Here is a 72,089-nt window from a genome sequence, read left to right on the forward strand (position 1 = left end):
CAAACAATGGAATCTCTGGCAATACCAGTCATCCAAGTAATGTTATTGGTCCATTGTATATTTTGCTTAGGATGTGCCGTACGAGCGGAGCCATACGGACTCCAAGTAATGACGCTTCCATAGGAAGTATTAACAATAACTCGTGCTTGTTCTCCCCTGCACTGAGTCCAATGGACCCAATCAGTTACTGAGAGAAATGTTGGCATTTTACAGAGTGGCTCATTCGATGGAGAACAAAATTCACAATGATTTGGAATATAACCAGTAGGAGTATAAGCAGAGAGCATTATTAACAGCTTATTGTATAACTCGGTGGTATTTCCTTCTACCGTGAGCCACTTTTGGAGACCAATATTAAAGCCGTGATAACCGGCACCAAAACAAATAGGTGGACCAGAAACTCCTGTAACATAATATGGAACCATTGTTCCTTCCTCATCAGGCTTTAAAGGACCACGTATATCAAAAGGACCGGGAAGCCAACCTGTTTCATTATGATATATAGGAACAGTAGGGTCCCACCATGAGACCCCTCTCATTAAAGGTGGATTAGCAATATAAGCCCAGTAAGTATAATTTTCAGCATTAGCTCCAGGGGCCTGAATAGATAAAATGGCAAGCATTGCCAAAAACAAGGCCTCAGCTGTTAAGTGGGCTATGATTAGCTTTTACTAATACTTTTCCTTGATTTACTAATTGTTTAATTTGATTTTAAGTTGGCAGGTTCCTTCAATCCTCCTCGCCGCTGTCCTCTCGTCCCCTCTTCTGGGAGGACATGACGCAGCTTAAGGCGTTTGTCAGGAATCCAAATATTCTGAGTGCCTGTGGAAATATAAGCATAGCCTCGGCCCCATCGAATAACAGTTGCTGGGAGCCAATTGGAGGTTAAAACATCATAATAATAAACAGGTTGATTTATTGGTGAAACAGTTTTCATTGCCCAATGCCTTTGAGCTGGAACGAGAGAATCATCACCAATTTGCAAAAAATTTAGAGTAAATACTGCATTCATTAATCTTTTCTTTGGGGAGTCCATACTATATCCCCCTTTTTGTTTTTCAAGAAGCTCTTTTAATGTTCGATTATGACGTTCAATGAGAGCTTGTCCAGTGCTGTTATATGGAATACCAGTAACATGTTTAACATCGTGTTGAGAAAAAAATTCCTGACATTTTTTAGAGAGATAAGCTGGAGCATTATCTGTTTTAATAGTTTCTGGCTTTCCAAGAACAGCGAAAGCTTCGAGGAGGTGTGTAATAACACATCCTGCACGTTCAGAAGACATTGCTGTAGCCCATGAAAATTTAGAGCAAGTATCAATAGAATGATGAACAAATTTAAGCTTTCCAAAACTAGGTACAATAGTAACATCCATTTGCCAGATTTGATTAGGTAGCAAACCTTTAGGATTAACACCTATTGGTAAGGAAGTTTGGTTAATAAGTTGACATGTAGAACAGTCCCTAATAATTTGACGTGCTTGATGCCAGGTAATGTTATGCCGGTGTCTAAGCGACCGAGCATTATCATGATGGAGCTGATGTTCAGCTTGAGCTTTGATAACAGAACCAACTAGAGTGTCTATATAATTGTTGCCTTTAGTTAAGGGTCCTGGCAAACCTGTATGGGATCGAATATGGGTTATGTAAATTAAATGATGGCGAGTTCGAAGGAGGAACTGCAACTGTAAGAAAAGAGTATTAAGTTCAGAACCATTCTGAGGTATGGTTACAGTTTCCAGGGCTTGAACAGTATGGGCAGCATACTGTGAATCTGTAATGATGTTTAAAGGAACTGAAAGTACATCAGTTAGAAGCATAACAATAGCAAATAACTCCGCCTTTTGTACAGAAGTATAAGGGCTTTGAATAGTTTTGTTATTTTTCAGGTTACTATAACCAGCAACACCAAATTTATTAGCATCAGTAAAATATGTCTCTGCCTCAGATAAAGGTTGTGAGACAACACATTTGGGAAGTATCCACTGAGTCCGCTTTAAAAACTGAAACCTTTTGGAGGAAGGATATGAATTATGAATTTTACCTAGAAAGTCAGAAAAGGCATTTTGCCATTCTTCACACAATATCCAATGATTAGCAATTTCTTTATTGGTAAAAGGAACAATGATTTCATCAGGATCTTGACCACAAAGTTGTCTAAAACGTAATCTGCCACGAATTATAATTTGAACAATTTTACCGAGATAAGTCTCTAGTCTTTTGATTGATTTGTGCGGTAAGAATAGCCACTCAATAATGTTTTCTTCTTGACATAACACCCCAGTAGGAGAATGAGCACTGTGGATAATGATTAACTTAAGATTACTTAGTTGCTGAATACGATTTAATTGGCAATCTTGGAAATATTGTTCAATTAATTCAAGCTCCTTTTCAGCCTCTTTAGTTAGTGATCGGGGGCTGTTTAAATTGGAATCACCTTCGAGAGTGCGAAAAAGATTTTCAAGAGCATAGGTAGGAATTCCCATAGAAGGTCGGAGCCAATTAATATCTCCTAATAATTTTTGAAAATCATTTAAGGTTTGAAGAGAATCCTTACGAATTTTAACCTTCTGAGGTATTATATGACTTCTAGTTACTTGGTATCCTAAATAATTCCACGGCTCCTTCTTTTGTATTTTTTCTGGAGCAATTTGAAGACCATACTTAGCACACAAATCAGAAGTTAATTTAAACATTTGTAATAATTGTGCCTCAGAGGGATGTGCTAGCAGAATATCATCCATGTAATGTAGGCACATTCCCTCTGGAAATTGACCTCGGAGTTCTTCCAGGGGTTGATTAACAAAATGCTGGCACATTGTAGGACTGTTCAACATTCCTTGAGGAAGTACTTTCCAGTGATATCTTTGACTAGGCTTTTGATTATTAAGAGCAGGTACAGTAAAAGCAAATTTTTCACAGTCCTGTGGCTGTAAGGGAATATTAAAGAAACAATCTTTTAAATCAATTATAATAATATGCCAATGCTTTGGAATTAATGCAGGGTTAGGTAGCCCTAACTGTAAAGGTCCCATAGGCTGAATTACCTCATTAATTTTCCTTAAATCAGTTAACATTCTCCACTTTCCAGATTTTTTCTTTAATATGAAAATAGGAGAATTCCATGGGGATGTACTTGGTTCAATGTGATCCTGATTTATTTGTTCCTGTATTAATTAATGAAGCGCTTCTAATTTAATATTTGTTAGAGGCCACTGTTCCACCCACACCGGTTTATTTGTTAACCATTTCAGAGGAAGGGCGAAGCGCTCAACAGTGGCCTTTAAAATAAATTTGCATCAGAGGAAGGATGCCCCAGGCCTCGAGGATCCTGTCCTGTCCTGGTATCAAATTCTGGCAGCTTAGGTTGTGAAAAAGCAGGATTATAACCCATATTAAACATAATATTCTTTGATACGGGGGAAATTGTGGGTATTGATAACGTAGCACCCCATTGCTGTAATAAATCTCCTCCCCATAAAGTAACAGATATTGGGGCCATATAAGGCTGCAAAACTGCAGTTTGTCCCTCAGGCCCATAGCAAGAATAAGGCTTAGTACTTTGATGTATTTTGTCAAGGGTGCCCAAGCCTACAAAGCTAGCTTTAATAATATTAGTGTCCCAATGCTTGGGCCAATGTTCCAAAGATATAATGGATACATCAGCTCCGGTATCTGCTAATCCAGTAATAGAAGTTCCATCCTCAAATTGTACAGTTAATTCGGGCCTCTGATCATTAATCAGAGTGTGCCAAAAAACTTGTTTATCAGTACTTCCAAATCCCCCAGTGCGTGTAGCAGGCACAGATTTTCCGGGGATGTACGGAAGAATTAACAATTGGGCAATGCGCTGCCCTTGCTCAAAAGAGCAAGGCTTTTCTGCTGTCATCATAACCTCAATTTCTCCCGTAAAATCAGCATCAATTACTCCTAAATGTACTATAATTCCTTTACTAGTCAGGCTGCTTCTTCCTATTAGCAAGCCAACACTGCCAGCCGGTAGTGGGCCATAAACACCTGTAGGAATTCTCTGGATTCCTTTGTCGGGAGACAAAGAAAATGCGGCAGGAGCTGGTATATCTAAGGCCGAGCTCGACCTGGTCGAGTGGTATAATTCTGAGATAAATAATTTAGATTTAGGTTTTAATTCATCAGCTGATGGGTTTGCCCCGAGCTGACAGGAAACTGAGTAGTTAGGCTCGTACTGTTTGATGGGCCCCGAGCTGGGCCCTGCTGCCAGTTTCCCGACCCTGAAGGGAGGGGCGGCAAAGGATTGCCCTGTTTATCCTTTTTGGAATGGCATTCATTGGTCCAGTGCCTTCCTTTGTAACACCTTCGGCACAGTCCCGGAGGCTGGGAGGATTTTTCTACCCCCTTTTCTCCTTTTCCTTTCCTGCAATCTTTTCTAGTATGCCCAATTTTACCACAATTAAAACACCTAATTTTAGAATTCTGAGAGTTTTCTTTCATAACCGAGGCTAACAAATTAATACCATTAAGTCTGAGATCCAATTTCTCTACATGCTCTGATATAATCTTCAACCGTTCCACCCTTTTGTTTCACAGGAGCCAACACCCTTTTACAATCCGCATTAGCATTTTCATAGGCAAGGATTAAGAATAACATATCCTGTGCTTCAATGCCAGTAGTGGCCTTTTTGATAGCACTTTGGAGTCTGGCAAGAAATTCAGTATAGGGCTCATTGGCCTCTTGGAGGATTCTCACAAAAGATTTTGCCACCTCCCCAGGATTTTGTAATTGTTGCCAAGCAAAGAGGCAAATATCCTTCACTTGTGCAAGAGTCTGATTAGATAATTGAATTTGATTGTTAAACGCAGAAAAGGTCCCGGTACCCGTAAGTTGCTCAAATGTCGCCCCAGGCAGCTGAAGGGCGGCGTTCTCACGGCTGACCCGCCTGGCCTCCTCGCTATACCAAGATTTAAATTGTAAAAATTGCGCGGGCTCCAGGGAGGACCGAGAAAGAACATCCCAATCTGCTGGGATTAAAAGATTACCATTAGCAAATGAGGAAATGAGACCGTACACGTAAGGAGAATTCGGTCCATAACTAGAAACAGAGGATTTAAGAATTTTTAAAAACTGAAACTCAACATTGCGATGGGCAACAACAACCTGGCCCTGCGGATGTTGATTATTCGGAGGTTGTTGAATTCTTAATACTGGGAATATTGAAGAGGTATTAGTCCACATTTTCGAGGGAGGTGTTTCCTCCTCTACCTGAAGCATAACCCTTGTTAAATTTGGAGGCTTAGCGAAACAAAAGGTTGAATCGGTATAATCAGAAGGATTTTTTGGAACAAAAGATGTTGTAGTGGCAGCCGGAGGCAACGTCGGAACAAAGGGCGGAGCCTCCTGAGCCAGAAATGCAGCAGGAGGAGCAGTAGGCTCCTTAGAATCCAAATGATTAACAAGTTTTTCAAACTTAGTATCTAGATTAACAGCAAACTTCTCAAACAATTTAGACATGTTGTTAAAGGCAGCCAACAGCTGGGCATTCTCACCAGGAAATGTTGGAAGTGGCGACAAAGGAGGATACCGGGGTGGAGCCTCATCTGATTCAAAATCTGAAAGCGGGACTGAAGCCGCCGCCAGCGGGGGGCTGGGCGCAGCGGCAGCAGTCAGCGCAGGAGCAGGGCTATTGTTCCCGGTATCCTCTGCCAGAACAGACGGGGCCGCAACGGCACCCTGCATATCTCCCGGAGTTTCATTGTTAATTATCTCCGACTGGTCATAAATTGGAGGCGAGGGCTGACTACTACAAGCTTTTACTGAATCTGCCTCAGAGTCCGATTGAAATGGCTGCAAGGCCACAGCCACCTGGTTAGAGGCCGCCCATGTTTCGCCTGCTATAGGAGGACCAGTCTGGTGCGCTCTTCTAAGAGCTTTACCAACTTGTTTCCACACCCTTAAATTTAACTGATTTCTTCTCTCTGGAGTAAACCAATAACAGTGTTTCTTGATCTGCAAGAATAAATCTGTTAAGGCACTCTCTTTTATCTGTACACCTGAACTTCTAAGTAAAGACTTTAAAAGCCTAATATATTCTTCCTTAACTGAAGGATTGTTCCCCATTACTCCGAAGCGTTTTTCTGAAAAGTTTGCTTAGACCCGTGCGATTTCCTTTTCGGTCCTACCTGTCCCGGTTTTTACCTTCTGGTCCGTGCTCGAGCGCCAGATGTTGCATTGGTTGTGATTTCGGACGCTGAAATAAATCCGGCAGGCAGGATGATTGGCCAGTAACGAACGGAGGGCTGTGGCTCGCTCAGACCATCGGCGGAGAGCGAGAAGCCTCATCCTCTTTTTATTAGGGTTTCAAAAGTTACTAAAAATAGAACAGGGTGTGACATTCCAGCCAACAACAGGAGAATTTTACAAGTGAAAGAATTCTTACAGTAGCATTAATATGTAAAATACGGCCAGGGTAACTCCTGTTTTATCTAGCACCTGTCAAGGAAGTAAGGAAGATCCACTAATCCTCAAGGCCAGCTCCATATCAAGACTTCATTAACAAGGAAGCAGATGGAGTACACAACAGAACCTGTTTTACCCAGGATTCCATGACTCAGTGGCCTCGACAGCCTAAAGCCGAAGGCGGAGACGAGAGTTGCTCATCGTCTCCTGAGTCACAGGATGCCACCTGGGTGGTGGGGCATGAGAATGCCCCTACCCAGAGATCTGTCTTCCTGCAACAGGGCCCATAGACATATGAAAGTATGCTCAACATCACTAGCCATCAGAGAGATGCAAATAAAAACCACAATGAGATACCACCTCACACCAGTCAGAATGGCCATCATCAACAAATCAACAAACAACTTGTGCTGGAGAGGATGTGGAGAAACGGGAACCCTGGTGCATTGCTGGTGGGAATGCAGACTGGTGCAGCCACTGTGGAAAACAGTTTGGAATTTCCTCAAAAAACTAAAAATGGAACTGCCTTTTGAACCAGCAATTCCATTGCTAGGATTATATCTGAAAAATCCTGAAACACCAATTCAAAAGAACCTATGAACTCCAATGTTCATAGCAGCACTATTTACAATAGCCAAGTGCTGGAAACAACCTAAATGCCCATCTGTAGATCAGAGGATCAAAAAACTGTGGTACATTTACACAATGGAGTTCTATGTAGCAGAAAGAAAGAAGGAACTTCTACCATTTGCAACAACATGGATGGAACTAGAGAGAATAATGCTTAGTGAAATAAGCCAGGCAATCAAAGAAAAATACCTTCTTCTGTCACCTATTACAGGAAACTAATGAACAACACAAACAAATGAGCAAAATTCAACCAGAGCTATGTAAACAAGAAGTAGACTAACAGTAACAAGGGGGGAGGGGGGAGGGAGAGAAGGGGGTAAAAAGGGGAAGTGTCAAGTCAAGAATATGTATAAATGACCCATGGACATGGGCAACTGAGTAGGGACTGAATGTGGGGGAAGGGAGAGGCATGGTACAGGGAAGCAAGAGTGGGAAAAAAGTGAGACAACTGTAATGGAAAAGCAAACAAAAAAATTTTTTTAGTGGGGGAAAAATGAAAATATGAAGAATGGAAATGCCAGTTCAGTGAATATTAGGTCAAAGATTTTTCTTCACGTTGTATATTTTTCTCCATATTTGATCTCTCCAGAGTTTGGCATTCTAAACAAGTAATGACATAAGTTTCTTTGCATAGACCTAATAAGACCAGTTGTTAATAGAGGTTCCTTTTTTTTGACCAAGTCTTTGACTGGAATGTCAAGCCTAAAGGAGACATACTTGGGCTCAAGTTGTTACCAAAAAGCCCTGAGGAACTGGGAATGACTTTCGAAAGTAATAAAAGCCCACGAGATAAAAGGCCTGCTACCATGGTTGGTTGTGCGGTCCACAGCAATCTCTCCAGGGAAGGAATGAAGGTTGTTTTCCTGAAAGATAGCTAGAAGGGACCTTAAGGCACAATGGAAAACCAGAAAGACTTGGAAAGGACAGGTGTGTACAGGCAAGGATGAATACCAGGTATGTGGCCCAGCTTCTGGGCCCTGAACAGCAGACTGAGGGTCACCCTAAATGTTTCTTGGGTAAGTTCCAACAAAGCAGAACTAAAGTTCATAAGTGATCATTTGCTGCTCTTGTTATGTTTATGCAAATGAACAGGACAAATTAAAAATGGACTTAATGTAGTCCCTTTAAAGACAAGGAGGGTAATCTTAGGGAGAAAAATCATTATTCAAGGAAAATCACAATGATCAGTAGTAGACTGTAAAGTAGGTCAGCTAACCGTCTTAAAAGTTTCTTCTCATTTAAAATATGGTTTCACTTGAAAATTAAACCATGTCTGTGATATCACCAAAGAGATTCAGGTTGCAGACAAGTAGAATGTCAAGTGCCTTGCAACTGGATGTCTTCCCAATAAGACAGTCTTACAGATTTAGAGACTTGTTTGTTGGTTATGTTACATACATTAACATGTGTTTTCTGTTTTCAAAGAGCATGAGCCTATGACCGCATTACCTGAGTGGTTGTCTGTACGTATAAGCCTCACTTAATCCACTCTGCAGCGCTGCCTCCTGAGACTCAACGGTTTGGCTGAACTAAATGGCTGGGTTGGTGAAGAATGGGGTGGTCTGTGGGCTTCACTTTAAAACTGGTTTCTCTTTTCTATCCTAATGGCTTGGACAGGAAGGGCCCAGAGGTCTGAGAGGGGGGAAACATAAACTATTTCCCTCAGCCCAAACTAAATATAATGGGCAAAATGGTTTTGGACAGGCGAGATGTGCCTAGCACACCTTCCTCCAAAGAAGCCCTTTTTTTTTTTTCCTATTGTGGAACATTGAAAAATTAATCCCTGTCTTTTGTCATCTAGTAGTTATGGATTGAATGATGTCTTTTAACCCTTTTCGCCAAATCTGTTGCCCCCAGAACACAACAAGGATGCCAGCCTATTAAACCAAGCACGCCGTTGTCCGGAGACAGCCAACTGACCTGGAGTCTGCACAATCCTTCCCCATGTGGGAAGGCCACCCTCCCCTCCACACCCCCACTATTATTAGGGATTTCTGTACCCAAGGGTAGGTAGGACGATGACCATGTCCAGGTTGAAGCAGCTAGAGGAGCTTGAGTCCTTCGCCCATTGTCCTTCACAAGATTACAAAGGGTCTTAATATCTGAGAGGGAGGGATAGTTATTTTTTACGAACCATGGGTATGGACTTGGGGGGGGATTGCTGGGGCAGGGAGATGCTGGGTGGAGTGGAGTAAACGGGAGAAAAGTGGAACTATTGTAACAATATAATCAATAAAGAAAAGCTGGGGAAAAAAATAAACTTCAGTCAAAACAAACAAACAAACAAAAAACTCTAAAAAATCCCCAAACAGACAAACAAACAAACAAACAAACAAAAAACTCACCTCCCTTTTATTCACATTTAGTTTGCCTGTTTTGACTACATTTAAAGGCTCCCCTCACCTTATATCTAACTTTGGAACCGAGACATCAGTCTTTATTCAGTCACATATGCTTCCTGCACAAAGCATGGCAGTTAGGGTGGAGTGGAGGCAGTAGTGACGTTACAGGATCCAGAAGGGATTGGTAGGAAAGCATTCTGTAAAGGAGTCAGGAGTAGTCTCTCTCAGGGAAGGGGGTTGATATATCATCTAAGGGTTAATCAGGCAGCAGTAAGGAAGATAAATTCACAAGTCAGGAGAAAGGGAGAAGGAACTAAGTACCAAGCACTGTGTTAGATGCTTTACATACACCAAGTAAGTAGGGTCTGGAAGTGGGGAGAATTTTATGAAAGCCATTACATTAATCCAGGCACAAAAGAATGAGTAACTTAATAGAAGGGTGCCATTTTTTAAGCCTTCATCTTAAGATATGTTTATCAATTTGAATGAGAGAGAGAAACATCAATCAGTTGCCTCCCATATGTGCCACGACTAGGGATCAAACCCACAACCTAGGTATGTGCCCTGATTAGGAGTTAAACCTGCAAACTTTTGGTGTATGAGACAACACTCCAACCAACTGAGCCACCCAGCGGGGCAGAAGTGTGGCAGTTTGGATGGAAAAGAAAGGATAGAATCAGGATTCACTGTGAAAGGATTCTCATCCTGACTTAGCAACTGATTGGGTATAGAGGTCAAGGAGAAAAGAAAACTAAAAGAGTTTTAGGTTTTCATAATAAGTGACTGGGAGCAGCCACTGTGGAAAACAGTTTGGAATTTCCTCAAAAACCTAAAAATGGAACTTCCTTTTGACCCAGTGATTCCACTGCTTGGATTATACCCAAAGAATCCTGAAACACCAAGAAGGAGGCGTAAACAGACATGCTGCGTCTCCCTCCACAACTAAGAAGGAATACAACTACCTCAAACTAGAAACAACCAGAAGTTCCAGAAAATCAAAGTGCATGGAAGTCCAACAAATAAAGATATAAAGAAGAAATACTCATCCAGACAGGTAGGAGGGGCAGAGCTGGGGCAGAGAGGATGCAGCGTGATGGTGGCAGCAGCGGCACCAGCAGCAGGCCGGTGGAAAGCGCAGTTACACGTTTAAAAGGCCAGGAGGGCCTGACTGCTGTGGCTCAGTGGATTGAGCATCAGCCTGCGAACCAAGTGTTGCTGGTTCGATTCCCAGTCAGGGCACATGACTAGGTTGCACGTCATCCCCAGTTGGGGGGCATGAGTGAGAGGCAACCACACAATGATGTTTCTCCCCCTCTCTCCTTTCCTCTCTCTCTAAAAATAAATAAATAAACAAATTAATTAATTAATTAATTTTTTTTAAGTCATGTGGGACACCTGGGGAGCATTCCCAGCTCCTCACCAGACTGCGCAGCACACTGTCCAGCACTGGGGAAAATCAAGCCTCATGGCTTTGACTGTGCAAACCAGTGGGGGTTGGGACAGAGGCAGAAACTGCCAGTCTCTCAGCAGTCCACTTGTTTAAAGGGCCCCCAAGGACCTAGAACATCCGCAGACCCACCCATTCTGGGAATGATGGCCAGGGCAGCAGCTAGAGGGGCGCCAGTCTGGTGCGGAAGTGGTAGAAGTGCCTGTAAAAGGTGTGAGTGCTGGGCAAGTGGCATTGTTCCTTCTCAGACCCCTCCCTGACATACAGCGCCACAACATGGTGAAACAGGTCGCCCATTACTGACGAATTCCTAAGGCTCTGCCCCTTACAACACAGTAGGAGCGACAGCTCTACCTGGGACATGGAAGCAAACACAGGAGACTTCTGGCCAAGATGGAAGCCTAGACTGACACGCTCCGTCTCCCTCCACAACTAAGAAGGAATACAACTGCTGCAAAACCAGAAATAACCAGAAGTTCCAGAAAATAAATGGAAGTCCAACGTATGAAGTTATAAAGAATTGGTGCTCGTCCAGACAGGTAGGAGGGGGCGAAGACCGGGAGGATAGTTCAAGCTGTGCTGTCTGAGGCAGCAGCAGCGATGGAGGCAGGACAGCGGTAAGCACAGACATCCGTATTTAGGGGGAGGCGAGAATCAGCTGGGGAGCATCCCTGGCTGCAGACCAGACCTGTCAGCTTGTGATTCCAATGCCGGGGAAGGCAGACCCCCCATTGCCTTGTACTGTGAGGCCCAGAGGGCGTGGGGATGGAGGAGGAGGCTCCTGATCTCTCAGTGGAGACTGAACGGCAGAAATCCATCTTGGACCCCCACCCCCGCAGAAAACGCCACAGCATGATGAGACGGGTCCCCTGACTGTGATGAGTACACGGGGCTCCGCCCCCTATAGCGTAGGAGGTGTGATAGCCCTTCCCAGGAAGCAAAGGTAAACACAAAACTGTGAGGATGGCACAGATCATGATAGAGATCCTGGTGATGCAGCCAACTAGACAGCAAATATCTAATCTAATGGGTCAGCAGATAGGAAATCTTTCTGAGACACAGTTCAGAGCTTTGCTTATAAAAATGCTTACAGACCTAACAGCAGATCTTAAACAAGATGGGGAAGGAATGAAGCCTAGTCCTGCTGAAATCAACAAAAACACATATGAAACTAGTGGTGAGGGAAAGAAAACCAGGGATCAAATCAATAAATCGGAACATAGGGAAGGAACAAACAGTCAACCAGTGCAGAAAGAGGAAACAAGAAATGAGGAAAATGAGGAGAGGCTCAGAAACTTATCGGACAGCTATAAGCAGGCCAACATCCGACTCATAGGGCTGCCAGAAGGTGAAGAAGAAGAACTAGAAATTGAAAAATTATGTGAAAAAATAATGAAGCAGAACTTCCCTAACTTGGGGAAGGAAATAGACTTACAGGTCCAGGAAACACAGAGAGTTCCAAAACAACTGGGCCCAGGGAGAACCACACCAAGACACATTATAATCAAAATGTCAAAAATTAAGGATAAAGAGAGAATCTTAAAAGCAGCAAGAGAGAAGAAAAGAATTATGTACAAAGGTGTCCCAATAAGATTATCAGCTGATTTCTCAAAGGAGATCCTGCAGGCAAGAAGGCACTGGCAAGAAATATTTAAAGGAATGAAAAGCAAATACCTACAGCCATGATTACTCTGTCCAGCGAAGCTGTCATTCAGAATAGAAGGGCAGAGAAAGTGCTTCCAGGACAAATTAAAACTGAAGGAGTTCATTAGATCCAAACCACTGTTATATGAAATGTTAAAGGGACTTGTTTAGAAGAAGGAGGATCAAAACTATGAACATTAAAATGAAAACTGTATCACAACAACCAACAACAGAAGCTAGGGAATTGAAACAAAGACAGACTAAGTAGGCAACAAGAGTGGGAAAAGAATTATAGGTATGGGGAACATATTGGTGGAGGTCAGCAGGGAGGGGAAGGGGGGAAAGAGAGGGAGATGGTACAGGAATTAAGAAGCATAGTAGAAGAGAGTAGAGTAGACAGGAAGATGTTGAGAAGAACTATATGCACAACCAATGGGCATGGACTAAGTGGGGGACAACTGGAGGGAGGGATGTCACTGGGTGGAGGGGAACAAAGGGAAAAGAAATTGGGACAACTGTAATAGCATAAATAATAAAGCATATTAATTTTTAAAAATCAACCAAATTATTAAGGCATAGAAATGCTAAATAAACACATTTTAAGATAGAAGAAAAAAGAACTTAGAAAACTCAACACCAGAAAAACAAACAACCCAATTTTAAAATGGACAAAGGAGAGTCTTATGCTTAGTGAAATAAGCTAGGTGGTGAAAGATAAATATCATATGATTTCACCTAATACGGGAACCTAATGAACAAATGAGCAAAATAGAACCAGAGGCTTGGAAGCAGGGAACAGACTGACAATGACCTGAGGGGAGGGGGGAAAGGGAGGAAAGAAGGGGAAAAGTCTAGTCAAGGAACTAACGTAAATGACCCATGGACATGGACAACAGGGTGCGGATTGACTGTGGGAGCGGGGATGGGGTGGGTAGGGCAGGGGAGAGCAATGGGGGAAAAATGGGACAACTGTAATAGAACAACAATATTTTTTTAATGGGCAAAGGGCCTGAATAGACACTTCTCCAAAGAAGACATACAGATGGTGAATAGAAATATGAAAAGATGTTCAATGTTACTAATCATCAGAGAGACGCAAATTAAAACCACAGCGAGATATCATCTCACTCCTGCCAGAATAGCTATCATCAATAAATCAGCCCTGGCTGCTGTGGCTCAGTGGATTGAGCATCAGCCTGCGAAAGAAGTGTCGCTGGTTCTATTCCCAGTCAGGGCACATGACAAGGTTGCACGTCAGTTTCCCAGTTGGGGCGCGCGAGTGAGAGGCAACCACACAGCGATGTTTCTCTCCCTCTCTTTCTCCTTTCCTCTCTCTCTAAAAATAAATAAATAAATAACTTTTTTTTTTTTAGTTAAAAAAAAATAAAAAAATAAACCAAGCAACAAGTGCAGGCAATAATGTGCAGAAAGGGGAACTCTTTTGCACTGTTGGTGGGAATGCAGACTGGCTCAGGCACTGTGGAAAGCATACGGAAGTACCTCAAAAAATTAAAAATGAAAAATATAATAAGATGTGCCTTAGAAAATTAGATCATCATATTGCAATGAATTCATGGGTCTTGGCATTAAGCATCAATGGCAGCTAGCATCACAAGAGTGACAACCAGACATAAGGTTCCTGAAGGAACCACCACATGCCACCATATTTGAAGTAATTTCACCCCTGCTCCCCACCAAAAAATAAATTGAAACTGAATTAAACAAAACTTTTAGATTAGAGGACAGTTGCCAAATAAAATTCACAATGCCCAGTTAAAATTGAATCTCAGATAAACAAAATTTTTTTAGTGTAAGCCTGTCCCATGCCATATTCAGTCTCTCCCATGCATTATATTGGGGACATACTTATACTAAAGAGTATTCATTTTTACATGAATTTCAATTTTAACTGGGCACCCTGTATTTTTATTTGCTAAATCTGGCAACCCAGTTTTGGTCTAACTACTTATTTATAAGGAACACAAAGGACAGAGAAACATGTTAAAGGAAATAGGATGAGGCTACCTGCATCAGACTGTGGTTAAATGACAAGACCAAAAAAAAACAGATTTCTTCAACAACAAAAAATATCAGTGCGGTGTTGGAATGAGTGGGGAGAGAGAGAGAGAATGTATAGACTAAAAAGAGACCCAACTGACACAAAAACCAATACCATGTGTAGACTATTTGGATTTTGATTCAGATTATTTAAAAATCATATTTGTGATATCATTGGTAATTTGAACACTGACTTGATGTTTGATTATATTAAGAAATTATCGTTTTTTAGTTGTCTAGTGGTATTGTGGGCAAGTTTTAAAAAGCCCTTATCTCTTAAAGAGATATTTTCAAATGTCTGTGTATGAAATATGATGTCCTGAAGATGCTTCACAGTAATATGGAAGGGAGGGAAGTGGAAGGGGTAGAGATGTAACAATATTGGCTTTGAATTGATGTTAAAGCTTCCTAAAAAGTACACGTGGTTTCATTATACTTTTCTATTTCTCTATATGTTTGAAATTCCCCATTAAAAAGTTAAAAAACAAAACAAAACAATACCTAGCACAGTGCCTGATCTACTGTAAACACTTAATACATATTTGGTGGCAGGTAAACAACTTTGTTAATTTTTTAAAAAGAAAGCTCTCAGACAGTCATCAAATGGGAAACATTTTTGAAAAGAGATTGTAAGCATGAATGTGTCTGAACACACAAATGAGATTCATTTAGGGACCAAACTATACTCAAATGGAAACAATAATGAATGTACTAAGACAAGGGAATTTGTTTATTGAAGATGAACAGTTGTGCAACTCTGGGCAGAATTAGTACTTATATTACAGGTACTTAACGTTGGTAAACACTGACGGCATTTTTAACCCTCCAAAAAGATGTTATGCAGAAAACAACACACCTTCGATTTTCTTCAAGATTTATTATTCTAGTGCACTGTTGTAGGAGGACATTCATTTCCCAAAGGCCTTTGCAGCTATTTCAAAAATTTGAGTGCTCATATGCAAGTGAATTGCCAATTAGTAGACATAAATGATTTCTCATGGTGAATACTGCATGACTTGGCAGGAGGGCTTTACCAAAAATGCAGTGTTGTCAGTTGTGAATGCTTTACCTACTGGGCACATGAAAGCAACCAAACTCAAAAGCAACCCTCCCCCACAAGGTGCAGGTTAGTGTGCTTAGTGAAGTGTTTAGTGAGGTTACTGAAATAAAATGCTTAATATTCCACTACATGGATGTACCATAATTAATTCAACCATTCTCTTATTGATGGATAATCCCCACTTTTGCTGTTATAAACAACAATGCATTTACCCTTATACATTTAGCCTTACATTCTGGTGCTTTATTTCTGGGAGAGAGATCACAAGAAGTGGGTTTACTGGGCCAAGGGGTATAAACATTCTTAATTTTAACAAATATTAATTGCATATAATTTTAAATTAGAGCTACAATGTGGAACTGTGTTTTAAAATACAATCACCTAACTACAAGTCAGTCATCTCATTAACTTCACTTCAATTACTAAGTATATTTAAGCTCTGTCTTAAGTTTAAAAAATGAGTTTTTAGACAATCTCTCATGAACAGTACTTTTGGTGTTGAAAATCCTGTGGTTTATTTTTGTTTCAGAGCATCTTGTAGCAATACTTCCAGTTTGGTATACCCCTGTACTAGATTTTTAAAATGCATTTTCAATTGCCTCCTTGTCACTGCCCCTGGATTCTGAGTGCCATTTCTATTTGTCCTTCCTTGGTCCCTTTTTGCAAGGAGAGCCTAGTTCTCTGCACTCTTTAAAAGGTTTATTTTGAATCACATTTTTGTTTATTTTCAATGTATTCTATTGCATTTGGTGATTTTTTCTGAAATTAGCTAAAATTTCCTTTGTAAAGTAGTATAATACATAAACTAATTATCAATGTGCCATGTAAAAAGATGTACTATTTTTTCTGTCTTATACACAGTGCATAGACTGTTAATTAGCTTATTCAATTTTCTGTCCCCTGAATTACCTTTTTTCTACCCAATCTGTTGGGTTTAATTTTTTTTTTAATTTTCAATTAGTTTACGTTCAATATTATTCTGTATTAGTTTCAGATGTACAGAAAAGTGGTTAGAAAATCATGTACTTTACAGAGTGGTCCCCTGTTGCTTTAAGTACCCTCCTGGCTCCATACAGTTACCATATTATTGACTATATGCCCTGTGCTGTAACCTACATCTCTGTGATTATTCTGTAACTACCAAACTGTACAGTTTAATCCCTTCACCTTTTTCACCCAGCCCCCAGCCCCCCTCCCCTCTGACAACTGTCAGCCAATTCTCTGTGTCTGTGAGTCAGTTCCTATTTTGTTCTGTTCATTAGATTCCACATATAAGTGAAATTACATAGCATTTGTCTTTCTCTGTCTGACTTATTTCACTTAGCATAATACCCTCGAGGTCGATCGATGCCGTCACAAAAGATTTCATTCTTTAAAAGGTATTTTTATTGGTATCTTTTCCTCTTATCCATTTCACCCCTCTAATTTGAAAGGTCCCTTTATTTGCTGTTCTTCAAATTCAAAAGTAACAAACGCTTGTTATAACCAGTGGAACAACAAAATACAAGGATGTATAAAAGTAAGCACCTCCACTTCCTGATGTAATCGATAGCACTAGCCTACTGAGGAGCCTTCCACAACTCTCCTTGCTCATACAGACAAAAAAATATGTATACATATACAATTTTGTTTGTTTTCACCAAAGTATAATCATACTATACACATTATTCTGCAACTTGTTTCACTTTAACTATATATATACATATGTACATACATACACATATATTTGTTATGTGAAAATAGACTGTATTATTTAACAAAATACAGTGAAAATACTCTGCAGACTTAAGTTCCTTTCCAGTACTAAAATTTCTTTTTGTATTCCTTTAAAGAACATAACACCATTGTAATTATTTATAATGGATTGTTTAATGTCTTTCTTCCTTGCTACACTGAGAGCTCCATGAAGGCAGGGGGGCTAATTTTCTTCACCATTAACTCCAGAATTTAGGGTAGTGCTGCCAGCATAGTAAATGCCTCATATCTATTTGTTCTTTGTTTCAATGCTTCTTGAAACCTATCTAAACTGGGTAATTGCCAATACTTAAATATATGTCTTTAGAAACTCAGGCCTGAGTAAGTCATCACTCAATGTTATTTGGATGGAATGTAGTGACAGCATATTTTAAATATTTGCGAGAATTTGTGTTTTTAGGAAAACACCCTGCCTGCAACAAAAATTAATTTAAAAAGGCAGATAACACGTTTAGCGGAGAGCTCTGCACTTGTAATTAGGAGACCTGGGTTCTAATCCTATCACTCCTGTTAATTTAGCTGTGGCCTTTATGGAAATTGCCTTATCCTGATCCTGGTTCCATCTGTAGCTCTAGCATTTATTAATTCGACAAATATGTACTGTCTACTACGCGCTGGCACTAGGCTAAGTGCTAGTAATACAGGGGTGAAAATAATAGCCAACACTTAATGAATGCTTTATGCTTGGTCTTTTGCTGATGAAGTCATATACACTCATTTAATCTCCTATGAGATAGCACTACCGTGATATTTCTTTACAAAGAACGGGACTGATGCGTAGCAAGGTGAAATAACTTTTCCAGCATACCAAAGGACGCAGTGAAGACAGGATTGGATTCCAGACAGTAGGGCTTCAGATGCCATTCCAATAACCATGGCGAATCCTTGCCCTCATAACTCGATGACTATTTCTGTGGCTTGTATTTTGGTCCCAGGCCATCAGTACTGAGTTGAGCACCCTCTTCTTAACTGGAAGGTGCAATGACGACGGAGTACGTCGTTTGCAAGGAGCAATGCTCCTGCTACTTCACGTAGCTTCCACACCAGGAACAAGAAGAGGTAGGAGGTGTCAGCAGGTCATACGCACTCGGGCTTCTCTGGGCATCCCATTGGGTAGAAAGGAGCGTGCGGGTCACGCCAGCAAGACGCACTTCTCTGACCTCGGCAGAGGGCGGGGGAGAAGGGGTGTAGAGCGTGCTCCAGGCCTTTCCGCTGTCTGCGCGGAGGACCCGTGGCTCCGCCTAGCCTGGGGCTCGTTTGCCCCGCCCCGGTGCCCGAACAGTCTCCGCATCCACTTCCTGGCCCTCCCCGCTTTTAGCGAAACCAAGGAGAGAACACCGCCTGCACCTAGAGCAGCCCAGCCAGGAGCGTAACCGAGGGCGCGCGAACGTGAGAGAAAAGCCGCGCGCGGCTGCGCTTTCCCACTCCTGAGTCGTTCTAGACACGGGTGAGTTCCCGGGCATCGGCCCTGGGAAGGGTCCGACCCCGCCCATCTTTTGGGAATAGTGTGGGCCCTAGCCCATTCCCAGCATGCTCTACGCGGCCAGGTGCAGAAGGAGTGGGGGGGGCTGTGGAGAGACTGGGAGTCACCTTCCTGGAGGCCCTCCTTGGTCCTTCAATGGGGTCTTGAAGTGACCATGACCTTCCTCTCACTTGTGGTGTCTGTTTCGTCCTCCCTTTTCCATACTCCACCTCAACTTTATTCACCTAAACAGACGCATCTCAAAAACCACTCTCGAAAACTACTGTTTTTGCTTCATTTGTGCCCATGTGCAGTTTTAAGTTTCCCTCTCTTCTGCACCAAATATCCTATCATGTGCATCTCCAGTGTTCCTTTTCTTTTCTTTTTTCTTTTTTTTTTTTTTTTTGTCTCCCCTAGTGGAAAAAAGATCTATTCCTTAGAAAAGTTGGTACAAGTGATACATGAGTATTATCCCAATCAGGAAGGGTTCTGACATACATATGCCATTATCAAGCTGGGAGACACGTGTGAATTGACCAGCAATAATGAAAATTGCATAATACGAAATGCCAAAGTCCTATCTAAATTAATTTGAGTGCATCTGACAATTCTGATATTAAGCAGAACTTGTTTCCTGTCAATTCTCTTTTCCTTCTCAGACCTGTGTTTATTGACCAAGTTCTGTGAGTGACACAAGAAAACCATCCTGCCTTTTTCCTCACCCACCACCCCCACTGAGGAATTACATCTGCCAAGCTATTCCACATCTGCCCTGGTGGCAGTCAAAGTCCATTTCCTCTAGAGTAAAATCAACGGATGGTTTTCTTGAAACAGTATATTGATGTGTGCAAAATGTCAATTGTGGTTAACAAATCCCACTTTTTTTCATTTATAGGAAAACAAGGTTATTATGTAACTTGTTTATTAAGTTCTTGATAATATGGGTAGAAGCACTGTTGAGATCATTATTCTGTAGTGAAAAAGCATTAACTGATGTCAGGCGATCTCATTTCTAGTTCAGTTCTACCACTTACTGTGTGACTTTGAGTAAGTTACTTAAACTCTCTGGATCCTCTGTTTCCCTATCTGTAAAGGAGAGAAATTATATTAGGTAGCTCCTAATACCCCTTTCTTTCAACTTTAAGACTCAGAGGGAAACTAATTAGACCATTCCCTGTAGAGATAGAGGGCAGATTGGGAAAATCTTAACAGTTGTATTTAATGTTCGCTTTTCTTTTCATTTGTAATTGAAACAACAGTGTAGACTTTTCCTCTTAAAGAATAAGAAAATGCCTTGAGAGGAAATAAAAATGTTCATTAATGGTCCCTAGATAAGCCTATATTGATTCAGTTCTTATGCAAATAGTTTTTAAGTAGTTTCATTATGGATTTTATTACATCAGTTAGTTGAGATACTTATTGGAAGCCACTTAGTTTATTAACATAAGGGTAAATATTAACAGATATTAACATATATGGTGTCAATCTCAAGAAACTTGCTTTGGATGTATTCAAAACATGGAAGGATAGCAGCCATCAGTCAAATAAAGTACTAGGTTGAGAACAGAAATGTCTGCACAGATTCCATTAATGATTTGCCAATTGTTGGTGGTTTTATCTATTCAAGTTAAGGTTTTGATATGAAAATCTATTTCTGCCTGCAAAGGTATATAACTAATAACACAAGCTTGTGAACAGAATTCCTGTAATGGGAATTATGGACAGATAACCTATGTAATATTGGTTTCTCAGGCTAAGGCTTTGATTTAGTACTTGGTTAATTAAATCTCTACAGATGAAGCACAGAAATAACCTGCCAGAAAAATTCTACGTAGAGGTGTTGCTGTAAAGTTCCAGTTTATACTGAACAGTATAAGTTGAAAGTGAACAAGTCTTAGAATCCTTGGTACTATTTGCGAGTAACTTGATTTCAAACTTGGGAACCTTTTTTAATGTTAGGAGAAAAATGTAAGTGTATAAGGAATACCAAATCAAATCACTAAACTAATATTTTTCTAGTAAGTATCCTAAGGATTTCTTTCTTCTTTATAGGAAAAATGCTTTCTGAAAGCAGTTCATTTTTGAAAGGTGTGATGCTGGGAAGCGTTTTCTGTGCCTTGATCACTATGCTAGGGCACGTTAGAATTGGTTATGGAAATAGAATGTACCACCATGAGCATCATCACCTACAAGCTCCTAATAAAGAAGATATCTTGAAAATTTCAGAGAATGAACGCATGGAGCTCAGTAAGAGCTTTCGGGTATACTGTATCATCCTTGTAAAACCCAAAGATGTGAGTCTTTGGGCAGCAGTGAAGGAGACTTGGACCAAACACTGTGACAAAGCAGAGTTCTTCAGTTCTGAAAATGTTAAAGTATTTGAGTCAATTAACATGGAAACAAATGACATGTGGTTAATGATGAGAAAAGCTTATAAATATGCCTTTGATAAATATAGAGACCAGTACAACTGGTTCTTCCTTGCACATCCCTCAACATTTGCTATTATTGAAAACCTAAAGTATTTTTTGTTAAAAAAGGATCCATCACAACCTTTCTATCTAGGCCACACTGTAAAATCTGGAGACCTTGAATATGTGAATGTGGAAGGAGGAATTGTCTTAAGTATAGAATCAATGAAAAGGCTTAACAGCCTTCTCAGTGTCCCTGAAAAGTGTCCTGAACAGGGAGGGATGATTTGGAAGATATCTGAAGATAAGCAGCTAGCAGTCTGCCTGAAATATGCTGGAGTGTTTGCAGAAAACGCAGAAGATTCTGAAGGAAAAGATGTATTTAATACCAAATCTGTTGGACTTTTTATTAAAGAGGCAATGACTAATCAACCCAGCTTGGTAATAGAAGGATGTTGTTCAGATATGGCTGTTACTTTTAATGGACTGACTCCTAATCAGATGCATGTGATGATGTATGGGGTATACCGTCTTAGGGCCTTTGGGCATATTTTCAATGATGCATTGGTTTTCTTACCTCCAAATGGATCTGACAATGACTGAAAAGTGAAACAAGAGCATGTATGTGATCACCTTACAGGACATGTGTTGTCATTATTTGTAGTAACAACTACATATCTAACACAGCAATTTGTGTCTTTTTTTCCTTTTCCATTTCGTGAGACTGATTTAGTCACATTAAAACTTAGTACTACACTTTTAAATAGGGTGGGTTTTTTTTCTTTAAAACATGAAAATTTCAAACATGTTGGAAGAAATGTTTTAAAAATAATCTTGCAAATAAACCACATATTTATATATTTATGTGATAAATTCTAAATTATCAACATTAAAATTTGTGGCACATATTTTAGCTGATTGGTTAAAAATGTTAATGTCTTTGGCTTTCTAAGATATGTAAATGAATCTGTAATTGTGAACTTATGATTAAAGGTAAAACTTTTAGCTGTGTTTCCATTACTTCTAATGTTAGTTTGTGTTCTAAGCCTCTGCAAGTGAAAATAAATTTGCTTTCTCAAAATATACAACCAAGCAACAAAGGGAATGTTCCTATCCAATGTAAAAATGAAAGGTGAAATCTATCCTTGAGAGAAAAAGTGACAGTTACTTACAGAGTTTAATAATGTTCTTGGGAGCTAATATAGTAGCATTCCTCAGCATACCCAATTTCAGTGTAACTCTGTACTTCTCTCTGCAGATACTGAAATTGGAGGGATGACTATGAAGAATGTAACGTCATTTAACTGTGTTGTTTCTCAGTTAAGCTCTAAGCCGTGGCTCAGATAAAACTATATCAGTTGATATTTATATACTCCTCTTGGGAAAATGAGTTCTACGGAGGTATCCTTTGAAAAACTTCTTTTGATCACTTTTCAGCCTTTTGGCTAAGACCAAGTGTAGGTATCTGTTCTTACCAGTTTAACATCTGACACGTCCTCTATTTGAGGACAATATATTACATGGATTTTTGGAGTAGGGAGATGAAACAGGAGCTTGCTCCATCCACACTGTGCGTTGACCTGGTATTGCGGTACCTCCAGGAATGGTGCACCACCTTAGGGACCAAAAAAAAAAAAAAAGAAAACAAATTTCTGGCAATCAGGCAGTTTCACTTACCTGAGTTGAGTCCTTCCTGTTTTTGTTTGTTAAAATTCTGAAATTTTCCCCATGTTTATGGTTGCACTCTATGCAATTGTTTTTGATGTGGAAGACTTAACCTCACTATTCACTTTGGACTACCATATCATTTGCCTAATTTCAGTGGCTACCCAGAAGCTTTATCCAGTGGTGAATAAATAGCTCCTATGCTTGTAAATGTGTGAAATACTTGGAGCTGACTTGTCCTATAATTTGGTCTGCCTGTGCTGTATTAATTAAGTCAGGTCCATAAGCCCCCATAGCATGTGAGACCATGAAATTTTAGAGATAAACATTTCCTGTAACTAGGCTCATGATGTTAATGGTCTCCCACAGCTTTTGCAAACCAGAAAGAATTTCCTCAAGGGGATCTTGGGTGTCAAATTGTTGATCATCAGAGTAATGTATAAAAACCTTTTGTTTGAATTTATCTACTTTTCCTTATTGGGGCTTTTGGTTAAAATGAAGGGTTATTAATTTTGAAAAATAATAAAACCCCTTTATCAAGCACCATAATATGTGGTCTCAAATGGAATTAATTATTACAGATCAAATCATGTTCAGTGTGAGTCCAATGATAAACAGTACCTCATTGACTGTAACACCCATTATTACTCCCAACACCACTGTTACATTTCTACTATATTCATCACCTTCAGTTACATAAGTGTATCAAGGTATAGTTGTAACAAATATATCAGTGAATGCATTCCATTGTTTTATTTCCTAATGGGTGCTAAGGTAACAATTGCTTTTTAAACCAAATTGATACTCTTGGTTATATTTTTATACGTAAGTATTTCTTTATAAAATATTAGTTGTCTTAAATAACATGCTGTCTCTTTGAATTTATTTGTACCCAGTCTTGTAGATAAAATCTGATTCTGTAACATAGAAAATAATATTACTGAGGTTATGGTTACAGATTTGATCACCATGCATTCAACAGTCAAATGCTAACTCTAACCCCACTCTGTTACTTGTGGGGAGAATTGGGAAGAATGAAGGTCTAATGGAAATTGATCATGATAGGGAATATATTTTACGTATGGCTGGTGGCTACCATATTGGACAACACAGGTGTAACAAATTACAGAAGTGTGAGACCCACTAGGATATGAATGAGAAAATACTGAAGTTTCTTCTAAAAGTTGTATTTATCTTTCTGGTTGTCTTGAATACAGTGAAAACTCAACTTGACTTTTAGCAGGCCCCAGACCATCTCCTTACACAAGTTTAATGACTAGATCTTCTTTCTCAAAATTAAAACATTGGATTTGGAACAATTTGCATATTAGCCCCCTTGACTTTTTTTTTTTTCATGTAGCTAAAAGATTGCTTATGTGTCAAGTCTGATTTACAATGCCCACATTTTTCTGTAATGCATTTACTTTTTTGGTTAAATAAAATACTCAATATTTTATTTTTAGAATGTTTAAACTGGAGAATAGGCACCAGATGGCCAAAGTTAGGGTATTCTGATAAAGCAGGTTATATGAGGATTGATATGAGAGTCACTGGGCCTGGAATTGTCACAGGCTGTTTGAGTTAGAGCATGGTTCAAACAGATTAATGGGCCCCACCACCAGTTTCTGATTCAGGTCTTCAGTGTCCCATTTCTAACAATTTCACAGGTGATGCTTATGCTTCTGGTCCAGAGACTACACTTTCAGAACCCCTGGAGTACAGATTAGGCAGAGATAAAATTCCTAAAGAAAAATGTACGTTTTAAGAGATTGTGAAGCATGAAGGCATGGTAAACCCTTAACATGACTTATATATGGAATGTACACCTGACCCAAATCCATGGCCTTTGAGTAGATCACCAAGGATACTTTGCATTAAGTTCAAAATACAATACAAACAGGCCCTGCTAGGTATGTGTACAGGTGAAACTTTAGTGAACATCGCCTATTTACCGAGACAGATTTCGACATGTGACTTTAAACCTCTGATGAAGAGAAGTGAGTCTATTTGTGATTATATAATTTTCTTTGAAATTATGACAGCCAGGCTTACAACACAGTTAAAATTAAAAACTTTATCCAAGTCACTATCAAAAGCAGGATTCATATTCATTAATTACATGTTTTTCCCACTTTCTTCAACAAACCTGGTGTCCTATAATGAGCTACCAAGCGTGAGGCACGTTTCATCCCAACGTTGATTGGTTGCCAAGGAGACTCCACTGCCACTCTGCCCAAGCTCATGTTTCCCCTCTCCCTTTGTGCTAAAAGAAGGGGAAATTGTGGGTCAAGGGCAAGATGGTAGGGAAATAGAGCCTAGAGGTCCAGCCTAATAGCGATCTGAAACAAACTATGTTCTCTCTCTGTTCCACCCATCAGCAGCAAAAGTACTTCAGTTCAACTGGCAAAATGTTGTTTTATGCTTGAAGGAATAGCAGCATCCAAAAACAGAATATCCATCCTTGCAAAAATCCAAGGGAACAGCCAAGGGGAATTGGCATCTACCTGACAGGTCCAAATGTCTTCTGTCCCTAGCTTCATCAGAGTCAGAAGATTTCCCTAAAAAGAAAAATTCTGCTATTCTGAACAAAATTGTTCTTTATAGGAACCCCAATCAGAGGTAAGGATAGTTCCTTCACAGAATTACAAACTTTTGGACTTCTAGAAACTGTTCGTTGTTTCTCTTCCAGTACTGTGCCTTTGATTCTTGCATAAAATTCTGGAGCTCTGGTTCTTCATAACTTTCCTGTCTGTGATTAATATCACCAGTGCCACTGTCTGCTTCCTTATCATCTTCATCCAAGGTTCTTTGAGTCAGGTTCAAGTCAGAAGGGTCCTGCACAGGAGATAAGCTGTCTGTAGCAGCTCCTGTGTCCAAGGCTTCCGTATCTTCCCAAAGGTGTTCCAGTTCTTTCTGCTGCTGGCTCTGTGCACTAGCCAGTGATTTCTTCAGATGTTCATATTCAGAACAATACTCCCTTTCATATTCTTCTGCAGCACTGGTGACTTGCACAAGGACTCCATCTAAGCCTGTACTCAGAACAGCAGACACACCTACCAATCTGAGTGAGCTGTGAAACTCCTGTAACAAAGCTTATTGAATAAGTCAGGTTACTGATATGTAGTCTCTTGATTCAGGGCATCTTGGAAAGCCTCAAAATCTTCCATCCATTTCACTGCAAAGCAGTAATCAATGATGTCAGTTTTATTCATGACTACAGTGAAAGGAAGCTTGGTTTTGTACAAGATACTGCAGGCATAGGGCATATTGGACATGAGGGTCACTGAGTTGGCACTTCTTCACGTGTCCTTTACATAAATGACAGTTGTTGGAATTGAGGATGGCAGGGCTTCGGTGATGATTGTCCCAGAGGCTGACCAGGTGAATACTTAAATCTGCCCAGGTGTGTCCTTGAAGACATATTTAGGCATCTTCTGGGCCTTCTCAATAAATTTCATCACCTGACCCAATCTGGTAGTAAAAAGATTGAGTGAGGTCACCACTATGCCACCTTTGGGCCCAAGTCCATATTGTTTCATGAGTTCTTTATACTTCACAGTGTCACAAATAACAATATTGGCAGGGAAGAGAACGTTTTGCACAGATTGGTCACATACGGCAGAGAGCCTCAGCTGTTCAGAAGTCCAATGAGCCTTTCCAATAAAACAGTAGTTCCATGAAAGCAGGAACCTTGACAGCCTCGTTTTCACTGTATCCCCAGTGCCTGTGTTTGAGTCAAACTTATCACAATTACCAAGCAGCAGGATCTCAAATGCTCCTCTAATACATTTAAACAAAACCATCTAATGGGCTTTCTTAAAACAGGGCACACCTATATTAGAAAAGTTACTGAAACCAGAGTCTGGTGATGATGTACCACTCATTTGCCTTTTGTTTGTTAATAATATGGTGTTCCTTCGCAACAGCATGGATGGAACTGGAGAGTATTGTGCTAAGTGAAATAAGTCAGGCGGCAAAAGACAAATACCATATCATCTCACCTATAAGAGGAACCTAATGAACCAAACAAACCAGCAAAATAGAACCAGATACACAGAAACAAGGAACAGACTGACAGTGACCAGAGGGGAGTAGGGAGGGGATAAGGGAGGGAAGAAGGGGAAAGGTCTACTCAAGGGATATGTATAAATGACCCATGGGCCCATGGACATGGGCAACAGGGTGGGGATTGACTAGGAGTGGGGGAGGGGTTGGTAGGGCGGGTGAGAGCAACAGGGGGAAAAATTGGGACAATGGTAAAAACAATTTAAAAGGAAAAAAAAGAATATGATGACAGTGCTTGTCTGAGTGGTTATTTGTAAAAGTGTAGTTTTCTTTTGGCATTCAGAGGAGTTCAGAAATGTTTGCCACCCTCCCTGCAAAGGAGTCCCCCAGAGTTTAACTTAAAATAATCACTCAGTAATTCCCATATCATCAAAGATAAAATACTATGAAGTCTTTAAAGGGTAATGGGAACAATGACTTGTTTGTAAAGTATGAAATGAAATGATGGTGTACATCTGGGCTCTCTTATAATAGGAGAGAAATCTACCTTTATTAGTATGGAGTCTATACCCTATAATATTCCCCGGATATACTGAGTATGAGCTCAGCGCTAGGCCTGGTATTTTGTTGAAAGCAAAAAGAGCCCAAACTCCTGATTCATAAAGGGAGTCAAATAATCACTTTGTGTAAGCCTTGCCTGAGCAGCAAAACAAGCCATAGTTTATTATTAAAATGTGGTGGCCCTTCTGCCTTAAAATGTCCTCTATTTGATAAATACTATTTCTTTTATCCCACATAATTTGTTTCTTTTGTAGTTTTCACTGATGCCATGCAAGAATGGCCACACTGGTTATACCATTGCTTGGGCAATTTGGCAAAAGCCCGGGCTAGAAGAGCAGGGCCTAAAAAGATTTTCGATGGATGGTGCATAGATGGATGGGAGCAAAAGAGGAAGGATGCTCTTAATATGTGAAAGGCTTGCATTTGAAAAAAATTAAATGCTTTGATCTAGTGATGAGACATCCACATGGATACTTAATGTATTGAATGGGGACATTTTTTTAATGCCTCCTTTGAGAAGACTTTCTTTTTTAAAAAAACATTTTATTTATTTTTAGAAAGGGTAAGGGAGGGAGAGAAACATCGATGTGTGAGAGACATCCATCGGTCGCCTCCCGTGCGCCCCCAACTGGGGACCTGGCCTGAAACCCAGGCATGTGCCCTGATTGGAAATCGAACCAGTGACCATTCAGTTCACAGGCCAGTACTCAATCCACTGAGCCACACCAGCTAGGGCTGAATGGGGACATTCTAATTTTCAAAACACCAGCCCCATACCATATGAGAGGGAAAGGGAAAAACTGTTCCTAGCTTAACCGAAGACAGTACTGGTACTGAGAATCTTTTTTGTATTTACCACTCTAAGGTATTTGCCTCTAAAAGGAAGCTTCAGGAAATAGTGCCCATTCTCCATTCTAGTGTGACCTAATAGAAATATAATGTGAGTCATGTGTGTAAGTTTTCTATTAGTCACATTAACAAAGTAAATGACAGAGATGAAATTACTTTTAGCATTATCTTTTATTTAACCTAATATATCCAAAATATTGTTGTTTCAACATGTAATCAACAGAATATAGTTTACGTTCTTTTTTATTAAGTCTTTGGAATCCAGTATGTATTTTAGTTACAGCAGAGGTCTAAGCAATTCCATAAGTGCAAGGACCCTACCCCACCCTTAGAGGATATATGAATGGGAGAAAACTTGGTTTCTTCTGAAAGTCCTATTTTTCTGGTTGTCTTGAATGCTATTGAAATTGCAACCTGACTTTCAGTAGGCCTTGTGCCATCTCTTTGCATGAGTTCAATCACTGGATCTTCATTACTAAAATTAAATCATTGGATCTGGAACAAATTACAGATTAGACCCCTTAGCTTTTTTTCTTAATTATAACGGAATCAAACTGCTCCTGTCATTAATTTTAATACTAATTCTTCTCCCCATCTGTCTTTTGGATATATCGATAGTCACAAAGCAGCTGCTAGTCCTGCCTTTGCACATTCCGCTCTATAGTCATCTCTCCAGTTCTTAACTAACCCTTCCCCTCTATCCTTTTCTAAAACAATCCAGCCATGGCTTCTGAATGCATAACCTTTAACAAGCCAAAACTCACCTGGCTTGAAGGTGCCTAATAACGGAAAAGGTTCAGACCTCAGTCCGATTTCAAAACTTATACCCTGCTGATGAAGAGGGAAACAAAAACAATCTTGGAAGGACAGACACTGTGCAAACAACAACCCACTCTTATGCATCACATCCCATCCCTATTTCCCACTGTGGAACAGAGGCTTGGCAACTTTATTTCTCCTCGCTAACCCATAAACAAAGATGGTGATGCGACTGTGGGCCAAGGTTAACATTTTATGAAAAATGAAGGGAGACTGGTTGCACAATAGGCTTTAGAGTGAGGCAGAATTAAGTTCAAATCCCAATTTTGCCATTTATTAGTGGGCGTCTTCAGGAAAGTTATATAACCCCTCTGGTGCCTTAGTTTCTTCATTTGTAAAATTAGAATTAAAATTATCTCATGGAACCATCATAAAAATTAAGCAAGATATGGAAGTAGAACTTCTGCATATAGTAGGCACTCAGGGAATGTTATTTCCCTTTCCTTCTTACAAGTTTAATTGCCACTTTAAACAGTTAAGTATGTACCAATCCTTTTTATTAAATATCTTGATGGTAAAATATTAAAATATTGATGTGAATAACAGCTGGTATTGAATATTCAAATTCACAAGAGAATGCCTTAATTAATAGTTTAAGATAACATCTCTATCTGTGCCATGTAATAAAATAGCTGCTCCTCAAACATCTTTTTTAATAAATATATTTAAGAAAAAATTCAGAAGTTGCTTTTAAGAACATTAACTTACAACATGTTCCCCTTTCACAACAAATTAGACATCATTGGAACCAAAATTGCCCAGATCGGTATGATTTCTGTCCCTTCACACTTTAATCAAGATGTTTCTCTGTATATTGGCAAAAATCACCATTAGGTGAGACTCCTGCATCGCTAGAAAACATACCTGGGCATTTAGTACTTGAGAGAGCACTGGGTGGGACAGCACCCAGAAGCTAATGAGGCCATGTGCCTTCTCTCAGATCTCTAAATTTGGAAGCAACTTACTTTGCGGATTCCTTTTAAAACATTTGGCAAAACAAACATTTTACCTTGTAAAACACATGTACAGGATAAGTGTCCAAGGTTTTACTACATTTTACTCCCTACTATTTTAAAAACAGAACAAAATATTGTGGTGAAAATATTTTCTGGTCATGTGCTTTGTGAAAGCTATTTAAGAGATAGACATTAACTTGATGGGTTAGAGATTGCTATTATCCCACAAACTGAAGCTGTTTCTACCTCTATATTCAAATAAATTTCAGGTTGAACTTTCTTAAATATAAAATGCTTACACAAGCAAACTTGAGAACTATCTTAGTCATGAAAAAGCATACTTTTTCCTAATCCTGGATAAGTCAACTCTAAAAAATCTGTCCAGAGCCTACAGGACAAAAAGGACTCTCCCCCTGTCCTTCTTACCTTCCCCAATCTAGTCCACATGTGTAAGTGAACAGTGAATTTTGTCTTTAAAACTGAATTTTGAACGAGGCACCATTAGAACTAATGAAAACAGTATCCAGACTATGAAGTTCATATGAAAGCCATCTGAAAATGTTAAAATGTCAATATGCAGAAATAAAATTTTCAAGCCCCACTGACAGAGAAGCAAAACTGGAAGTGTATGCTGCCGCTTTTAAAAGTTGTTTCAAATTTAAGCTCATTCAAAGACTATTAATACAGTGTCACTCTAACATGCAGTTTCATCACAAAATAATCTTATTGGTTTCAAGCCTCAGGGCTTCATCATGCATCAGCATAGAAGGACAACCCCAGCATTTAGGAACAAGGACAGAAAGTGTCCCATTTTGAAACAGAAGTTGATGATAAAAATAAATTGCCCAATCTCAAAAGTCTCCCCAATATAGTTTTCCCAAGGGAATTCGATTTGTTTTTCAGGCATATGTTTGGAGAAGTGGCACTTTTCTCTAAGCAAGCGCTTAGTTAAATGATTTATTGCTTAAAATCCAGCCTTTTGCGCTTACGCTTGTGAAAATCAGAAGAAATTACTTATTTCACCATGGATAAAAGTTAATAGCTATCATTGATAATTAAGTCTTATGATAAACATTTAAATAAAATTAGAAGGAAAGACAAATCTTTTTTTTAATGTGTTTTATTGATTAGTGTTACATTTGTTCCAATTTTTCTTCCCTCTGCTCCCCTCCACCCAGTGGCCCCCCTCCCTCCCCTTGTCCCCCCCTTTTAGTCCATGTCCATTGGTTGTGCATATAGTTCAAATAAATCTTTATATCTTTTAAACTTATGGGTACGGTAGATTTATGAGAACACTTACAATGGAGGGGGGTAAGTGATTATGCCTTAGAAGTACACTACAAGTATATTCAAATATTTGCTGAAATTAAAATATTTTAAAATTGGGGAATGGAATAAGAAAAGCAATAAAATTATGATGTGGAAATCATGATTTGTTTTATTTTCCAAATGTGATCTTTTTAAGTGTATCAGACAAGCATTTAATTAACATTGCACAATAGTGAGGCATGCCAGTCTCTGTAACAACTAGAATTTTCAGTAGAAACTATTTCACTAATCGATCTTTTATTTCTCAAAGTGTTTAATAATAAAATGTGGTGTTCTTTAATTTTTCACTAATATAAATTAAACTAACTTAATAGTACTAATTAGTTTATGTGTTTTTATCAATTTTGCCTCCCCATGACCTGTTCTAATAAACATGATATTAGGGGAAATTCCAGTGAGTTATTTCCCATATCTCTTTCCATACATAAATCATATTGTCCAAGAGGGCCAGCCTCTTCAACCAACCAACTAGCCTGCCTAGTAGTATCAACAGATTAAAAACTTGTTCTCATTCTTGTTCATTTGCTCCTGTTCTGATGGCATTATAGTCCTGTACAAGTACTTAATTAGTTTAAATACAATGGTAAACAAATTAGTGTTATAGTGCACTATATCTACTCTTTTACCTGCTACAAAAAAAGTATGATAAAGTATACAAAGTGTAAAAACAGATAATAGAAAGTATGCATTTACATGTGTCAGTCTCCACGTTGATAGGCATGATTTTACTAGGAACTATTGCTGAGAGTCTTGGATATTAAGAATACAATTATATTTATTCTAATTTTTGCTGCCTTAATATAGTTAATAACACACTAAACATAACTGTTCTGAATGACTTTCAAAATATATTGTAATAACCCAATTCTTACAAGTTACTGAACAATTTAAGTTTCTGATTGCTTGAGACCTCAGGAGTCATGGTTATACTGATATAGGATGCATATATTTTCATTATAAATGAGTTTTAGTGAATACTCCTTTAGAAATTGGAACATTTTGAGTTTCCTGAAGAGTCTTGAGAAATATTGTCTCAATATTAAGGAACTTAGATAAACAAAGTTAAAACATTTATATTTTGTTTGGGTATACATTCAGTATCCCATTAATATTCTCATGAACAACAAAAAAGTAAAATATTTATTATAGTTAAATACTTCTACAAATTTCGTTATTTGACATTCTTATATATAGTTTACTGAAGTACTATGGTTAGAAATACTGTATCCTCAGTAGCTGATTTGTATACAGAGGGAAATTGGCTGGATATCATTATTATTTGACAAATGCCACATGACCTTCTGTTTGGGGTTAACCTTAAACTGAAATGTTCATGACTGCCCTTGGGATAAATCCAGCTGCTTGTTTTGGATCCAGAATATTAAAAAAAGGAAAAATGTAGCTGCCAAGAGAATATCACCAAACTGCTGTAACAGATAAGTCTGCTAGAAAAGGGCTGATCAGGCCTTTATATTACTGCACAAAGGGACAGCCATGTGACTTGGAATGCTGAATTGTTGAAACTCTAAGCATCTGGAATTTTTTTTTTAATCTTCTCACACTGAATACAATTGAATATTTTTATATTTCGTTCATGTGTAAATTACAAATTTTGATGACTAAAATTAGAAAAGTATCAGAAACATCATACTGGCTTTATAAATTGGTATTGGTATTGGGCTACCACCATTACTCAGATTTTTTAAAATGTAAATTTACTCACTAGACTGGAAGCTCCTTAAGGGCAAGGGCCACTTGTATATTATTCGACTTCGTGCCTCATCACCTAGAACCTAGGACATATTCAATAAATGTCCATTGAGCTGAACTGACTTTGCCTAAGTGGATCAGATACACAGAAATGGCTATATTGTAGATTGACTTAACATAAATTAATTTTGAGACTAAAACTGAACTGAAGACACATTGCCTGAGTGAAAACAGGCTCTCCCTGTATTCCTGCTCTCAGGAATGTGGGCAAACTAGGTTTCCTTTAAGCATAGTGCCTAAAGAGGATGATATATCTGTTTGTTTAACCTCTTTGAATTGGGTTCCCTGCATGATGTAATGTTTATAAACTGATAAGGCTCCCATGTTTAGAGTGACAACCCTGATTAATATCCATGACCCTAGGCCTCAGACCCAGGGGAAGCAGGAAACAGTACACATTTAGTCCACATCACCAAGGCAACACAGTCAGTGTACCTCAGCATGGTAGAAAAACAAGCACAGATGCTGATGTTGAATATTTAAAGTGTTCCCTACACCCACTGTAACAGTGGTAAGAAACAAAGATAAATTATTTCAGAAACCAAGGCAATAAAATGTTTTAATTTCTCTAATATATGTGTGTGCTTTCTTTTTCATTACTAACACTCCACAATCTTCGTCAATTAACATTATCTTGGCACCAAAAATAAAGTTTCAAACTTTAGTTTTGACACCAATGACTCAGTTCTTCCCTTTATAATAATATAAGGAGCCCTAGCTGGTGTGGCTCAGTGGACTGAGCACGCCAGCCTGCAAATTGCAGGGTTGCTGGTTCGAGTCCCAGTCAGGGCACATGCCTGGGTTGCAGGCCAGGTCCCCAGTTGGGGGTGAGTGAGAGGCAACCACACATCGATGTTTCTCTCCCTCTCTTTTCCATCCCTTCCCCTCTCTCTAAAAATAAATAAATATTTTTTAAAAACTTAAAAAAAAAAAAGAATATAAGGAGCTACAGGCCTCAAATAGGGTCCCTCCTCCCCCAACTGGGGAGATATCTGAATTTGAAACTGATAAGTCAGCATAAAATGAGACTATCTGTTGGAAGAAACCTACCCTGCGAGATGATTTATAAATGTATTACTAATGAGAATATTTATACTTTTATCCAGCAGGAACAAATAATAAAATATAACAATATGGTAGGCTATAGAATATAACTGCCCTGGCTGGTTTGGCTCAGTGGATTGAGCGTCGGCCTGCGAGCTAAGTGTCGCTGGTTCGATCTTCCAGTCAGGGCACATCAGAGAAGGAAAACTCTGACTCCAAAAAACCTCCGCTGCCTTGCGGCATACTTCTTCAGGGGAAAGGCTAAGGGAGTAAACCCCGACAGAAAATCCGGAGCCGGAGTCCCTAAGGCGGTTTGACGTTGTAGTCAACACCGGCAACTCCTGCGGCGCACCTGAAGCCAAGCTGTATTGACTCCGTCTTTCCCTTGGACCCTTCAGCTGCGAAGAGAGGGGGGGTCTGCTGCATGGGCAACAGCAGACCCTCCATATCACCCTGCCCAGGCTCTGTAGCTTCATCGAGGCTCTGTGGCTTCAGCTTCACTGGAGAGTGCAGATAGACTCTTAAGAAGCTACACCATCGTCTCTCGAGACGGATGGCTGCCGACGACGAGAATATAACTTTCATATTCTACAGAGAACTTAAAAAGGGGTCACCACAATCTTGTAAATGTCTGTATCCATCTGAAAAATAAGATCACATGTCACATATTCATAAACAACCAAATAAAGATGTCTAATAAGACACTAGAAAAATAGCAAGATTATTAGGGAAAAAAGGTCTGTTGTCACTATATAAGTTAACGGCTCATATATCTCCCAAAACTGTTTACTGATCTTACTGAGGTAGGTCCATGGTCTTTCTATGCCACTTATAATAGGGGATACACATTCTTTGAGGAATAAAGTGGCAACCCAAGTCTGGAAATTCAAGGCATCTATATACATAGTTTCAAGCGAGGGTACTAAGTGAATGGAACCTGAATCCGATTAAGCTTATCTGTTTATAGACTAGACAGGGGCCATAAAAACAAGTTAAATTACTTTACAGAAATATAATTGACAAAATTCAGAATGTGGGAGGAAAATCTATAAGGCAAAATAACTAAAAGAGGAAAAGGAGGGGGAACTTATGGATTAAAAGAGATTTAAATAATAACAACCAAATGCAATAAATAGACTTTGTCTGGTACATATTTCAAGCAAACCAACAGTTAAAAAATGTAAAAAGAGACAAGTCCATCTGTCACATATTTGGACACAGTCCAGATATTTGATCATATTAAAAAAGTTAATTTTTTAGGTGTGATGATATTGTGGTTATGTTTTTTAATAAAAAGAAAACCACTTAACTTCTAAAGATATATATTTGGCGTTAGGTCCTGGTTACTATGCGGGTAGTGGGACAGGCTTCATTAGGACAACCCTAACCCAGCTGCTGAAAGCCAGAGGCCACGAAGTGACTCTGATCTTCCAAAAACCCAGGCTGGGTTGGATCACAGATAAGCTCACTACGTCTGGGCTGCCTCACTGCGATGCCACAGTCAACCAGGCTGAAGAGAATATCCTAAACCCTCTCCAAAGGTCAGTCAATGCTGGACCCTAAAACTGCTATCTTCTAGAGCAGAAAGAGAAGAGGGAACAACTCTGGTGGAATGAAGCCTTCCAGAAAGAGGTTCTCAGCAGCTGCTTGGAGACCACCAACCTGCTAGCTAGAGCCATCACCAAGGTCCCACAACACCCCCAGGCCTGAGTCTTAGTCACTGGTGTAGCTTACTACCAGCCCAGCCTGACTGCTGAGTATGATGATAGCCCAGGAGGGGATTTTGACTTTTTCTCCAACCTCATAACCAAATGGGAAGCTGCAGCCAGGCTTCTGGCGATTCTACATGCCTGGTAGTGGTACGCTCTGGGGTTGTGCTGGGCCGTGGGGTCGGTGCCACTGGTCACATGCTGCTACCTTTCCACCTGGGCCTGGGGGGGGCCCATCAGCTCTGGCCAACAGTTCTTCCCCTGGATTCACATTGGGGACCTGGCAAGAATCCTGGCCCATGCCGTTGGAAGCCAGCCATGTGCAGGGTGTCCTGAACGGAGTGGCTCCAGCCTATACCACTACAAATGTTGAGTTTGCTCAGGCCTTGGGCACAGGCCACCCAGCCTTCATCCCACTCCCTAGCACCATCGTGCAAGCTGTCTTTGGGCAAGAATGTGCCATCATGCTTCTGGAGGGCCAGAAGGTGATCCAACGGCAGACACTGGCCACAGGCTAACAGTATTCCTTCCCAGAGCTGGGGGCTGCCTTGAAAGACGTCATAGCCTAAGTGAGAAGGTTCATGTCAGGGCCTATGGCCTGTCCCTCAACAGAGGCTTCCCAGTGAGGGACTGAATAATATCTGGTACTCCTCTACTTGAGACCTGAACCCATCTGGTTCTTAGGGATTCCTCTCCTCCCTGTCCTTTCTCGTTATTCTGTTGCTGCACTTTAACTGACTGTCCACTGTTTCAAGGGTGCAGTCTCATCAGGTTGGGACCTTAACGTCTTCAAGTCCTTGGGTTTTTTTTGTTTTATCTTTTTAATATGCTTTATTGATTATGCTGTTACAGTTGTCCCAATTTCTTTTCCCTTTGTTCCCCTTCACCCAGTGACCCCTCCCTCCAATTGTTCCCCCACTTAGTCCATGCCCATTGGTTGTGCATACAGTTCTTCTTAACATCTTCCTGTCTACTCCACTCCCTCCTACTATGCTTCTTAATTCCTGCATCATCTCCCTCCTTTTCTACCCTTCCCCCTCCCCGCTGACCTCCCCACAATATGTTCCCCATACCTATAGTTCTTTTCCCACTCTCGTTGCCTACTTAGTTTGCCTTCGTGTAGGTTCCCTAGCTTTTGTTATTGGTTGTTGTGATACAGTTTTCATTTTAATGTTCATAGCTTTGATCCTCTTTCTCCTAACAAGTCCCTTTAACATTTCATATAACAGTGGTTTGGATCTGATGAACTCCTTCAGTTTTACTTTGTCCTGGAAGCACTTTCTCTGCCCTTCTATTCTGAATGACAGCTTCGCTGGATAGAGGAATCGTGGTTGTTAGGTTTTTGCTTTTCATTCCTTTCAATATTTCTTGCCAGCCCCTTCTTGCCTGCAGAGTTTCTTTTGAGAAATCAGCTGACAAGTCTTATTGGGACCCCTTTGTACGTAATTCTCTTCTCTCTTGCTGCTTTTAAGATTCTCTCTTTATCCTTAATTTTTGACATTTTGATGATAATGTGTTTTGGAGTGGTTCTCCCTGGGTCATTTTTTTGGAACTCTCTATGCTCCCTGGACCTGTAAGCCTATTTCCAAGTTAGGGAAGTTCTGCTTCATTATTTTTTCACATAATTTTTCAATTTCTAGTTCTTCTTCTTCACCTTCTGGCAACCCTATGATTTGGATGTTTGCCCGCTTATAGCTGTCCCATAGGTTTCTGAGCCTCTCCTCGTTTTCCTCACTTTTTGTTTCCTCTTTCTGCACTGGTCGACTGTTTGTTCCTTCCCTATGTTCCGATTTATTGATTTGATCCCTGGTTTTCTTTCCCTCACCACTAGTTTTTTATGTGTGTGTGTTCATTTCAGCAGGACTAGCCCTCATTCCTTCCCCGTTTTGTTTAAGATCTGCTGTTAGGTCTGTAAGCATTTTTATAACCAAAGCTCTGAACTGTGCCTCAGAAAGATTTCCTATCTGCTGACCCATTAAATTAGATATTTGCTGGCTGGTCAGCTGCATCACCAGGATCTCTATCATGATCTGTGCCTTCCTAAGTTTTGTGTTTACCTTTGCTTCCTGGGAGGGGCTGTCACACCTTGTATGCTATAGGGGGCAGAGCCCCATGCACTTGTCACTACCAGGCGACCCTTCTCACCACACTGTGGCATTTTGTGTGGGGGCGGGGGTCCAAGATGGATTCCTGCCGTTCACTCTCCACTGAGGGACTGTGAGCCTCCTCCGTACCCACCCCCTCCAGGCCTCACAGTCCAAGGCAATGGGGGTCTGCCTTCCCCGGCATTGGAATCATGAGCTGACAGGTTTGGTCTACAGCCACAGGTGCTCCCCAGGTGCTTCTCGCCTCCCCTTAAATACAGGTGTCAGTGCTTGCCGCTGTCGCCACTGCTGCCGCCAGCACAGCTTGACCTCTCTGCCCCGGCTTTGCCCCTCCTACAGGTTCAGACGAGCACCACTTCTTTATAACTTCATACGTTGAACTTCCATGTAGCTTTATTTTCTGGAACTTCTGGTTATTTCTGATTTTGTGGTAGTTATATTCCTTCTTAGTTGTGGAGGGAGATGGAGCATGTCAGTCTAGACCTCCATCTTGGCAGGAAGTCTTCAACTCCTTGTAGAAGAATCTCCAAGCTTGGTTTCCCTACATGAGCCATTCCTGCCCAATTTCTCTTTTGCTATGTAGTGAATGCTCTACAGTTTAGGCAATAAAAATAAATTATCTCAAAAAATTATCTCATTAAAAATAAGTAAATAAAGATACATATTAAAATAATTATGGATAAAATTATGTATCTGAGATTTGATTCAAAATAATCAAGAAGTTGGGTGGAGCCACACCAGATATATGCAGGGTGGGGCAAATGTAGGTTTAAAGTTGTTCCTATAAAAATAAATACAATAATTAATAAATAATAGAAGAATAAGTTGTGTTTCACATAATCACAACTGTATTTCTACTTTTGCCCCACCCTGTATTGTGGCTGTAATCTGTACATAAAATCTTTTTGAATAAAGAAAAAGTTGCTATTTATTCTCTAAGCTGCACTGTCAAATATGAGAGCCACAAGGCAGTAGGTAATGAGAACTTGAAATTTGGCTAGTCTGAAATGAATGAATTGTAAGTATAAAATACATACTAGATTTCAAATACTTAGTACAAGAAAATAATGTAAAATATCTCACTAATGTTTATGTTGAGTATATGTTGAAATAACAATACTTTGAATGTATTATATTAAATAAAATACATGATTAATATTTTTTTTAAAAGAGGTGGGGTGGGAAGGAATAAATGAGATATAGATGAAATAAGATCAGCCATGAACTGAAGCTAGGTGACAGATACAGAAAAGGTTCATTGTACTATTCTCCCCATACTTTTGTATATGTTTGGAATTTTTCATAATGAAAAATTGAAAAACAACAACAAACAAATAACATACACAAAAGAGAAGGGGCATTTCTAGGTGCCCTGGGGTAATGAGACAAAATTCTCATCAAGTTGTCAGAATCTCCGGGAGGTCCACCATACACTGGCAAATTCATTTACCAAGTCCTGCCCTTTATCTTACAGTATTCCCTCACTTATCGCAGGTATTACATTCTAGATCCCTCCACGATAGGTGAAAATCCATGAAGTAGGAACCTTACATTTATTTTAGTATTTATATATATTTAAAGGCTTTATAAACCCTTCCCACACACTTATAAACCATCCCCAGTCCCTTATTAACCTTTCCCACTCCCTTATTAACTTTTTCCACACTTTTATAAACACTACTTATGCTCTTAAACATATTCTACACTCTTAAACCCATGTAACCTTAACAACATACATATACAGTACTGCAAAATCCCACAATATAGCAAAAAATCTGCGATAAATAATTAAATATAATATTTTTTTAAATCCTGCGATACAGTGAGGCCGCAATAAGTGAACCACGATATAGAGAGGGACTACTGTACATAATTAGCCTGAAAAAGGACATGAAGTTGTCTGAGTTTGGTTACTTACCAGATACCTGTTAGTGTCTAAGTTTGTTATTACCTGATTTTAACTTGAGTTTAAGAAAAATTAAAATAATTTTTGAAGCTAGAAGAAGTTTAGCATCTGTGGAATTTATTCAGCACAAGCACATGGGCACTGTCTTCATGCTGTCAGACACAGACACAGACACAGACACAGCACAATATCCGTATTTAGCCAAAGTGTGTTCCTTCTGAGGCTCACTTATATGTCTTCATATGCCAGAGCCCATCATTTAAATAATGGATATTCTCAATGCCAATTCCTTTGTTGACTTTCTCACTACAGAAGGAAAAAAGCACACAAACATATTGGTATGCATTTTTATAAGCCTAGTCATGGAAAATATAATTCAATGTGCATTGCTGTTTTGCAGTTATGGAGCTATGTGTAGGGAATTTATATTACACGCACATTACTGTCTACATCAAACTGCATTACTCTCGGCCAGTTCACGTCTTAAAGTGATTCTAGTCATCTAACTAGTGGGTCTACAAAAACAGAATAATAATGTGTCACCATATCAGGAGAACATATAAGTGTTACAAGTAACCCTCAAACAAAATTAATAGGAATAGTGTGGTCTTCAAATGAATTGCAAAAACCTTTAAATACATTGACTACATTTTGATAATATATCTTTAATATTTCCTTAATGTTCTACATCACCAAGCCAAAATAGAAGATAAATACTCTGTAGTGCCAACTATGTCACTGTTTTTAAAAATTAGTAGCAAATGCCCTGGCTGGTGTGGCTCAGTGTACTGAGCGCTGGCCTGCAAACTGAAAGGTTGCCAGTTCGTTTCTCAGTCAGGGCACATGCCTGGGTTGCAGGCCAGGTCCCCAGTTGCAGGCACGAGAGAGGCAACCAATCGACGTTTCTCTCATACATCGAACACATATTGATGTTTCTCTCCCTCTCTTTCACCCACCCTTTCCCCCTCTCTAAAAATAAATAAATTCTTTAACAATAATAATTAGTAGCAAAACATATTTTCCTCCACTCAATTTAAATCATACTAAATTAAAAATTCCTAAAATGTCATATACATATAAAACAGCTGTATTGACACACAGGTTCTTTTTCAGAGTGCTTAAGAAAGAATGCAATCAATACATTTCGCTGGGGGGAAAAGGGGACAACTGTAATTGAAACACCAAAATAAAAAAATTAAAAAAAAATTAAAATAAAAAAAAATACATTTCGCTGGCTTCCTAAGTGCTAGGAAAAATCACAAATGCTTCTGTGCTTACATATTTGTAAAATGTAGTATGAATGAGAGCACATTTCACCTCCAATTCTGAGTTTCCTGTGTCGGTTACTCATATCTCAAAAGCTAAGGGGCCTAAAGTGAGACTTACATATCTTCTGCAGACATTTTCATGACTCCGACACACAGAGCATGCTGTTTTCCTTCTGCCATGATGGCCTGGAAACACACAGCTAAGAACTATTTATCAAAATGCCTTGGAGAGGGGGTGTCAAATGATGATCACATTACTAGTTAAGCCACTTTGAACCCATCTTATATCCTCGCGTATACCATCAACTCCTTGAGGGCAGGGACCTAGCAGAATATATGGGCATACTGTGAATACTCAATAAATGCTAAATGAGTGAATCTAATAATCATTCTTGGTTTTTAAGTCAAATGTTAATACAGAATAAGTCATACAGAAAAGGAAAAAAATTTCCTGCACATAAATATTAAAAACTGTAAAATAAATACCAATTGTTCTAGTGTTTTAATAACTGAATGGTGGTCTTATGTAAAGGACACACTAAAACAATAATTATATCTCCAATCTATCTTTAAGAGCCCAATGTTAGTGTCAACCCTTCTAGAACAACCAGAACATTCTTGGTTATCATTTGAAGCACCAGAATGTTAAAAACTGCAGTACATGTTTTTTAAAGTAAAGGTTCAAGGATACACAGGAACTCTCTGTACTAGCTTTGCAACTTTCTAAAAATTATAATTATTTCAAAATAAAAATTATTTTAAAAATAAAGGCTAGGTACTAAGAAAATTTTCCATTTAAAGGAACTTAGGAACTATAAACTTACAGCACTTAGAAAAATCATAAACATTAAAAAGTAATATATTTTTATAGAATACTTTTCTCCACTGATTTTCAATTTATTTGATTCATTCATTCAATGTTCCACAACTATTTGAGCACCTCATATGTGACCAGTATCTATGTCAATACAAACTGTTCCTAAGATATAAACATACAACTTATATTATCCCCTAAATATAACTGCCACACCACAGGACAGCCTTCTTTTAAGCAAAGGACACATTCTTAAACTCATTCCAATGGCCTTCCACTCACAGTGATTCCCCCATTCTCACCAAGTATGGTTCTTTTTCTCAACTTTAGGCAAATGGCTGCTTTATCTATCACAAAAAAAAAAAAATGTTCTCCTGTCCAGACTAGTTGGCAAAAACCTACTTAATCTAGAATATAGCTGAAACAGCACCATAGAAATGGAAATAATGCAGAATTGTTCAGCTATATCATGAGTTGAATAGATCCTTAAGGACTATGTGGGACTTTAACATTTCTCTTTGAGATATCATGTTCTGAGGCCCAAACAACCAACTGAAAATGAACTTTAAAATAAAAGTTGAGAATTGCTAATACTTCCCACTACCCACTTCTAACTCTCTACCTGGTACCCAAGTTATTTTCCCTTTTGAGTGCTTTTACTCCAATGTATCTGAGTAAGTCAAACATAAATGTAGCAAGCTGATGTTCAAAGAAGTGATCCAATCATATCTCATCTCCATTAATAACCAAGAGTTTTATACTGTGTCCTGAATCTGATAACATTAGGTACTAACTGGGCTGAAATGCAGCTCGGACTCTTTTATTACTTGTTCTCATTTAACTTCTAAGATCACAATTTAGTCTCAAGAAATGATGTTACTTCCCACATCTTCAAACATAACCAGAATGGCATGAGATAATAATCACAGTAACTTCCAAAAAAGTATGTCTACTGTTCCCTTGGATAACAGATCTTTCACTAATGACATGAATACATTTTTTTCAACAGTTACAGCCTGAGAAGGATACAACAATCGTATCTAATGCAGCAGGGTAAAGTTTAGCTCCAGGAGAAGTTAAGCCTGGACACATTATATTTGCTCCACTGAGTACAAATTTGATGGCTCCTTTATCAACCTGCTGATGTGGCAGAATAAAAGGATCTAGAAGAAAAGAAATACATTAAATAAATTAATAAAACTAATGACTCACCAGAAAAATAACGCAAAGGACATGAACAAATATTTCCCAAAATGACAGCACTCTGACAGATACAAAATGAAACTGAAATACTCTCCTTTACTTATCAAATTAGTAAATATTTTGAAAAAAAGTAATTTCCAGTGCTAGCAAGAGTGTGGGAAAAACTGTCATTCCCATATACTGCTAGAAGGCTTATAATTGGTACAGCCTTTCTTTAGGACTACTTGGTAACATGCAACAGCAGCCTTGAAAAGTTTCAATCTCTCTGACCCAGTAATTCTGCTCCTAAGACTTTGTCCTAAGAAAAAAGGAGAGATATCCACTATATTTAGGTAGAGAGATATTCATTGCAGCACTAATATTTATAGAAGTAAAGTGGAATTATAGAAATAAAGTGGAATCAAATGTCCAACAATAAACTAAGAGAAAAGTCATTTATTATGCAATATCTATATACTAGAGCCATATTTTTGAACAATCCATAATTACCCTGGGAAATGTTCATAATATAGTGTTAGGAGGAAAAAGAAGAATAAAAAAATATCAATGATTTCTAGGGGTCTGTGGAGAAAGGGAAGAGAGATGACTCGGTGGAGCACAGAGGATGTTTAGGGGAGTGAAACTAGTCTGTATGATACTTTAACAGTAGATACTATGTATTTGGAAAAACCCACAGAATGTACAACACAGAAAGAAGAACCCTAATGTAAACTATGAACTTGGATTGTTAATAATGTATCAACATTGGTTCAACCATTGTAACAAATGTATCACATCAATGCAAGATATAACAACAAGGGAAGGGTAAGGAGAAAGTATATGGAAATTCTACTTTTTCCTCAGTTTTTCTGTAAACCTAAAACTGTTCTACAAAATGTCTATTAATTTAAAAATACATGTAATAGAGAGTCCTATTTAAAAAGGAAAAATATATACATTTACACATACACACACAGACACACACAGCACAGAAAATAATTGGATGGAAGTACACCGATATATTAACAATAGTTATCTCTAGGTCATGGGAATATAGGTGATTTTATTTCTATATTTTCCAAATCTTTAGAATAAACACATATTCCTTTTGCAATAATAAAAATATTTTTGTGTGTATGAATGTCTTCAAATAATTCATAACCTAACAAAGGATCCCAGGAGGATTTAAAACAATGCCTGGGGGGGTACATTTTAGGCCTCTCAGGGCCCTCTAGGAATAATGACAACAATAATTGGTAAAATTTATTCACTTTAATGTTTTTCCATTAGCCTATCCACTCATCAGATAACAAATAAGTCTTTTTTTTTTCCCTACGAAGGCTAAAAATTAATTTAAACATGACTCCAAATTAATTTAAACAACGTACTGTTATAAAGGAACCTGAATGAACGAGTACACTTACTATTCATAAGCCATAATTTGATTTCTATATCTCCATCCTCCTTACCAGCTGCCCTTTAATAATGATGATGATGATGATGATAGCAGTACTACTGGACATTGTTTAAACAGTTACTACATTATTATAATGGTTATCATATATTGAGCACTTACTGTGTTTCAGGCATTGTGTTAGGTACATTACATGCACTATCTCATTTAATCCTCACAACTCTGGGAGATTTGATATACAACTATGTCCATTTTAAAGATAAAGAAATAAGGCTTAAACAGGTTGAGTTACCTAACAAAAATGACATGCACTGGGCATTGAACCCAGGTCTGCTTGCCTCCAGGTTCATGCTTTTAACCACCATATTATCCTGCTTCTTGCACAAGAATAACTTTAAAATTTTCTAAAAGCTTGGTTCCCAGAAAAATACTACTGAATAGGAATATATTTTTCTTCCAACTTATTAACAAAATACTTCACATATGGGAAAAACTAGGAAGAATAGTTCAATGAACACCTGGACACTATGCACTTAGTTTCAACCATTGTTCATTAACACTAGTATATTTGCTTTATCTCTTTCTATTTAAACACATTTTTTCCTCTACTACTTTAAATTTCAGACATAATGCTTCACCAATGAGCACACACCGCCTAAGAATAGTCATGCTATATAACCACAACACTATTATCATGCCTAAAAATTTAACAACAGCTCTACAATATCATACTATAACCAAACCATATGCAAATTTCCCTCAATAGCCCCAAGAAATTCTTTTATATCTTTTTGGGAGGAGGAGGAGGTATTAAATTTGGTTTGTTTTTCAAACCAGGATCCAATCTAAATTCATGTAATACAATTGATTATTTTGCCTCTGTCCTTTTAGTTGAGTAGGAATTAATGTCATTAAAATGTCTTAATGTTACAAAAATATTTTTATTTTACACCTTTTCCCATTGTGCCAGGACTCAGTTTCTGTCCATCATAGTTGTTTAACTTCAATGAAATCAATACTTAATCAAATAATTGTAAATACTTTTATACATATTAAAATGTTTCATATCTTTCAAGACTTGCCTAACAGCTTTACTGCTCCAGACCTCCAATTCACCAAGTAATTAAAAATATATCTCCTCTTACCAAAAATAAAACTCATTAGTTAAATCACCAATATCACCTACAGAACTGTCTCTTCTGCTTCTTGGCTAGAAGGCCTGATATACATTCTGGTTTAAAAAGCAGAAATTCTACTTCACAGTTATAATTTCTTGGGCACAGGGGTTTATCTCCTTTTGGATTTTCTTTTATAATGTACTCAATCTAATGAGATACAAAAGTGGGAACATAATAAACATTTTATTTCATAATGCTTGAACTTGGCACTCAACTAACATAACTGACTCCAACACTCTTATACAGTGTCATCTCTGAGGCAAATCTAGACATAAATGTAAAAGAAATGCTCACACTTATCACAGTTTGTGAATATATACTTGTGTAATTATCTAATTGCTATATATTCTTCCAGCTAGACGTTAGTTTCATAGGGACAGGGACCATGTCTGTCCTTGCTTTCCATCATATTCTCAGTACCTAGCTCAGTGCCTAGCACACAGTAAGTTCAATATTTGTTGAATGAATGAATGTTCTTTCTTGGGCTTTCAGAAATGCATGAGAGAATCTGCATTTTTCGGATTTACCACAAGATGGGAATTCATTTTTTTAATATTCCATATTACCTAGTACTTATAAGTTAACGACCAGAAGTCACTTTCAGCTCCTTTTGCCTTTCCATATCCTCAAATACATTATTTTCTAACAAGACTTACATTTGTGCAGTAATCTTAGGGTTGGATAAAAAGGCCCTTCTCTTTGTCTAAAAAATAGTAACTCTCCATTTACTGTAAGGATCTCTATATGTTCATGGCTGTAAGACAAATGTCACAAAGTACCGAGTTAGATATTTTCTTTCAAAAATGAATATGCCAAATAGCCTTTAAATAATGTATAATGTGAAATATGCATATACAGAGACACAGTAAGCTTTTTAAAAAATTTCAATAAAGATCCAGGCCAAAAAGAATTGTTTAAACTGTTTTGCCTATCATACTAGTCAAGTAGAAAAAAGAAAACAAATAAGCTGCTACAATAAATTTTTTTATATGTTGTTATTTTCATTTCATTGTTAGATAATTAAATAAAACAAATCTCTAAAGTACAACTGAAACAAATTAAATCCAATTCTAAATAAAAACAATTAACTTTGCTAAAGTAATCAGAACATAAAGCCATTTTTCACAAACACAGAAAAACATTTGAAAATACATATTGCTTAGTTTTATTCTACTTATCTACTTCCATCATCTATCAATCTACCAATGAAAATAATTCCATTTATTATGAGTACAATCTAATCATATGATACTCTGCTACTTACTCTGAGCTTTACATAGAGAAAAATAAAGACTTACCATCTCACTATTTTGACAGGATCTTTCTTAGGCATGATTTGATTAAGCCATGGTTCAATACCTGGAAATTGCTCTATCAATTGGTTCTTAATACCCTTTATAACAGAGGTTTTCAACTGGATGCAATTGGACACATTTTCTTTCTCATCAAATCTGCCAAATGATTTTTGCAAGAAAAAAAAGAGGCATTTCTAAGTAGACATATCAGAACAGCTAAAGGGAGTGTTTTAATTAGTTGTCTATTCCCAAGCAAGTACTCAGATGCCTAAACTAATAATTAAATAAATTGTTTCTAAAAATACCATTTACCTTTATTCTGTCTAGCACAACCAATGTCTTACTACAATATTAAATAAACTGTAATACATACACAATTAGCTGGGAGGGAGGATATGAGGCATATTTTACATTATAATCTGTAATCAGCTACACAAATGCCTTTTCTGGAAAACCTGATTCATCCCTACCCAGGAAGAAACAGAGATTTCTGCCTATAACAAAACCTGGGTGAAAAACAAAAGCCAGACACAACAAGAGTCCTCAAGCTCTGAGATACAGAAGACCAAGCCAAATATAACACAGAAAACCGGTCCCTGCTAGGCTGTGTAATCTACCGAGATTTTTTAAGTGATGATGATTTCTAAAATCCCTATTCATTTTTGCTCAAAATGTCATGAACAAAACCCACCTTCCTTTGCCCATGTTCCCCCTTTTTTGCATCTACCAAATCTGGAAGGGAAACCCACTAGGTAAGTTCCCAAGGAATTTTTGTCTCCCTTACACTGAACAGCCTGTGGGGCAATCACGCTGTTTTCAAGACAAGGTTAACTTGGCAGTTAGGCAATAGGCATGACAGCCCGCTTGCTTCCTGTCACCCATACTCCCTCACTCCCATGACCCAGGAAGTCAAGCCTTCCTTATTCAGTTCATAACTAATAAACATATGGCAGTGAGTGCAGAGCTCTCAGCTAAAGGGAATAGACGCCTAAATCACAGTGCAAAGATGTGATTGGTAGAACCCTAGAAATGGAAATAGGATTGGGAGGCGGCCAGAAGAGAAAGAGGGGTAAAGATAAAGAAAATAAAGGTGATAGAACCGAAACCCGACTGAGGATTAGGGATGGAAAGCTGAGAGAAGTGTTGTAAGTTGCGAGTGAGAGTATAGTACTACAGAAAACCTTAGGGAGTTAAGGATGGCAGGGGCAGGGGAGAGAGAAAGCGGATATTTGCTCTCTCCCTCTTCCCCACCCCTAACCCTACCACCTTTGTGAGCAGCGGATGGATGTCCTTACTTCTTGAACATGGTCCAAGGTGAAGGGGGCGATGATAGGAAAGGGCCCGGAATGGGGAAAAATTGAATTAGCAAGGATCCGGCAGATCCCCTTACACAAGGAAGGCTGGCACGGACAGGCAGAGCTGTAGTCGTCCTCCGGAAACGGAAAGAGCCACCCGCACTTTATGGTTTTCAGTGAAATTTGACAATTTCCGCTCCTCTGAACGTGTAGACGCTTTTGCCGGCCCTTTTTGGGCAACTGATTGCTCTCCAGAGCGGGCAGCTGAAAGGGCGGGACTTGACAAGGAAGAAGAAAGAGAGTAATCGTTCTAGATGCAGGAAGAGAAAAATGAAGGGGGCGGGTCAATCAATCAAAGTAGCATTTACGGCCGTTGCGACATTACGGGTTCCTCAAAGAATCAAGACTCCTCCGTGTTTCGTTGAGACCTGTCAACCTAAGCAATTTTTCAGTGGAAAAGGATTTTTGTTCCGAGACAACCTAATGGACTGGTGCTTACCGACCAGCATAAACTCGGGGTAGCCTTCTCGTCGTCGTCGGCAGCCGTCCGTCTCGAGAGACGATGGTGTAGCTTCTTAAGAGTCTATCTGCACCGCCGAGAATGGCTGTGCAGTCCGACTCGGGAGTGACACGGTATCTGTCTCCTCCCGTGTTGAATCGACATCTTGTGATGACGCTGGGGTGTCCTCTCCAGTGAAGCTGAAGCTACAGAGCCTGGGCGGGGTGATATGGAGGGTCTGCTGTTGCCCATGCAGCAGACCCCCCCTCTCTTCGCAGCTGAAGGGTCCATGTAAATGGACTAATGGGCTTGCCAAGTTTAGCAAATAAAAATACAAGACACCCAGTTAAATTTGAACTTAACACATACTTAGCTAAAAATTTGTAATTTAATTTAATTGGGCAACCCTGTATTTCAATCTGGCAACCATATTCACTGGCCATAATGAGTGCCCCCATAAAAATTATTCACTAGGTTGTCATCCCCTGCCTCACCCCCATACCTACAAAATGAGCTATAAATCAAGCAAGGCAATTTCCTTGAGTAATAGAATGGCAGGTAGGCCACTCATAGAAGACTATTCTGATAGGAGAGATAACAACTAAAGAAACAGGTTTTATTTCTGTATATTGTTAAAGAGAGGAACTAAGGGTTTTGATCAGCAAAGAATGCATAAAAAATACAAAACCTAAACAGGCACTCCCTCCAGGCATTGGGGTAGATGTGACCAGACCTGTAAAACAAATACAGCAGTCGCTCTAGGGAGCAAATATTCTAGTCTATTGAAGAGATGGGCCTTGGAGCAATCAAAACAAACACTACTATGCATTTGAATTGTGCGACTAACTCCCCTTGCCTTAATTCTATGGTATCAACAAACTTCCCATAAAGATCTACCCAGAAAGATTTTTCTTCTTTTTAAATCCAATCCAGTGAACAATTGTTTGTAAATTAATAAATTGGCATTCTGGTTTACACGTCTATCTCTTCTGAACATCCCTATCGTGACTTCGCATTCCCAGCACCAATCTACTCCCAAGCCTTTGGAATATTGAGTTTATGAACATGCAAAACTGAAGCCCAGCCCCCAAGATGTGGTTAGTGCTACAGTATCAGGCTTGTCGTCAAAAAGCTTTCCTGCCCTGGCAACTCTCACATCACCCTGGGAGCCTGCTATGTAACAATAAATATATTATAACAGCAATAAACAGTTACTATTAAGAAGTTTAAGATGAGTGAAAATAGATCATTTATATTCTATCTATACATAACACAATGTAACAGCTATGTATTCCACCAGTAAAGAAAATTTAACTTGGAAGACCCCAAAATTAATAACACCTAGATGAACTTCCTAATCTCTTAAACTTTTGTTTTGAGAAACCTACTTATTTTAGATTTATTAGAGTATTATGCTGAATATTTGTCGTGTTAGAAATGACACAGCTAGCCCTGACTGTGTTGCTCAGTGGATTGGGAGTCGGCGGTTTGATTCCCGGTCAGGGCACATGCCTGTGTTTGTGGGCCAGATCCTGTTGGGGGCGTGCAAGAAGCATCCATAGATGTTTCTCTCCCACATCGCTGTTTGTCTCCCTCTCTTTCTTCTCTCTTCCCCCTCTCTAAAAATTTTTTTTTAATCTTTTTTTTAATGACAGCTAACTTTTAATTCTATAAAAATTACACGTTATCTAAATTATAACAAATCCCACATGCACAGAAATAGATATACAGTAGTACATGTACACACATGTTTTTTTTTTTTTTATTTGGCATTTCTCAATTACAGTTGACATTGATTAATATATTAATTTCAGGTGATATACATACATATTTTAATCCACTTTCATACACTCTGATAACCACATAAACAGTCTGAGTTATAACAAGTGCCAAGTTAGGTCATTAGTATTAATGAGGTATTGAGTTCTATATGCGTGCATCAGTATGTTCATTCATAACCCACCTACACCAATACATAAGCAGTGCCCATGTCACCGCAATGTGTTTCTGGTTTTGTGTGGTAAATGGTATCATCATAAAGTGCATGCTGTTTTTCCAAGGTTATAATTGGGGGTTTGTTCCTGCCAAAGGACTCATCTTCAAATAAATCACTGCTACAACAAACAGTATATCACAAAAGAAAAAATACCTCAAAAAAACTCTTCAAAAATTAAAATAATGAAGTTCATTTATTGTTGCAATAAATAGTTGTAAAGGACCTTTAAGTTTTAGACATTCATGCTCTGTACTATAACTTGTACATAATTGTTTTTGTGCAATTTATTTTACATGGGTCCTCACAGTTCGTGCAGCACAGAACACAGAAAACCCAAGTCTGTCATATATTTTATTAAAATAAGTAATGTAACTATAACAAGCATTAAATATTTAATGATTGTATTCCCCTTCTTAGAATTTTGAAATAATTTTTATAAAATCATCTTGACTTGAGGCTATGAAATGTTGCCCAAAGGGTTTGTAGTAAGCCCTCCTTTTCTTCTTTGTAAACTTCCTTGAGCAATAAGCATGGCACCAAAACCCTTCGGGGTGTCCAGTGAAGACAAGTTTCTTTAAAAGCTAAGCTACAAAGCCCTAGCTGCTGTGGCTCAGTGGATTGAGCGTCAGCCTGCGAGCCAAGAGCCGCTGGTTCGATTCCTAGTCAGGGCACATAACTAGGTTGCACGACAGGTTCCCAGTTGGGGGCGCGAGTGAGAGGCAACCACACAGTGATGTTTCTCTCCCTCTCTTTCTCCTTTCCCCTCGATCTAAAAATAAAATAAATAAATTATTTAAAAAATAAAACCCATCTCTAAGAATCTACAACCTGTGAAGTCTTCCATTAGGTCACTTTTCCCACAAACTGCCTCTCAGCCTCACCCCTGCAGCTGGCTTCATATTCCCTGCAAGGGGCAAGGGCAAGACATACCTAAGAATTACAGTACTGTCCACACCACCAATTACTCTGGGGAGCACAGGTGAGAAACCACATTGGCTCAGCCCCTGCTTGGATCCTTCCATACTGAGCAATATAAGGAACACCAATGCAACAGCAGTTCCCCAACTCCAGTCCCAAATACAGCTAAACTTGGAGAGACCTGAGATCCCTCTATTTATCAGAAGACCCAGAACTAACCATCTTGCCAAACTTGTGATAAGTCAAAGCCACCATGCCTCACTCATATCCCTGATTTCCTTTGTCATCACCTAATATGTAAGCACCCAGTTTAATTTATTTGCTATGTGACCTTGGGCAAGTCACTTAATTTTGTGACTATCTTCACACCTGTAAAATAAAAGCTCTGTCTTATGAGGCTCTGTCTTATGAGGTTATAAGGCTTAAATGAGATAATACATGCAAAGCATTCCTGTTATCATTGTAATTATTAAATTACTATTATTCGTCGTCGTCGGCAGCCGTCCGTCTCGAGAGACGATGGTGTAGCTTCTTCAGAGTCTATCTGCACCGCCAAGAATGGCTGTGCAGTCCGACTCGGGAGTGACATGGTATCTGTCTCCTCCCGTGTTGAATCGACATCTTGCGATGACGCTGAAGCTACAGAGCCTGGGCAGGGTAATATGGAGGGTCTGCTGTTGCCCATGCAGCAGAACCCCCCTCTCTTCGCAGCTGAAGGGTCCAAGGGAAAGACGGAGTCGATACAGCTTGGGTTCAGGTGCGCCGCAGGAGTTGCCGGTGTTGACTACAACGTCAAACCGCCTTAGGGACTCCGGCTCCGGATTTTCTGTCGGGGTTTACTCCCTTAGCCTTTCCCCTGAAGAGGTATGCCGCAAGGCAGTGGAGGTTTTTTGGAGTCAGAGTTTTCCTTCTCTGATGTACCCTGACTGGAAGATCGAACCAGCGACACTTAGCTCGCAGGCCGACGCTCAATCCACTGAGCTAAACCAGCCAGGGCAAAAATTACTATTATTATTATTGTTTTTATTGCTGTCCTCTAACTTCACTCCCATATTCCTCTGTGCTTCTTCTCCACCCCACCTGACCTCTCATTTCTACTTTAATTTCCAGGTGCTTCAGCTGTGCTTCCTGGACACCATGATTAACAAGCTCTCCTACCATCCTCCAACTCATCTCTGAATATCCACTGATATTCTGGCTTTCCCATGAAGATAGAGTTTCCCTTACAACCCTTTCAAGTGAAAGTGATTTATACCTACATACTGCATGTACTGTAGTCAGGAGGTGAGATGGGCATCTTCTTCCAACCACACTACAACTCCCAGACAATTCTTCTTTCACCTTCATGTAAAGTAATTAATTAATTAATTTTAAAAACTGACTTTAGACACTTCTCCAAAGAGGACATACAGATGGCCAATGGACATATGAAGAGATGCTGAACATCTCTAACCACAATGTATCACACCTGTCAGAATGGCCATCATCAATAGATCAACAAACAATAAGTGCTGGTGAGGATGTGGAGGAAAGGCACCGTTGGTGGGAATGCAGACTGGCGCAGCCACTATGGAAAACAGTATGAAGTTACCTCAAAAATTTAAAAATGTAGCTGTCTATGACCTAACAATTCCACCTCTGGGTGTATATCCAAAGAAACCCAAAACTCTAATTTGAGAGAAGATGAGTTATATGCACCCCTATGTTCCTTGCAACATTATTTACAATCACCAAGATATGGAAACAACCCAAGTGTCCATCCATAAATAAGTGGATAAAAAAGTGGTGGTACACATACACAATGGAATATTACTTGACCATAAAAAATAATGAAATCTTACCATTTGCAACAGTACAGATGGACCTAGAGGGTATTATGATCAGTGAAATGTCAGTCAGAGAAAGACAAATAGCATATAATTTCACTTCTATATGGACTCTAAAGAACGATATAAATGAACAAAGTGGAAACAGACTCATGAACAGAGAGCAGACTGATAGTTGCCAGAGTGGAGGGAGGTTCTGGGACTGGGTGAAAAAGGGGAAGGGATTAAGAATACAAATGGGTCGTTACAAAACAGTCATGGGAACATAAACTATAGCATAGGGAATATAGTAAATAATATTATAATAACTGTGTACTGAAAATATTAGGGGGAACACTTTGTAAAGTATATGATTGTCTAACCACTATGCTGTGCACCTGAAACTAATGCAAAATAATACCGAATGACAACTGTAATTGAAAAATAGAAGAGCCCTGTCTGGTGGCTAAGACAGTTGAAGTGTCATCCCATGCACCAAAAGGTTGTGGGTTCAATCCCCAGTCATGGTGCATACAGGAGGCAATTGATCGATGCTTCTCTCTCACAGTCTTCAGTCATTGGTAACTCCATCCATTCATGTGCTCAGATGCAAAATTGTGAGAATTTTCTTGACTCATCTCTCTCTCACACTCCACATGCAATTAATTGGCAAATCCTATTGACTTTAAAATATATTTAAAAATTTGACCACTTCTAATGACCTTCACAGCTACCATGCTGGTTCAAGTCATCATTAGCTCTTGCCTGGATTATTTCAATAGCCTACAAGCTGATCTTTTTTCTCCGCTTCCCCCCACAATCCATTCTCAACACATGCCAAATTTTCCTATTAAAAACGAAAGTCAAATTAAAGTCTGTTCAAACCTTTGCAATGGCTCCCCATCTCAACCAGAGTAAAACCATTATCTGCACAACAGCTTACGTGGTCTTTGTCTAGATTCCTGTTACTCCTTGGACTTCACTTCCTACTCCTCTTCCTTGCCTTGTTTTACTCTTCTCCAGTCACACTGACTTCCTTGCTCTTTTTACAACACATCAAGCATGCACACACCTTACAGTCTTTCCACAGGTTGTTCCTTCTACCTGGAAAGCTTTACCCCAAATCTCCACATGACTACTTCCCTCACTTCTTTCAGGCCTTTGCTCAAATGTTACCTTCTCAATAAGGTATTGCCCTACCCTCCCCATTTAAAAATGCCATCTACCCCCATCACTTACTCAGTTCAGTTTTTTCCATAGCACACTATAAAATGTATTTGTTTAAAAATTGTACTGGAGAATATGTGGAGACACTGGAACCCTCATACATTGCTGGTGGAAAAATAAAATGGTACAACCTCTTTGGAAAACAGTTTGGCAGTTCCACACAATGTCAAACATAGAGTTACCATATGATCCAGCAATTAATTCCACTCCTCAGTATATACCCAAGAGAAATAAAAATATATGCCCATGAATGTTTATAACAGCATTATTCATAATAGCTAAAAAGTAGTTGGTTGGAGTACTGTCCCAACGTGCCAAGGTTGTGGTTCAATCCCCAGTCAGGGCACATGCATCAATCGATGTTTTTCTCCCTTTCCCTTTCTCTCTTTTTAAAATCAATCAATTAAAAAATTAAATAAAAACAACTTAAATGTCCTTCAACCGTTGAATTGATAAACAAATGTGGCATATCCATATAGTGGAATATTAGCCATAAAAATGAACGAAGTACTAATACATGTCACAATATGAATGATCCTTGAAAATATTAGGCAAAGTGAAAGCAGCCTGACACAAAAGACCTATATGGTATGGATCTATTTATATGGAATGTCCAGAGTAGGCAAATACATAGAGACAGAAAGTAGATTAGTGGTTGCCAGGGTATGTGACAGCTAAGGAATACAGGGTTTCTTTTGTAGATGATTAAAATGTTCTAAAATTAGACTGTGGCAGTGGTTCCACAATTCTGTGAATGTGCTAAAACCATTGAATTGTATGCTTTCAAAGGGTGAATTTCATAGTATGTAAATTACTATCTAAAAAATAACTTATGTAAATTATATCTGAAGAAAGCTCTTACTAAGGGAATTTAAACAGAAAAAAATTTTGTTGATATTTTTGGCTCTTTCTTTTTTAGGGGGGGACCCCGCTCTGTAACAATTCCCCCGTCTCAGACTTAAGACCCTTTATAATCTGACAAAGGACAATGGGCAAAGGTCTCATGCTCTTCTAGCTGTTTCAAGCTGGACATGGTCGTCATCCTACCTACCCTTGGGTCCTTAATAGGAGTGGGGGTGTGGAGGGGAGGGTGGCCTTCCAGTTGGCTGTCCCCGGACAATGGCATGCTTGGTTTAACAGGCTGGCATCCTTGTTGTTGTATTCATTCATGTGATGAAGCAACCTTTTCTGTCTCTCTGTGGTTATAAGACTTCTCTCTCCTGCTAGTGTTCAGCTGGTTATTCTCTTTTTATGTTGTTAATTTTTAATGTTATTGCCCTGTGATCAGAGAGTTACTTGTATGATCTCTGCATTTTCAAAGAAACACATTCTATGTTTGTACAGGGTAATTTCTCATATATAATCAACCTTGTTAAATAGGGTTATGAACTTTTCTGTACCCTTACTTATTCACCTAATCTGTTGATTTCTGAAATATTTTACCTCAAATATACCCAAAAATCTGCCAACAATCCTAATACTTATCTCTTGCCAAGTCGTTTCGAACTGTTTCAAACCTTTTCCATTTTTCCCAAATTTCCACCGCCTTCCCCTGCTCCATCACATCCTACTTTATATATAAAATAGAAGAGAAGATGGGATTGCTCTCATCTGTCTGTTACCAAACATACAACTTAAAACTGTCTACCCCAACCCATTCCATTTAACCTTTCTCATTTGTGTAACTCCCTCATTCTGAGACTGATCTTTCCACCTGACTTTTTAAAAAATATTTTATTTATTTTTAGAGAGAGGGGAAGGGAGGGAGAAAAACATCAACGTATGATCGCCTCTTGCACACCCCCAACTGGGGATCTGACCTGCAACCCAGGCATGTGCCCTGACCTGGAATTGAACCAGCGACCTTTTGGTTCACCAGCTAGCTCTCAATCTACTGAGCCACACCAGCCAGGGCTCCACCTGACTTTTAAATTCCATAATTTCCACTTTCTTCTTTTTCATTTTGAGAGTTCGTTTATTAAAGCTGGGGACAGTGAAACAAGGAAGGGCTGAAACAGAAGAAGCAACAAGAGGGCCTAGGCTGAACTGCTTTGGCTCACTGAGAAGTCAGAGAAAAGAGGGCCCTGGAGACAGGTTAAGGGGGTTAGCCCGGGACCAGCTGGCAGTGCCCATTGCTCCCCTGTTTGCAAGCCTCATGGGGTCTCTTAGAGTTTAGGAGACTGTGGGAGAAGAAAAAGAAGGAAGGGAATGGCAAGGAAGTGCTCCAGGGAGGTACAGCACGCCCTTTTCCATTTTCTCAGAAACATGGCCTTATCAATTTTCCTCTCTCTCTAGCCCTCCTCCCGCCTCTCACTCTCCCTCTCTCTTTCTCCCCCTTCTCTCCTACCTTCCCTTTTCCCCTCCCCGTTTCTGTATCTCTCTCAAGAGACAAACTTTAATTCCCCTCTCTTTGAAACTGGGCTAGTTTTAATGCCTTGCAGCTTCCACCTGGGCCTCTTGGAGCACTCCCTTTTTTGACGCTTGAGGCACCCTGTAAGCCTGCCTACCCTGAGCCTACCTTTCTCAGAGAAGACCCAAGCTAGCCAAGTGGAGAGGCTATCTGGAGAGAAAGATGCCCAACCTGCTCCTAACTATTCTTGCTTCTAGCTATTGAGGTCACCCCAACTAAGGGCCCAGATGTCATGAAGGAGAAATGGGCTATCTTTGATGATTCTTATCTGAATTTCTGTCCAAATTATCATGAGACATGATGATGATGATGATGATGATGATGATGATGATGATGATTACAATAATAATGGTTTTAAGTCATTAAGTTTTTGGTATTTTGTGTTATACAAAAATAAAAAACTGGAAGTTAAAAATGGCCTTCATATTACTAATGTAGTAAACATGTTTTTATCATTATTTATTTGACCTGTCAGCAGCTCTTGCGACAAGTAATCATGCCCTCCTTTTGAAACATTCTCTTCCCTTGGCTTATCTGACACATCACCCTCCTGGCTCACCTCAGACCTCTCTGGTTACTACTTACCGTCCTTTAACTCAACCACTAAATGTTAACTTTCAACTCAGTTATAGCCACTCCTCTCACTTTATAATCTCGCTTTAAGTGATCTCATCTGTATCTGAGGTTTCAATTACCCCTTCTTGATATAGCTCTCAAATTTATATCTCCAACTTTTCTCTGAGCTCCAAACAGTTTTATTCAAATGCCTACTATACATCTCCTTTTGGATGTCTTAAAAGCACCTCAAATTCAACATATTCAAAACCAAACTCTTCTTTTCCTCTCCCCATCAAAACCAAAACAATAAATTGGTCCTCTTGCAGCATTCCCCCTCTCAGTGAATGGCACCATCACCCATCCACTTATGAAAGCCAGAAACCAGGGAGTCATCCTTGCTATGTCCTCTCATCGTCACACACAAGCCCTCCTGAAGCCCTATCAATTTTGCCCACTAGATTTCTGTTAAAGTTTTCTTCTATCTCTGTCTACCACCGCTCTCACCGCCTCTAAGGTATCTTTTTTTCTCACCAGGCATATAGTTACAGACATTGAATTGAACTCCCTGCTTTGAATTTTGCCCCTCATCTAATACCTTTTACAAAGAGTCTTTTCACTTTTAATCTTTTCAGTAACACCTTTTGTGCTTAGGATAGGGACACAAGTCATTAATATAGCCTCTGAGGCCCTACATAACCTGGCCAGTATCTACATCAGCTTCATCTTATAAAATTCTTCACTTGCTGATTGAGCTACAGCTGCACCAACTTTCTTTCATCCCTCAGGTGCACTGGGCTTCCTCCCACCACAGGGCCTTTGCACATTATTTTTTCCCTGCTTGGAATGCCTCTTCTATCTCTTCATCCAGTGAACTCCAATGAATTCTTCAGATTTTGGGGGAGGATTTGCTCAGGCGACCTTCATTGACCTCTCATACCTTTGTGTACCACTCTTACAGAGCACTCATTACAGTTGTAATTTTTCATGTATTTTAATAAATATATGAATGTTTGTCTCCCTGACTAGACTATAAGCTTCAGGATACAGGCACCAAGGTTGTTCTGCTTGCTACTATACTCACAGTACCTAACACAGTGCCTGGCACATATTAAGTACTAACTGTATATTTTTGGAGGAAAGTAGGGGAGAAGGCAGGTAAGGGAAAAAGAGAGAAGGAAAGAAGAAGAAAAGGAAGAGGAAGAGAGGGAAATCTCTCCTCTCCATGATTAGTTATTTGTAATTTTTTTTTCTGTAAAAATGTGCCTTTTTAATGCAAACTGTCTTTGGTTAAGAGTCAGAAAATAACTGAGTTTAGTAGGTGCAAAGCACAGATAAAAGGGGGAACAGTGGATTTGTTGGACATAAGTGAGTGGGTTTTCAACCTAATATAAAAATAAACTTTCCTTTTTAAAAAAAAATTTAAGTACACTTTATTGATTATGCTATTATAGTTGTCCCAATTTTTCCCCTTTGCCCCCCTCCACCTGGTACCCACTTTTCCTCCAGCAATCCCCTCTTAGTTCATGTCCATGGGTCGTGTACATAAATTATTTGGCTTCTCCATTTCCTTTAATATTCTTAACATCCCCCTATTTTGTACCAACCAATTATACTTAATACCTGTACCATTTCCCCACTTCTCCCCCTTCCCCCTCCCCACTGATAACTCTCCAAATGATCTCCATATCTATGATTCTGTTTCTGTTCTAGTTGTTTGCTGAGTTTGTTTTTGTTTTTTAGGTTCACTTGTTGATAGTTTTGAATTTGTTGTCATTTCCATGTTCATAGTTTTGATCTTCTTTTTCTTAAATAACATTTCATATAATAAGGGCCTGGTGATGAACTCCTTTTGTTTTACCTTATCTGGGAAGCACTTTATCTGCTCTTACATTCTAAATGATAGCTTTTATGGATAGAGTAATCTTGGTTTTAGGTCCTTGATTATCATCACTTTGAATACTTCTTGCCAGTCCCTTCTTGCCTGCAAAGTTTCTTTTGAGAAGTCAGCTGATAGCGTTATGGAAATTCTTTTGTAGATAACTCCCTTCTTTTGTTGCTTTTAAGATTCCCTCTTTATCTTTAAAATTTGGCATTTTAATTATCATGTGTCTTGGTGTGGTTTTCTCTCTGTCCAGCTTGTCTGGGACTCTGTGCTTCTTGGACTTTTATGTCTATTTCCTTTGCCAAATTAGGACGTTTTCCTTCATTATGTTTTCAAATAAGTTTTCAATTTCTTGCTCTTCCTCTTCTTCTTCTGGCATCTCTATGATTTGGGGGGTTGGCACTTTTGGAAATGCCCCAGAGTCTTCTTATTCTCTCCTCATTTTTTAAATTCTTGTTTCTTCATTTTGTACTGGTTGTTTATTTCTTCCTTATGTTCCAGCTCATTGGTTTGAACCCTGGCTTCCTTTCCTTCACAATTGGTTCCATGTGGATTTTTCTTTATTTCACTTAGTGTAGCCTTCATTTCTTCCCATATGCGTTTGCCGTACTTAATCATTTCTCTGAGCATCGCTGTCACCAGTGCTTTGAACTCTGTGTCTGATAGGTTGGCTGTCTCTTTTCCACTTAGTTCTTTTTCTGGAGTTTTGATCTGTTCTTTCATTTGGGCCATACTTCTTTGTCTCCTCAATTTGACAGCCCCCCTGTGTTTGCTTCTGTGTATTAGGTAGAGCTGCCGCACCTGTTATGTTGTAAAGGGCAGAGCTTTAGGTATTGTTCAGTGAGGGGTGATCCGTCTCACTGTTTTGTGGAGCTGTATGTGGGGGAGGGGTCAAAGAGAGAACAATACCACTTGCTTGGCACTCGCCACTTTTCCAGTCACTTCACCCACTTCCTGTATGCAACTGGCGCCCCTCTAGCTGTTGCCCTGGTGATGGTTCCCAGAGTGGGTGGGTTTCCGTACTTTCTAGGACCATGGGGCTGCTCTAAATGGAGTCTCCTGAGAGACAGGCAGTTTCTTCTGCTACCGCAAACCCCACTGTTTTTCACAGCCAGAAGTTATTTGGCTGTATTTTTCTGGGCTGCTCGGTCTTGCTTAGGGCTGGACCTGATCTCCAGGTGTCCCTACTGGCTTTTATCTGCCACATGTGAATGCAGGACCGCTCATTCTGCCGGCCTTGGCCACTGCCTTGTCACTGCAGCCTCACCTCCACCACATCGCATCCTCTCTGCCCCAGCTCCCAGTCTCCGCCCCTCTTATCTATCTGGATAAATATTTCATCTTTAAATATTTGGTTGTCAGACTTCCATATAGTTTAATTTTCTGGCAATTCTGGTTGTTTTGTTTTTATTTTTGTTTTGAGGTAGCTATAATCCTTTTGGTTGTGCAAGGAGATGAAGCATGTCTACCTATGCTTTCATCTTGGCCAGAACCAAAAATTATTTGTAAATTTTTATTCTCTTTGTATTTCTAGCAGACTTTGTTTTATATATCTCTAATTAATGTTGTTATGTGCATAAAGGTCCATGATTGTTACATGTTCTTAGTGGACTTTACCTCTTATCAGTATTAAATATCTCTTTATCTCTTTTAATAGTTTTAGCTCTGAATTCTATCTTTGTCTGATTCAAAGGGTGCTTTTTCTGCTAGCATTTGGACAACTCAAAGTTTTGCTATTTCTTTGCTTACCAGTATTTCCTGTATCCCACATGTTCCTCTTTCTAAGCTTCATGTTTTATTTTGCTATAATACCTACATGAGTAATTCATGGAGGTCCTGAATATGTCTGCAATGTGTTCTGAATATGTAGGAAAATTAGAATGTGAAAATCAGAGTTTTGTTCTGTGTATTATTTCACTCACACCCTTCCCCTCTCGGGGTCAGTTGTTCTATTTATTCTTTTTGGTTCTTCTCTTTTATGTTGTACATTTTCTCCAAATATTTCTGGTTATCTTTTATTGTGAGTGAATAACAGACAAAGTACATCAGCAAAGATAGCTTGCCTGGCTTTATTCTGCAGATATGTGTCCCCAGATGGCCTGTCTCCCAAGCGGGAGGGCTTGCTATAAGTGGGTTGCACACGTTGACTGTCAGGCTTCACTTCAAAGTAGGTGGGTATGTAGTAGACAGAAAGGCCATTCCCCACCACTCCCTTCAAACTGCCAAAACAGTTTCACTGTGCCAGTGGAGGACTCCAGTGTGTTTTTCTCCAGGACAAAGCTGCTTCTCTTCTTTTGTTTCTCCATATATTATGTGGAAGTCCAAACTATGCCATGATATACTCTTTTTTTTTTTCTAGGATCCTACACTCAGACTAGGAAACTTTTGGAAGCAATAGCTCACTTCCTTTTTAATGAAATTTGTGTCTTTAACCTTAGGGTGGGTTGATGGAAGGATGGAGAAGGCTAATCACAGTGGGGTCCAACTGGTTCTGGTTTTCTGAATGTAATTCTCCAATTGGCCAAAGGGGACTCCTGCCACCCATGCTCTTTGTATTTATTCATCCTGGGATTTGATTTTCTATAGTAATTTTCTCTTGCAAGTTTTGGACTAGACGACTCCTCCTCTCTTATCAATATGATCGTATCTGATTTCTATCCTCAAGAATTCACCTCAATTTCTGAACTACTGATGGTACACTGTCCTTTAATTATACCACTGTCTTTTCGTCATTCTGATGTTTTAGGGGGGTTGGGAAGAGGAGGATGGGAACAAAGTTTTAAGCATTTAGACTGCCACCTTGATCTAATCTGACCAAAGTCATTTTCTTACGTCATTCTGCCTGAGGCAAGGAGAGTGGCCCAGGCTTGTTCTGAGAGGCAAGTGCCTTTTCCAGTGATGGCTTCTGATTACTCAGAACTTCCAGTACAGGACCATTAGGATTTAGAAATCTAGTGTCTGCATACCAGTGCTTCTGAGAGAGCCAAGGCAGCAACTAGCAGGCACCACCCTCAAGCAGAAAAACTGTGAAAGAATAAGTGCCCTCCTAGGGTATATTAATTAGAAAAATGCACCCCTTTGGGTAGTCCAATTATAAAAGCACTCACCTTTCTCTGTTGACAGTGGCATTCCTGCATTAGGGTACAAGGCTTGTTGACAGACAGAATATAGGCTAGATTTAATATCCCTCCCCCCAACACACTTACCCCTTCAGTCATACACCCTTGTGCAAGGCATATCCTGCAGAACCATATGCAGTAAACAATAGCTTGTGCCAGTGCCAATTACAATGCCAGAGATCAGCCTCCACCCTCTGGGGCTTCTCCCAATTCCATGCACAGGCCTAAGAGGTCAGGTTTAAGCTCAGAGAAACTTTGCTCAAGTGAGCTTCCTATGACAGGAGCTTTTGCTGACCTCCCTGAGCCCTTGCAGAGCCAACATTACAGAGCAGCCCAGAGATCTTGTCTACAACTGACAAACTTTTGTTTTAAAGACTAGGCCCTCCTTACTTCTAATAGAGCACCAAGAGGAGAGGTCTTTAATGCAAAATACCACCAACAGCCTGCTCAGAGACCATTAACCATAACTAGGTCTCTTCAAGAGTTGTGCTAATGAACAAGGGACAAAGACTCTATGGACCTTCCCCTTCTGCCCCCACAATCTACCCCCACTTACCTAACCTGAACCATCAGCATATCTACCAGAAGTAATTCTCTTGGCAACCCTACAGGAGATGATAGATATACATGTAGATATATAGATATAAATGTAGATGTAGAAATATATGTGCCCTTCTCTAATACCATCTCCTAGAAGTTGCCTATATCAATAGTTTGCTGCATTGTCTTCTTGAGTTGTTACTATGCTTACATGAATATATAAGGCAAATATATCTATTCATAATTTTAAAACCAAAATGGGGTTATTCAATACACATTGGGCTACAACTTATTTTATTTCACAGTTAATTCATCATAGACACCTTTCAGATATACAATTCCATAACTTTCCTTTTAATGGCTGCATAGTGTTCCGTTGCACAATAGCATGATTTATTTAGCACTGTCATCCAAAACTAACCAGGACCAACTCTGCTTAGCTTTCAAGATTAGACTAGAGTTGGCTTATTCAAAGTGTTATCTTTAGGCTATTTAGCTCTCTTACATTTTCCTTATTCTATCTTCACATTCTCAATAGAATTATAGCAGCTTTTGGATAAACTAATTGTTTACATTATGATAAATTTTTGTTTTGTTTTCATGTCTGTTTACTACCTCAAGCCAAGTTTTCTTCCATCATCATTTTATGATTATGCATAAATAATTTACTGGTGAGTCAGGTAGTATATTATGATTACATTTCTTTTCTTAAACAACTTTTTTATTTTCCTGGGCTTTATAATTATCTTTCCTTTTCTCCTTTTCATTTGCTTAGTTTTGTATGGTGCTCCATGTAGTTGTGCAGGGCATAGCCTGAGCAGTTGTACACGGCAGCCCTGTTTGTGCCTATGGCTAAGTCTTCCCAAACTATCCAACAAACTTTCAGTATAACTTTCCATACAGTTAAGTTAATAGATAATCTAACAGTTTCTTTTTTTTCTTAAAGCCCCCATCTTCATACTCCAATCTCTTGTGTCATATCTTGTTTCCTGGATAGCATGTATTTTTTCAAGAGGATTTTATTTATTTATTTTTAGAGAGAGCAGAAGGAAGGTAGAAAGAGAGAGAGAGAAACATTGATGTGAGAGAGAAATATCGATTGTTTGCCTCTTTCACTCCAGCAGCTGGGGACTTGGCCTGCTACACAAGCATGTGCCCTGACAGGGAATTGAACCAGCTTAATGGAACCACACTGATCATGGCCTGGATGCCATGTCTTCTTTTTTGGCTTACTCTCTAGGTTTAGTGAAGCATGTCCTTCAATTATTTTTGAAAGATCATTCATGGAAGGAAATTTTTGAGCAAAATCATATTTATTCTATTCTAATACTCAATTGGTAGTTTGGCTGAATATAGAATTCTATGCTGGAAATTATATTCACTAAGAATATTGAAGTCATGGCTTCATTTCAGCTTTGCTTATTTCTGTTGAGAAAACCAATGTTGTCATTCTTATACCTAATCCTTTGTATGGGACCTTTTGTTTTTTCTTACTTTTCAGAAGCTTTTAAGTTCTGCTCTTTAATTATGGGATTCTGAGATTTCACAGTGGTGTGCCTCCATGTGGGCCTTCTTTTACAATCATTCCTGTTAGATATTTTATAAATATGACATTGTCTTTTATTTTTCTGAATATACTAATTGGAGTAGAAGCATAGCAGTTGTCTTTATGTTTTCTTCTGTTCCTTGCATTGTCTCTTTTACTCAAACCCCCACCCTTTTTTTGTTGTTGTTTTAGCTTCTGACTTTCATGTTGGGACTTTTCCTGAACCGTCTGAAATCCTTGACCATTTGTTTGTATTGAATAATGAGGCACTAAAACGTTGATCAGAAGTTCTGTGTGCCTGCTTGGGGGTCAGTTGGGAGGACTTTGTTGTTATGGTGATTGGATGGCAGGATGCTTTTTGGCTGGAGTATCAGTAGTTTTTCCCTGGGGTTTCGGTTCTCCAGAGAAGGATAGTTTTAATTTCCAACTTGGGATATAAGCCTGGCTGCTTATGTTCTGGGAACTGAATGTAGGAAGAATCCCTGATTTTCCTTTATAGTCTCCTCCTTTTCAATTTAGCACACTCTACTATCCCTACTTGTCTCCAAGTTTATAACCTCTCATGTTTATTTTCATTTATTTGTTTTTAATCTATTTTAAAACTTATTGTAAATACAGAAATGTACAAATGATAAGTGTATAGTTCAAAGAATTTTCACTAGCAGAACCAGCTCTATCGTGAGCATCCAGATGTCTCTGGTTCAGTTTCTGCAAATAAGAAAACTTTTTGCCAGGGTAACTTACATGAAACACTTACTACAGTCCATGGCATATTGTGAGTGCTTCTATTAGTGCTAGCTATCATTAAGGCACCTGATCACCCGCTTTTCACCCTCATAAATGTGCTTTCATGTAACATTTATCTCCTAGTTTTATGAAAAACCTACATTCTGGCTTTTCCTTTCCTTGTTGTTTTAGGGTAGTTTCTGTATTTCACGTCTGTATTCATTACAAAGTTTTTAATTTTATTGGACCCTTATCTGTCAATGGATGGCCAAAAAGCACTGAATAGAAATCAGCAGCTATGAAATAATCCAGGCAGAAAAGGACAAAAACAATATGATTTTACTCATACCTGGAATATAATACTAAAAAGTAACAAACAAACAAATGTAACAAAACAAAAGCAAACTCATAGATACATACAGAATGGTGGTCACCAGAAAGGAATGGGGGTGAGGGAGGATGAAATGTGTAAAGGAGATCAAGTACAGTCATACCTCAGTATTCGTTGGCTTCAGAACTTGTCAAAGCCTATACCTGTCACATTCTGACAAGAAAATATTTCAGCACTCGGCACCCCTCTCTCAAGATGAAACAGAGATCTACAAGTTAGTCTCACAGTAGTTGCCAAACAGTTCAGTATTCATCAGTTTCAGCACTTGTCATGAGTTCCAGAATGAATTAATGACAAGTATCAGGGTACCACTGCATATGCTAATTGATGGAAACTAGACTTTTGGTGGTGGGCATGCAACAGAGCATACCAGTGATTTTCAACCAGTGTTCCGCAAGAATTTTTAAAACATGCAATATCTGACTATTTTGTCAGGGGTACTGACCTCTTTTCCCTTAGATTGTCAAACGAACAAACGAACAAAAAAGACAACAGCCAACACGATAGCTGTCCAGCATGAATGAATCAAAATTATACCTATTTTTTGGCCAGATCAGCAAAAAATATGTATTTTGGTGTGCCACAAAATTTTAGTAATTAGTTTATGAATGCCATGAGATGAAAAAGGTTGAAAATCACTGGAGTATATAGATATTGAATTATAATGTGTACACCTGAAATTTATGTTATTAAACAATATTACCTCAAAAATATTAATAAAAATCAGCATCCATTCCTTCTAAAAACTGTAAGTACAATGGAATAGAAAAAAACTTTCTAAAGAGTGTCAAAAAACCATGAGCAAGCATCATAATCAAGTTATTTCCCATAAAATTCAGAAAAAAGATATGGATGTCCTCCACAGTGTTTTGAAGGTTCTGAAATGTAATAAACCAAGAAAATGAAATAAGCTGGGTAAATCTAAAAGGAAGAAAGACAAAAAGAGAAAAAAAGTATAATTATTTGCAGATGATATGATTATATGCATTAAGAATCCAATAAATACAATTTAAAAACTATTAAAACTGAGAAGTCTATGTAGTGGACATAGCTGTTTTGGTTGGTCCAGCATTCCTTTCTCCTTGCTTCTGGTAATAGCACCCTTCTTCCTCTGGAGGTCTGTCTGCTCTCCTTTACTGTCTTTTCAATGTAGTCCTGGTAGGATGGGCAATGAGGCTACTTTGTTCCATTCCCTGTGTGCACACACACACACATGCACACATGCATACATACACAGCTGGAGACATAGCCCCATAATATCAAACCCTGCTGAACACAGTGGCAGCTTTAAGGGGGAAACGTGTGACCCAGACATTTTTTAGAATATTCCAAGTCAGAGGTAAAGAAGTATCTTTCTCTTTTCTTTGGATCTTGAACTCTAAGGATATGACAACCCCAGAGCAGTTGGTTACCCTGTCTTTACCATGTGAAAGAATCTTAGAGAATGAAGCAATGTTAGAAAAGAGAGAAGCCAAGAAGAGAGATCTAAGAGATGAGTGAAAGCATAATACTATTTGAGTCTCTGGATCTTGTCCTGGCTGAGATCTGCCTCGTTCTTCCCAGTTATATAAACTCCATTTTCTTCTTATGCTTACTCGAGTTAGGTTTCTGTCACCTGCAAACAAGAGTCCTAACTGATACAAGCTGGATGTAAGATAAATATAGTGAATCCCATAGCTTTCTCTTTTTTATGTATGTTATAGAGTAGCTCACTTTTGTGTTATTTACTAGCATTTATTATAAAGATTTTCAAACAGAAAAGTTTAAAGGCATTTAGAGTGAACACCAATATACCCACCAGTTGAATTTTACAATGAAAATTCTATTATTATATTCCAACAGCTTTCTTCTAGCTATAACAGAAATAGAAGCAGGAAAAAATGTATCCCATTCACAACGTTGTGACAAGATATGTGTAAAACACTAACCAGCACAGACAACTAAAGCCCCCATAAAATTATGTGCTCAATAGACAAAGGTTCAGGAAAGGAACAACCTAGCAAGACAGAAAAGTTTAGATAACCGATTAATCTAGCCACACGCCATGGAAAAAATGTGGCCCAACCCCAACCATGCCAGGAATAGCCAAGTGTTGAGACTAGACTCCCACCCTTGGCTCCCATCTTTGCCCCAATATCCCACTTCCCTCCCCCCTGTACCCTCCCCCCTCAGTGGAGAAGGGATGGGGGCTAGGGAGGCAGGGCGGGAGTGGCTTGAAACCCCACCCTTCCCCACTGGTGTGGTGTCACAGAGGTGGAAGGGAGGCTACAGTGGTGTCAGGTAGGAACTGTGCCAGTCTGTACAGAACAACCATGACTGGCCTGCCAATGTCCTATAAGTGGTCTTATTAATGCTAGAAAAACCCAGACTGTGGGAAATGTACCTATTTCAGATCAATTTGAATTTTATCTTTTGATTTTGGTGCCAACCAGGCCCCTGTTGGGCTAGGGGCGTTTCCCCTGAAGGGATTGGTCAGATCTGCTGTCAATCATCCTTGAAAGTATTATATATACAGACAATCCATGGGTAGAACTTCATGTGCAGAAAGGGCACAGGCGTTGCTATGGTGATTATTGTTTACTAACGCCTTTCTTCTGAGCCCTCGGGTTTCAGACCGGACTGGATATAGAAGAAAAGGGCACCTCTTAGGACGGTGAGTCAGCTCTTCCCCCATTAGATGGTAACCTGCAGGGAGGGTATCCTTTAGGAACTTATTGATCTGCCTTTGGCCAAGACTCCAAGCGAAGTCACATCTTTGGTCAATTTTAAATTATTCTTTATGTTGTACTTCCTTTTATTATTCCCAAACGTTTAGAAAAGTTATGTTAGAAGTTACAGTCTTTACTCACCTTCAATATGGAGAATTTAGATAAAAGCACGCTAGAGCCATAATCATCTGTAGACAAAACTCTCCCAAGCAAAGTGGTGACCACAGGAGGACCCTAAACAAGCACACTACTGTAGCCTGATGAAATGGCCAAAATAGAAGATAGAGACCTGGTTCAGATCACAAGTGAGATTGTACTTTGGAGAAGCCTCCAAATTAGCTGAAGGACACTTTGAAGGGAGGCTAATTCTAGGCATTCAAGCCATCAGGGGTTTAAGCCATCATAACGTTTAAAAGAGCATGTCGAGAATAAAAAATAAAAAATAAAGAAAAGGTCATGTCATACTTCCAGTTTAAGACAGTTGTCTGAACAAATAAATGTGCCACCTTCCCCCCAATTAGCTTTAAATGAAAGAAGAAAAAATATATAAAATAAAGCCATAACCACAAGGGATAACAGGGAAGGATGTGATTAGCAGGCCAAAACTGTGAGGATTTTCTTGAAGATATGAAACAAATAGGATAAAATTGTTTGAGAAACCAGAGCTAATGAAGTCATGACACCATATTGATATTGGAAAGGGCTGCTGTAAAAGTGAATTCTCTGTTTTCTAACATAGCCTTCCAAGATAGACAATGTCAGAGTCATCTGGATCAGAGGGTGAGAATGATGATGAGGCCATCTCAGGAAACAATGGTGAGTCAGTGAACTAATAAAACACAGTTAAGTTCAAGTAATTTTTAAGAACATGCCTAGGAAGCTTGAGTAAATTATTAAGAAATTATTCCTAACAATATAAAGCATAACAAAACAATTCATATAAATTAATAGCAAGGTAGAAATAAATTTCCCGAGAGAAGATTGTTATTATGTGATGGTGGTTAAGAGGGCACTTCTGCTGTGGTGTTGTTATAATGAGAATGAATTTGTGTAATATTTTGGCAAAAAACTTTAACGGTTGATAATATTTAATGTTGCTAATGGTGTGGGTAATCAGGGGTCTTTCTGAAAGTGGGAGTGTATACATATTTCTGAAGAATAATAAGACAATCTATCAAAATTTTAAATATACTTTCCTCTTGACCCAATACCACTTCTCCAAATACATCCTCAGAAATATTTTTACACATTCACAAAGATCTGTGTTACAAGATGTTCATTGGTGCATGATTGGTGTAGAAAAAAAATAGAAATAATCAAATATCAAAAAAACAGGGATGGTTAAATAAAATGTGGAATATCTTTACTATAAAGTAGTGTATAGCCCTTAAACAGAATGAGATAGATCTCTGTGTAATGAATGATCTCTGAAACATATTAAGTTTAAAAAATAACTTGTAGCCCTGGCTGCTGTACCTCAGTGGATTGAGCAACAACCTGTGAAGCAAAAGGTCCCCGGTTTGATTCCCAGTGAGGGTACAAGCCTGGGTTGTGGGCCAGGTCCCCAGCTGGGGGTGTGTGAGAGGCAACAGAGTGAAGTATCTCTTGTACATTGATGTTTCTCTCCCTCTCCTTCTCTCTCCCTTCCCCTCTCTTTAAAAATAAAATAAATAACATAAAATAAAATAAATTGTGGAGCTATGTGTACAGTAATGATACCATAAAAATACCAGTGCTTCCTATTAGTATATGTACAAATATATATATGTACATAAATGCTGAGGAAGACTATGCACCAAACTTAACAGTGAAGGGACACTTCTATGCTTTATCCTATATTCTTTTATATTTTTTACAAGAAGAATGTGTATGTGTATCATTTGTATAAGAAAATAAAACTGAAAGATAATCATCAATAGAATGTAAATAGTGTGTAGAACTTGCACTAATAATTGAAAAAAAGGAAGAAAGGAAATTCAATCAGTCCAGCAAAAGTAAAGAAGGGGGGAGAAGAAACCACAATCAAGTGTGATGTACATCGATATACTGTGCTGCCCTTAAAAATAATGAGGTAGATCTATGTACAAGTATACAGAGAGGAAAAGTGATCCATGATATACTACTTAAAAAAATAAAGTCACAGAACAATTCATATAATATGATCTATTTTTTTAAAGCCAAAACTGTATGTTGCTAAACATAATGAAAAATACTTTTAATTGGCAAACTGTTAACTGTGAGATTATCTTTGGGGAGTGGTTGTTTTGGGGGGCAGGGAGTGGGAGGAGACACCACCTTATTTTGTACTCAAAGCTTGTGGAGACCTGGACATCTCTAAATCTACAGTTGATCATATTGTTCCCTTCCCTGCTTGAAGCCCTTCATACTGGATCAAGTCCAAACTGACGCATGGCTTACAATTTTCATCATGACCTGAATCCTAACTGCTTCTCTGTCTTATCTCCCATCATACCCATCAAAGGCAAACCACAAGTCAGTCACACAGCACATGATAATACTTGCATTTATGTAAATAGGCCACAATTTTTCTCATACCTTCACGTCTTTGTGCACACTGTTCCCTTTTTCAAGTAACCCAGAGGTCTCCTGATCACACATCTTGATAATACTATAAACTAATTTCAGATTTGTATTATCAATATGCAAATTACAACCTTAAGTCCCCATCTTATGGACCAAGGAAATTCTATTCCACCAGGTTAGATGATGCTACCTCCAGCCCCCAAGTAATCTCAAGGAACCCACAAGAAATTCTTAAGTGTTCCAAAAATCAGTCCCAGTTGTCATTTGCCTACCCTGCTAGCTACTCTTCCTCCAATTGTTATGATCTGGGTTTAATAACTTTATTATATAATTTTAATACATACAAAAGAATATTTGTGACATGTAATTTATGGAGTATAATAATAAAACAAATATCCATGAACACATCATCAGCTTAAGAACTAGAACACTAACAATGCTTTTGAATCTACCTAAATTCTCCCCTTTGGCTTCCCCCAGAGCAATCCCTTATCCTGTATTTTGTGTTTATTAATTCCCTTCTTAATTTTAATAGTTTTACCATATATATCCATAAATTTTCCTTATCTTCGAGTTTTACAAGAAAGTTACCAAATCATATGCATTCTTCCATGATTTGCTTTTTCCATGTTACATTATTTCTGTGATTTATGTATCTGGCTGGAATTCTTTATATAAATGTATTTTATTGATTATGCTATTACAGTTTTCCTAATTTTTCCCCTTTTGCCCCATTCCACCCAGTACCCTCATTCCTTCCAGCAATTCCCCCTTAGTTCATGTCCATGGGTCATGCATGTAAGTTCTTTGGCTCC

General features: G+C 39.0%; 2 protein-coding genes, 1 non-coding gene and 2 pseudogenes across 4 annotated transcripts; 3 read left to right on the top strand and 2 right to left on the bottom strand.

The window, feature by feature from the left end:
* Window positions 1-20,846: 20,846 nt before the first annotated feature.
* On the top strand, window positions 20,847-22,891 carry C1GALT1C1 (C1GALT1 specific chaperone 1). Its single transcript, XM_090264332.1, has one exon. The coding sequence runs from the start codon at window positions 20,888-20,890 to the stop codon at window positions 21,842-21,844; it is 957 nt and encodes a 318-aa protein (XP_090120458.1). The 5' UTR covers window positions 20,847-20,887; the 3' UTR covers window positions 21,845-22,891.
* Window positions 22,667-22,858, top strand: LOC149990833 (U2 spliceosomal RNA). The gene has a single exon (XR_016508761.1). It is a non-coding gene; the product is annotated as a U2 spliceosomal RNA (small nuclear RNA).
* Window positions 22,892-25,540: 2,649 nt separating the features above from the next.
* On the bottom strand, window positions 25,541-26,564 carry LOC149990834 (GPN-loop GTPase 1 pseudogene; annotated as a pseudogene).
* Window positions 26,565-35,704: 9,140 nt separating this feature from the next.
* LOC149990835 (epimerase family protein SDR39U1-like) lies at window positions 35,705-36,517 on the top strand (annotated as a pseudogene).
* Window positions 36,518-40,055: 3,538 nt separating this feature from the next.
* MCTS1 (MCTS1 re-initiation and release factor) lies at window positions 40,056-48,562 on the bottom strand. 2 transcript variants are annotated; one of them, XM_090263919.1, is made up of 6 exons: window positions 48,406-48,562; window positions 47,114-47,266; window positions 46,472-46,569; window positions 43,071-43,204; window positions 41,346-41,413; window positions 40,056-40,265 (listed from the first exon to the last, which is right to left on the bottom strand). In XM_090263919.1, the coding sequence occupies exons 1-6, from the start codon at window positions 48,414-48,416 to the stop codon at window positions 40,184-40,186; spliced, it is 546 nt and encodes a 181-aa protein (XP_090120045.1). In that variant the 5' UTR covers window positions 48,417-48,562; the 3' UTR covers window positions 40,056-40,183. The 2 variants fall into 2 exon arrangements, with proteins under 2 accessions (XP_090120045.1, XP_090120044.1); XM_090263918.1 differs by lacking the exon at window positions 48,406-48,562 and adding an exon at window positions 47,802-47,997.
* Between the last annotated feature and the right edge of the window lie 23,527 nt (window positions 48,563-72,089).

The sequence above is a fragment of the Furipterus horrens genome, unplaced genomic scaffold, assembly GCF_987537825.1.
Source record: "Furipterus horrens unplaced genomic scaffold, mFurHor1.1.pri manual_scaffold_17, whole genome shotgun sequence".
In the NCBI taxonomy this organism is placed as follows: domain Eukaryota; kingdom Metazoa; phylum Chordata; class Mammalia; order Chiroptera; family Furipteridae; genus Furipterus; species Furipterus horrens.

What these genes read in the sequence shown, in the direction of transcription:
- C1GALT1C1 (XM_090264332.1), top strand. Translation starts at nt 20,888, where the DNA reads ATGCTTTCTGAAAGCAGTTCATTTTTGAAAGGTGTGATGCTGGGAAGC.
- MCTS1 (XM_090263918.1), bottom strand. Translation starts at nt 47,833, where the DNA reads ATGCAAAAAAGGGGGAACATGGGCAAAGGAAG. An exon ending in GGGAACATGGGCAAAGGAAG is followed by an intron (nt 47,267 to 47,801) that starts GTGGGTTTTGTT and finishes ATCATTTGGCAG; the next exon opens with ATTTGATGAGAAAGAAAATG. An exon ending in CTGCATTAGATACGATTGTT is followed by an intron (nt 41,414 to 43,070) that starts GTATCCTTCTCA and finishes GTGTGTTTCCAG; the next exon opens with GCCATCATGGCAGAAGGAAA.